This window comes from Nycticebus coucang, chromosome 17, assembly GCF_027406575.1.
Source record: "Nycticebus coucang isolate mNycCou1 chromosome 17, mNycCou1.pri, whole genome shotgun sequence".
Lineage (NCBI taxonomy): Eukaryota > Metazoa > Chordata > Mammalia > Primates > Lorisidae > Nycticebus > Nycticebus coucang.
In genome coordinates, this window is record NC_069796.1 from 10,925,066 (window position 1) to 10,997,154 (window position 72,089).

The window sequence follows — 72,089 nt, forward strand, 5'->3', positions numbered from 1 at the left end:
ACTGGCTCATAAGTTTTAGCACAAGAAATGTCAATACATGTAGAAGAAATATCTGCCTTTTAAATAGTGGTTTAGATACTATCATTGAGTTCAACATTTTGTTCTTCGAAGGAAAAAGTTCTTCTACTACAAAGAAACCTTTTAGGTTTCTTTCCTGGAATAAAGCTTATACAACTCCAGCTGAGAATTACTGCCACAAGCCAGTCATCAATGTCATAGAAGTATCCTTGTTATAGCTACTCTATATATCATTTTCAAATTTATAGAATGTATTTTTAATTTATTTTGTGAGCACCTTTGAAAATGTACATGTTCCCTTGCAATTGATATTATATATTTCTTAATAAAATAATTCTCAAATTAGTTTCATAAGAATGGTCTTTTAAGCTTTGTGGAAAATGTTCACACATACTTTTCTAAGGGACATCACTTTTCTTTAGGTTTATACTTCTGCTCATCCTCGGAGCCTTTTGATCACCACCCACCCCCACCCCCGTACGTTATATTTGTTGGTCCTGCCTATAGGAGAGACTACTCAGAGACAAGTAGCTTTGGGATGCAATCCAATCAACCTTTTCTTAAATGATATCACTAGTCCTTCTTTCTTTCCCCTGTTGAACTTGTACCTAGAAGAAACAAAGAAGTCAAAAGTGAATAGGTGATGTCAAATCCATTCTTGAACTCCCGCTGCCAGCCGGAGCCACGGGCACCCTCCCACTCGCCTTCCGCTCAGCCCAAGACATAATGGGGCGCATGGGAATACATTAATTTCTTTTCTTAGGAGTGTAAATCTTCCCCCAGCTAGTGCCTTGAATGGTTGGGGCTGAGCCATAGTAGAATGTCCTTAAATCCGTGTTACTTGGCAACAGGTAAGGGGAAGTTTATACTCTGTATCTAATAAGCATTTAAATAGCACTCACTGTGGGCCAAGCCTTCAGACAAGTACTAGGGATACAAAAATAAGTATTATAAAACATAGCCTTTACCCAGAGAAACTCAGGGTGTAGCTGAATAGGCAGTTTCTTTTGCTCTGAGGAAAATCAGGACAGGCCTGATTTCCAAAACCTTCCTCTTAAAACCTGCCCCAGGGCTTTAAAAGCCATTATAAGAGAAATTCCTTTGGGTGGGTCTAGGATAGGCCGGTATTCATTAATTTTCTGTGCAAAAGTTTAGACCAGTATTCATTAGTTTCCTGCACAAAAGTTGAACAGAGGGACAACATTTTAAGTCTATTAACTCTATCTTAATATAGAGATTCACTGACTAAATTTCATTGAACTATGAAAAGAAATACTCTCATAATTTTTCTTGAAGTTTTGGGCCCAGTACCTCTAAGAGCAGAGAGGAATAAAGGACTGAGGAGAAAGACAATAGCTCAAAGTCATCACATTAAAGTTTTCTTTATCTTTAAATTTTATGTCATTGATATATTTTTATTCTATGTATCCCATGGTGTTTTAGTATGACAATAGTCATTTAAAGTATGTGTACTCCCAAGTAAAAGCAACGCGCAAGATGCATCATATTAATCATAGACTTCCTATGGCTCAATTCCTCTTCGGTAAAAATAAAACTTCCTTTAACTTTGCAGAATCTAGTTGCCATTTCCTCCTTCTATGCATATCAAAATACAGGTCAGGGGAAATGTATCAAATGATTTACTGAAGTCAAAATACTAAGCTTATATCATCCTTCAAACCTACAAATCAAATAAATTTATCAAAAAATGGAATTTTTAATATCTCACTTGTATTCTTCTGTAAATCTCGCAAACCAACTCTCTGAGAATTACATCAGAGAATAACATTAAACTCCTCTGGGTTTTTAAGTGTTCCCCTCTTTTCATCATTCAAAAGTATTAACTTTTCTCACATGTTTTTGTTCTATTAACTTTGAGACTATCTTTTGGAATTCCTTTGAAATTCGGGGCAAGCATATAGCCAATTTTGGTGATGAACAATAAGGACTTTGAAAACTCGAAAAAAAAGGTTTCTTCACTTTTGAAAAGGGTAATAGGATGATAGATATCCCATCTTACAGCCTGTGTACAAAGAAGCATATAGTGGCAATATAATTGGCAATTATGTGAAGACTAGCATTAAGATGAACCTGTGAATAGCAGAAAAGTAAGATGCAAAGAGCCTGTGGTTTTAAATACATAATCATGCAAGTGCATCAATCTGCCTTCCTCACCCTGTCTCTTGATTTCCCATAGTTTAATCTAGTTAAGTAAAGATTTTGTTTTTGATTTTTTTTCTTTTATCTGTGTGTGTGGTTATCATTTCATTCTGTCAAATGCTGCCATTTATCTGAATGCCAAGAAAAAGTAAATTAAGCTCCATGGCTGGGCACAGTGGCTCACGCCTGTAATCCTAGCACTCTGGGAGGCTGAGGCAGGTAGATCTCTTAAGCTAAGGAGTTCAAGAACAGCTTGAGCAAGAGCACGATCCCATCTCTACTCGAAATAGAAAAAACTATCCAGGCGTTATAGTGGGCATCTGTACACCCAAGGTACTTGGGAGGCTGAGGCAAGACTGTGAGGTTGCTGTAAAGTATGATGCCAACATACCTTACCCCAGGATGACAGAGTGAAACTCTGTCTCAAAAAAAAAAAAAAAGGAATGATTTGAAGTGGGGTTGGGGATAAGCAAGATGCAGATGGAGGAAGGCCCTAATATCATGGGGACCAAGCCTGACCTTGTGACCTGGCATTGTGCAGGTGCAGGGTATGTAAGCTTGTAAAGAGGATGCCACTCTTTGGTATATTTCCCATTGCTCCTGTGTGGCCTGAATGTCTTTCCCCCTGTTAAGACTTAAATCTCCACTGCGCTGGCATTTTGGGACATGATTAAGTCCTGAAGACTCCACTCTCATGAGTGTTTAGTGCCTTATAAAAGGGCTGGAGAGGATAGGCCTGGGCCCTTCTGCTCTTCCCCTCTTCTGCCATGTAAGGACATTTAGTGGCACTTATGAGGAGCAGGCCTTTGCCAGACACTAAGCCTGCTGACACTTTAATCTTAGACTTCCCAGCCTTTAGAATTATGATAAATAAATTTCTGCTGTTTATAAATTTCCCCGTCTCAGATATTCTGTTATAGCAGTGCAAACAAACTAAGACACCTCCTTTAAACAACTCCAAGGTCAACAGATTGTGGCCTTGGCAATGATAGCTGAGATGCTACTTTTAGAGACTGCGTTCACGAATGACTCCCCATCCACTCATGCTTCTGCTAGCTATTCTTGTGGGGACTGGGATGGCAGGGGATTTCAAATTGTATTAAGGATGAATTTACATTGTGTTTTATCTTCCTTAAAGATCATTATCAGTCAAAAACTGAACTGGCAGCAACAACTATCAGATAAACTCTCTAATGTCTGCCACCTACTTTCTTCATCACTTCTACAAATATGCAAAAGGAAAATTAACATATGCCAAAATTAACCATTGTTGTTGCCATCTGTCATATTCCCCACAGGCTTCTCTTCCAACAAACTTCCCCCTTATTTTCCCCCCAAAATGCAAACTAAAAATGAAAATTGCATTTATTCATGCATGAAACACCCATGGAGTCTTTAGTGTCTGTCATTTCTGGGCACACAGCTCAGCACATGAATAGTTGGGAATCTTAAAATTATGCCAGAGAACAATTCTCCTTGGTGAGCCTTGTGGTCTGGTCCTCACTTTCTGTAATGCACCTTTAATACTTCCATTAAAATCGGGTTTTAAAAATGCATTTGTATACACTAAATTTCACAGCTTTCCCACAGGCTTTTGCTAGAACATGGTGAAATGACAAACAAATACCAGGTCCCATTGGCTTGCAGCAACAGCAGCTAATGCTCACTCATGTTACAAATTGGCACCTGTAAGCAAGCTCCAGGGCTTGTCCATAGATCTTCCTGTTCCAGGCCCCAGGCTGAAAAAATGACCCCTGTCTAAGATAGTCTTTTGAGACAGAGGAAAAGAGTAGAGAGTTGGCAGAAACATGCAGCAAATCTTCAAGCTTTCCCTGAGACATGGTGAACATGATGCTTGCTCAGTGCACTGACCAAACCAAGTCAAATGCTTCCTACTCCTTGCCCTCAAATGCTTCCTGCCAACCCACAAAGAATTTACTACAAGCCTTGGGCAAAGGACAGAGATATAAATCTTGTTACAGAAGAAAGCATAAATGATTACTCTGGAAGGGCACAGGATTGATGTACAAAAGAGAGCGCATTCTACATTTGTAACATTTTATTCCTTAAATGTAGCCTTTTTGTTAAGTAAGTATCTATTGCTCTAGGTGCTGTTCTGGGTACTTGTTAGGTATTGATGAACAAAATTGGAATGAATCTCTATCTTCATGGGCTTACCAACTAAAATATTGAAATAAGCCTAGTAAATGAGTTTAGTAGTACAGTAAGATGCTCTTCTCTCTTTTTGAATTTGAATAAATATTTACAAGGAATTAGAATCTTGTTTACTTTCAAGTCATATCCAAAACAGGGTTAGAAATGTATGCTGCTATTGAGAAATCCAGAGTAAAAATGAAAGTACAAGTAAGCACAACATTTCAAACCCCAAACAATCCATCATTCTGTTAGCATCTGTTCCTTAATTATCTGAACATCCCAAGCACTCAAGACTCTTTTTTTTCTGCCAAGTATTATAAAATAAATCAAGATTTTCTTGTTCAAGGATATACTGGTCAGATGTTCAGTTTGGCTAACAAGTTATTCTCATTTCAAAATAACAACAATTTAGAACAGGAAGGAACCTGAGAGATTATCTATTCACATCTCTTTCATTAGACATCGTTGGTAAGACCCTCTTCATCATAGTCAAGTACAAATAGAGTCACATTAGTCGCTAGATCCAAACCTTATTAGGATGCCAAAAAAGTTTTCATAAATGAAAGGCATATGGAAATAAATCACTAAGAGCTTATTCCATATGTTGAACTTCTGTTCCAGTGAGGTCGCTACTGTTTTAGTTCATGTTCACATGTCGAGATTGTTCCCAAATCTACACCGTGGTCAGGCAAGTGGCAGCTACCTGTGGGGTGGAGCATCCAACACCCAGGTACCACCATCAGCACGTAGCTCTAACCAGCTGCCCAGATTCCCCTTTTCATTAAGATGAGCTCCTCTTTTGACCTCTAAACGGCTTGTGACAGCAGATCTCAAGGAGTACTAACATAATCCAAAGTTCCAAATTAATATTTAATATTTATCTTTCTTTCTAGAAGACATCTTCACCCATCCAAATTGCCCAAGTGCCCAAGTAACCTGTTCCCACCCCGCAGTACTCAGTTCTACTCCCCAGGGAGTCTGAGAATGCTTCCCTCTATCGCATTGAAAGTTTCACCCAGGGCAGTCAAGAACACTGCCCTTTCCACTGCATTAGCAAGCTATTCTTCAGGTCAGTGTCTTTTATCATCATGGTAAAAACCTGCTCCAAGGATACCAGTTTTCTGTAGAGAGCCAAGCCATAATCACCAGTTACAGATAAAACGCCAGCCTAGACAAGTTAAGTGATATGTCCTGGGTCCAATGATAGATAAAAGACAACATCTAGTTTAGTACAGTTTTCTTCCTATTACACTACACTGCCTTTTTTATTTGATGCAGATACCCATCTGCTTATAACCACATGGATGTCTCTGAGGATCTTCTATCTGGCAGGGGAATGAGGTGAAGCCAGTCCATAGAGTTCTCCCTGGACGACCTCACAGATACTCACCACCATCTATACCATTTCCTTTGAGACACACTCGGGTCATGCTAATGTGCCTGTGTGGCGTGGCACACAGGTGCAGTTGGCTGTGTAGCCCACTATCAATTGATTTACTTTGTTCTGAGGCTAGCAGCTGCCTACAAAGAACATTCATTCCTCTACCTAATCCTCTGCCCTCTGAAAAGTCTGGATCTTAACATGAGGATCTCTACCTAACAGGATAGTCCCTGCCCTACTTTCATACAATTGTTGATAAGAATCACAACATAACACAGTTGTCCACATTTCTACCGATGGGGTGTCTGCAAATGTAAGCACAACGCAAATGTTGCCTCTCTGATGTTCTCTCTTTCCTGCTGAAAATGACTAAAGCTTATGGAACTCTTTTCAGTTTGCTTCTCATTGTTTCCTGTGTCCACAGATAGGAAACTTTTAAAAAAAATTTCCCTCCAAACTACCAATATGTCCAAAAGTATTTATTTCTGATTATAAAATCAACATTGGCATTATATCCATTTAGAAAGCTCTTTAAAATATATCTAGTAGTTAAAATCATTTGTTTATATTTCTATAACTCGGAGGTAAAAAATTACTAATTTGTTAATATTCCAATTTCAGTATAAACAAACTCAGTAAAAAAAGAGAGAGAGGGAGAGAGAGAGAGATGCTCCATCACTCTCACTACAGTGCTGTGGCCTCATCACAGCTCCCTGCAACCTCAAACTCCTGGACTCAGGCAATTCTCCTGCCTCAGCCCAGTCCCTGTGCCCAGCTAATTTTTCTATTTTTCTCCACAGTATCACGTTTCTCCTCCACTCTCCCGGACGTGGCTCTTATCGTTCCCCTACGATCCCGCCTGAGGGAGACTAGTTTCCGAGAGCTGGAGAACTTGGCAAAGAAACGTGACAGGAAACTGTGATCCACGGAACAGAAGTTGCACCTCCTCTACGCGCTCCGGAGGGAGCACTTTATCTATTGCACTGAGGTCGGTATCCGGACACGCGATTGGCAGCGGGCACCGGAAGCGCTCTGGAGTCGCCTTGTTCCGAGAGACGCGCGGAAGGGGCTGAGCGCATGGTTTCCTTTAGAGCGCCCTGAAAGAGGACCTGGGACAGCGAAGGAGATGGAACCGGGCCCTGAAAGCCGCACGTCCAGTGCGCTGTTTGCTGGGTTCCGAGCCTTGGGGCTTTTCAGCAATGACATTCCACACGTGGTGCGGTACAGCGCGCTTAAGCGCCGGTTCTATGTGACGACCTGCGTGGGCAAGAGTTTCCATACATATGACGTGAGTGACTTCTTCCTTCGGCCGCTTCCCGTGAACCTCCCTCCCGGCCCCAGACTCTGTCCTGAGATCCCCTCTGTCTCCTCCCACCTGCCCTTTTTGCCCTTCTCTTCCTCTGTTTTATTTCGCTACCTCCACACATCCACGTGCCGATCTGGGGCGAATTTCAGAGACAGCCTGGCTAAGGGAAAACTACTAGAGAACGTCTCAGTTTTGTAGCAAGATATTTGTTCAATGGATAGTTATTGACTTTTCGTTGAAGATGTAAACATGATTAAGACAAGCCCCTTAGATTCTTTTTTTCCCCTTCTTACATTGTTAATGAGAAAGACAGACTTGTAAGCTATTTTATTGCTTAATTAGCAACACAATTTCTAACAAGTCGTGTTAGAAATTCAGACTAAAATACTAAGAACTGAACAGGATAAAATTATGATTTAGGAAGTCTTCATTTCTTATAGCAATCCAATTTCCCTAAACTTGCCCAAAGTATCTATTTCCTTTCTTGCTTACTGGAGATAGTCTCATACTCACTTTGTCGCCTTAGGTAGAGTGCCATGGCACCCATCATTGCTCACAGCAACCTCAAACTCCTGGGCTTAAGAGATCCACTCACCCCAGTCTTCCAAGTAGCTGGGACTGCAGGCACGCACCCCCTTGCCTGGCTAATTTTTATGTTTTTTAGTAGAGGCTGGTCTCCCAACTCCTGAGCTCAAGGGATCCTCCAGCCTTGGCCTCCCAGAGTGCTAGAATTATAGGTGTGAGCCAGTGAGCCCCGCCCCAAGGCGTCTATTTTCAACCAACAGAGTGTCACTTACTTTAAGCCTTGCAGCAGTTTCTTTGCAAGGCAGGTGTCATCTTGTAGCATCTTTTTATAAACTAGAAAAGTAAGTTAGAAAAATTAAGTTACTTGCTTGTTAGTGATGATTTTTCTCCTTTAAGACCTCATCAGTCATTGAAATAATCTTTTGTTGTTTACTTGTTTCTTTTGTCTTCTCCAAGAGAAAGTAAGCTTTGTGGGAGCAGGAGCCTGAAGGATAATAATAGCCAGTGTTAAAAGTCTTTTTTTTTTTTTCTGGAAAACATGCTGTACAGTTGTCTTCCATAAAGGATCATCATTGAGTGTATTATTAGCAAGAAGAGCTGGGAATTGAGAACCAGTTGAGTTGATGGAAAAGGAAAGTGAGAGTAGGGCGGAGGTGAGGAGCAACTGGGTTTCTGAAAGCCAAGGCTGGTAGTAGAGAAAGGGTGGATTAGAATGAATACCGTTAATCCTGTGGGAGTATTTATTGTTACCTTTCTCTGCATTTGTCCTTTGCTGACTTTTGCTGGTTAGTATTTCCTTTAAAATGTTAACTTTTCTAAGTTTCTTACTTAGTTCTTAAAATCTCTGATAAAGTGTTTTTCTGACACAGTTTTATACACACTCATTTCTACCCATGTGCTACTTTCAAAAAAAATCCTGTGGTTAGAGTAACACAATTTAACACTTTATTGATCTGTGCGTTGAAAGGGTTTTTAAGGTCCCCTCTAGTTTTAACCAATGGTGATGCTTTTTTTAAAAATTAATCATATCATGGCATGTAAATGCTTATTACCCCAGATCAGGCAATGCACTGGGCTATGGTCTCTGAAACTTAAAATAACTTTGGAGTAAAGAAAAAGGACTAATGAGTCCATGTGACTAACTGAGTTTACAAGTACTTTATCCCGCTGCTGTGGCTTTATTTATTGTTCCACTCAGACTTCCAACAAATTACCTTTCTGTACAGGGGGAACTAGACAAGCTGTTAATAGTCAATGGTGGTAGAAACTGCTTGATGTTTACTATATGACTTGCCATTCTGTTTTATACAGACTTCCTCATTGAATCCTCATAACTATTACATAAAGTGGGTAAAGTAATAGAATGTTTTAGTCCCTATTTTACATACGAGGAATTTGAACCATGGGAAGGTTAAATAACTTTGAGTTACTCAGAGACAGCAAAATATAACAGGGAAAAGCTAAGGAAGCGAAGGGCAAAAAGGGAATCCCTTGATAGATGGAAAGATAGGGGGAATTCTTAGGACAGAGCTGGATTAGTAACCATAGATCAGGGTCAGTAAATTGCAGTCTGCAAGCCAGTCTAGCCCTTGGTTTATTTTTGTATGACCCAGGAGTTATGAGTGGTTTTGACATTTTTTAATAGTTGGGGAAAAAAATCAAAAAATATTTCATGACATATGAAAATTATGTGAAAATCAAATTAAAGTCTCCATAGATAAAACTTTATTGGAGTACGGCCATGCATGTTTGTTTATATATTGTATGTACCTATTTCCATGCTACAGTGCTTGAGTAGTTGTAAAGACACCACATGGTTTTCAAATCCTAAAATATTTATTGTTTGATCCATACTGAAAATGCTTGCCTGCCCCTTCCATCGTTACTCCTGGTAAAATAGTACAAAACTATAAGTTTTCCTAAAGAAAGTTAGGATCTAGGAAGGACAGCATAGTACATTTATTCATTAGGCTATATCTTAATCTTGAAGTATTAGGTTATTATAATTGTTTTTGTTACTGACAATTTAACCATTTTTTTTTTCTTTTTTTAAGCAGGTTCAGAAACTTAGACTGGTTGCAGTAAGTAAGTGTGAACTTTATTCTGAATTTATGCACTTTTTAATTTTTTTGTAAATTTGGGATTTACAGAATACTTAAGGAATCCAGTGTATATGTCTCAGTAACTTACATATCAAAAAAAAAGAGAGAGAGAGAGAAATCTAGGGTGGAATCATATTATGCTTTCAGTGTCATGTTTCTTTTTTTTTTTTGAGACAGAGTCCACTTGTCACCCTCGGTAGAGTGCTATAGTATCACAGCTCACAGCAACCTCCTGCTCTTGGGCTTAGGTGATTCTCTTGCCTCAGCCTCCTGAGTAGCTGGGAGTACAGGTGCCCACCACAACACCGGCTATTTTTTTGTTGCAGTTTGGCTGGGACCGGGTTTGAACCCACCACCCTTGGTATATGGGGCTGACGCCCTACTCACTGAGCCACAGGCACCGCCCTGTGTCATGTTTCTTTTGTCTTTTTTGAAAAAGTTCTTCCTACTTTCTTTGAGTTTTATGACTTTAACAGTTTTGAAGAACACAGGCTACTTTAGAATGTCTTTCAGTTTGAGGCTTTTTTTGACATTTTAGGATTAGATTCAGATTATACACTTTGGCAGGAATCACAGTAAATTACATCAGGAGACATATGCTATTGGTTAGCCTTATTCCTGGCAGTGACAGTTGATCATTTGGTTAAGGTGGGATCTTTCAGGAGGCTCCATTCTAAAGTTACTATTTTGTTCTTTGTGATTAATAAGTGTCTTGTGGTAATGTGCACTGAAACTATATAAATAGCCTAGTATCGTTAAACGTTTTTACCACCTGCTTTTAGTACTTACTGATACTTTCCTGAATCAGTTATTGATGCCATGGTTGCCAAGTCTAGGCTTATTATCCCTAATCTGAAAATTTGAAATCTGAAATGCTTCAAAATCTGAAACTGTTAGAGAACCAACATGATACTCAAAAGAATTGCTTATGGAACATTTTGAATTTTGGATTTTTGGATTAGAGATGTTGAGCTGGTTATGTGATTTTTTTTTTTTTTTTTTTTTTTTTTTCCAAAATCTGAAATACTTCTGATTCCAAGCCTTTTGGCTAAGGGATACTCAACCTGTAGTAATACTCTTTTTCCATCTTTCCTTCTACTATAAGGAAATGTTTTTTCTTTTCACACATTTTGGTATTTTTTTCCATGGGAAGGTTTATTTTTAAAAAACTGTTATTAGAATAAAGGGCATCTCTGGGCTGAGAGGTTCTTTTCTCACCATCAAATATGATCCTTGTGAGAGAAACAGAGGACACCTGTTAGGAATCTAGGGTTTGTAACTAGTAAGCATAACTTCAAAAAGAGTAGAAGGCAGAAGAAAGACACTGCAACCATAGTTGATTACAAAAGTAAATGATAACCCTTTAAAATAGTATTATGGAAACAACCCCACTGCAGTGTATGCAGCAGGAAAAATACCTAAGACGCTCCTGTCTATTAAAACTTATGGCCCCAAAAGAGGAAATAAAAAGAAAGAGATGAGAGTGGTAGTAAAAGAGGAATCAGGAAATCTTGTCATATGAAACAAAACTAGGCTGATAACCCTGTTTGCCTTGGAGAAGACTGAATGGAAACCAGGTTTTCTTTAAATATTTTAAGGTTGGGCGTATTATCAATATATGTAGAGTTTTGTTTGTTTGTTTTATTGATCCAAAGGATAGAATTAGAGATCTAGGTTTTGATTTACTTTTAAAATGTTCCTGGAGTTAGTGAAGTTGGTATTCCTGAAGGTGTTCTCATAAAGACTGGCTGACCATCTGCCAGGGTTTTGTGTATTAAATGATAATTTTTTTTTTTTTTTTCAAATAAGCTCAGAAAGTTTCTTTTCATTACTTTGGATTTTATTTGTATGTCTACAGATCCTAGACATTTATTTTCTTAGGAAAAGTCAAGGTGATTACATATTCTTAGTTTGACAGTTATTATTAGATACCTAAAATAATGTTAAAATTTTATACTGCTTATCAACTTTTATTTAAATAGATATATATTTTAAAATTGTAGCCATGAAAAATGTGTGTATTTGAGGTTTATCTTTGTTTAAAATCTAAAAAACCCTCCTTTTATGTTTTCTCCTAGGTAATTCTGTTCCACAGGATATCTGCTGTATGGCTGCTGACAGCAGGCTGGTCTTTGCTGCTTACGGGACTGTTTTCTCTGCATTTGCCCGTAATAAAGAGGTTGGTATCACTGAACTATTTTTTTTTTTAACTTGTTTGTCTTGTGCAGTTGGTAGTTGCTCGTCATGGTAGTGGAGGGAACTTGATTTTGACATTCTTTATCTGGGGCATTGGAAATTTACAGTGTTCTTTTTCTAGTGTGTATCTAGTTTTCTGGAAGAGAAGTTCTAGTGGAAGAGATACTTTTAGCATTCAGCTGAAAAACTGCAGTTAAAACGGATGTTTTATTTCAGTTTTCTTTATCAGAAATGAGTGTTAGAATTACTTGAGCAGCAGCTTCAAAATTTTAATGCACAGTCAGGTCTAATCTTGGGAGTTTTCTCTTTTGTGTATTTGGTGAGGTAGGACTTAGTTACTTATGTTTTGAAAATTCTGTCCTGGGAAATTCATATTTGCATCACTGCTTTATATGGGTTGGCTTTTTCATTGTGTACAACTCAGCCCGTAACTTTTTTTCTAAAAACCAGGTATTTGTTCCCTATGTGGAGTCTGTGTTTTTTTCACTGCTGAGGAGAGATCTTTTTTGCTGTGTATTTACCAGTTCTTTTCTTTCTTTTTTTTTTTTTTGAGACAAGAATCTTATTTTTGTCGCCCTCGGTAGAGTGCCATGGCATTATAGCTCACAGCAACCTCAAACTCTTGGGCTTAAGCGATTCTCCTGCCTCAGCCTCCCAAGTAGCTGGGACTACAGGTGCCTACCACAACACCTGACTATTTTTAGAGACGGGGTCTTGCTCTTGCTCAGGTTGGTGTCAAACCCCAAAGCTCAGGCAGTCCACCTGCCTCGGCCTCCCAGAGTGCTGGGATTATAGGTGTGAGCTACCATACTCGTCCATTTATGTTTGTCTTGAAACAACTAACTTCAGAGATGACCTGTGCTAATGGTCTAGAATGAGTGAGAATGTTGATGCTTAGATAGCCAAATGGCATATCGTTGTACTTGTCAGGGACTCAGCATGAGGTTTCTTTCCATAGTCCTCCATCATCACTGCCTATGGCAGGAAAGTAAGTTGCCTGGAAGTTGTTTGGATTTTTAGAGAGTCAAGGAAAATGTTGTCTGTTTTTTGTATTGTCCTTTGTAGTTTTCCCTGGGAGGTATATGTGGTTCAGATGCAGAGTCTTTGTAAAGGAACTATTTGCATAGGTTTGGTAAGGGTGAAGTAAATAGAGGTGGGAGGCATCACAGGTTATCAAACTGTGAGAAGTTGTTATTTCTGTAGGGCCATAGGACCAAGAAAGATAAATTATATTAGCCTGATAAGAACCAAAACTCTGGAGATAGGAGTGTAGTTTTGGAGGGGATCAGCTACTGTAAGGGCATAGTTCACTGTCAAAGCAGAAAGAGGTACCCTACATCGCCCTTTCCATCTCATCTGAAAGCCAGTTGGCTGTGGAATCTGTAGAGATCAGCCCCACCATCTCTCCAGGGGGCATGTAGTGGAAGTGGATGAAGGACCTAGGTGTGTGTGCATGCCTCCTCTACTTTAGTAGGAAGACTGAGCCTCAGAAGTCTCGTTTGTGTTTTCTTAGTGCATTGTTTACTTACTGTTCAGCTGGCACCTGCACTAGGTGAACATGCCTGGTTCCTTGCTATTTATGTGTTCATCTAACCTTGGGTAGTCAAAAATTGGGCTATATTTCTTAACACAAGCATCTCCAGGATTAGCATGCTTTTTAGGCAACATGAATAATAATAATTATTATTATTATGACTTAGTAATAACTTGTTATGACTTAGTAATAACTTGAACTTCTTTTAAACTTTGTTGTAGATAGTACGTACCTTTAATGGTCACAAGGCAGAAATTCATCTTTTACAGCCCTTTGGAGATCATATTATCTCTGTTGATGTTGACAGCATTCTTATTATTTGGCACGTATATTCAGAAGGTAAGAATTAACTAACTTATTTGCTTTATCTTGGGATAGTATGTATGTAGTTAAAAGTCTATGGAAACAGGTTTTACATGTGAACAGTAAAAAAAAAAAAAAAAGCCAGAGGTTTTATGTGTGAACAGTAAAAAAAGAAAATCGACATGTATAAGTAACATACATAAGTATAATTCTGGGTAAGAAAGGTAAACAATTTTAGCTAGTTAACTACTTATAACCTTTTCAACGCGCTTATCTCAATGAATACATTTTCCATTGCAGTTCTCGAGTTTAATGACCTGTTACATTATTTTCTCTGTGGGGTAAATTACCTCTGAGTAATTATTGGTTTCTATTTTCAACTTTCAGTAAAAGAGGTTATATTAGTGAACTTGAAGATCCTATAATATGAAGGAAAATATACGTCTTTTTCCTAAGGAGATGTGTCCTTAACTGTGATATTCTTTTTCCTTTTATTTTCTTTTTTTGAGATAGAGTCTCACCGGATTTCTCTGGGTAGAGTGCCATGGCATCATAGATCACAGCAAACTCAGCTCTTAGACTCAAGCTGTCCTCTTGCCTTAGTCTTCTGAGTAGCTGGGACTATCGGCACCTGCCTCAATGTCCAGATATTTTTAGAGATGGGGGTCTCACTCTAGCTCCTTGAACACCTGAGCTCAGACCATCCACCAGCCTTGGCTTCCCAGAGTGCTAGATTCACAGGCACGAGCCACTGTACCCATTTTCTTTCTCTCTTTTTTTTTTTTTTTTGACACAGAGTTTCATTCTGTGGCATCAGGCTAGTGTGTCATGGTGTCAGCATAGCTCACAGCTCATTTGTGTTTTTTTCCTCGAACTCCTGGGCTCAAGGGATCCTCCTACCTTAGTCTCCCAAGTAGCTGGGACTACAGGCACCTGTCACAATGCCCAGCTAATTTTTTTTTTTTTGAGACAGAGTCCCACCATGTTGCCCTCAGTGGAGTGCTATGTTGTCAAAGCTCACAGCAACCTCAGACTCTTGGGTTTAAGCGATTCTCTCTTGCCTCAGTCCCAAGTGGGGACTACAGGCACCCGCCACAATGCCCAGCTATTTGTTTTGTTGTTGTAGCCATTGTTTAGCTGGCTGGGCTGGATTCAAACCCACCAGCCTCTGTGTACGTGGCTAGTGCCATAACCACTGTGCTATGAGCGCCGAGCCTCCCAGCTGATATTTTTATTTTTATTAGAGATAGGGTCTCACTCTTGCTCAGGCTGATCTCAACCTCCTGAGCTCAAGGGAATCCTCCTGCTTTCTCCTCCCTGGGTGCTAGGATTATCAGTGTGAGCCCCCACACCTGGCCTTAACTGTGATATTTTTACACAGAACTGTGTTTATGCGACTATGTATATTCAAATATAACATCCCAGAGTATACCCAGCTTTCCTCAGTGAAAGACTGGGTGTACTATGAATTAAATCTTTTTAAGTTCTTTATTCTTTTTATATTATTAGCTTATATTACCTCTTGATTATCTTATTGTTCAATGCAATGTGACTATTTTTAGTAAACATCCTAAAGATTGCCTTCCTGGGAGTTACTCCAAGTTCTGGTTCAAATTAAAAACACTTTTTCTTTTTTGCCTTTGCTCAAGATGAGAGAATAAAATTTCAGAAGTACTCCCTGTGCAGATGGATGTTAAAAGGCCTTTAAAAGGATATAGGGTCTGGTTCTTTCAGTCACCTCGCTCTTTCTTGAGAGGCCCAGCTTTTTTGTGGCCATTGTAGCAGCACATGGAACCAGTGTCTTCAGAGAACTATTTAGAATGGCTTTAAGTAAAACTGCTAATTATGGATATAGGCAGGGATCTTTTAAAATAGCATTCATAATAAAGTGTGTATAATTTTCACCTATATCTGTGCTTCCTAAACAGAGGTACACCCACCCCTGTGAGTATGCAACAATGTGCCAGATAGTATGTGAACCTAAAGATTAAATGAAGTGCACCTTCTTTGATTTATTGGAAAATTTATTGAAAATTTGTTTTCATCATGGATGAACTGTGGAATAAAAAACAAAATTCACAGCTATGATTTAATATTAATTAAAAAAAAATTCAAACACAGGAACTTTAGTCATAACCTAAGGTGTCAAAGAATGATTTTGCATGAGTGGCCACTGGCTGTGCCAGCCCCGCTCTACGGCTGTGCCTTCTCCTCCTCTTCTCACTGAGAGGTCCTTCAGTTTGCCTCTTATTATTCCATTGTTTTGAGGGACCCCTTGCGTTTTCAGATGTTTTGTTCTTCGTTCTCTGGAAGAGCTCATTTTGCTGGGAACAATCACTCCTGCCTTTTGCTTGCTGGCCTTTTGACCTGTTTGTTGTTTGTTTGCTTGTTATTTAGATCATTATTTTTCTTTTTGGTCATCTAGTTTGGCAGCGAGTGAAACTTTTAATAGTATTTATATTGGAACTTATAGAAAATATTTGACAGTCTGAATTACATTTACAAATTGTGTCTCACTTTTTTTCTCAAGGGATGTTTATAGATTAGCATACATATGATATGTAAGTCTTTGATTTATCCTGGCATGTAAATCTTTGATATGGTAAACAAACTTCAAGTGATAAATGGGTATGTGAAACATTTTAAACTATTTTTTAAAAAATAATTTGTAACTTTTACTTTTGTAGAAGAATACCTACAGTTAACTTTTGATAAATCAATATTTAAAATTTCTGCCATTTTGCATCCGAGTACCTACTTGAATAAAATACTTCTGGGCAGTGAACAAGGAAGCCTGCAGTTGTGGAATGTAAAATCCAAGTAAGCACTTTATTTCTCAAATAATGTAGTTCTCACCTTATCTTTATCTAATACCTCCTAATGTACACTTAAGTCTCTCAGTTCTCCCTGGCCTTACATATTTATTTATTTATTTGGAAGATTATCTATAAATAATACAATTGGCTCTCCTTATCTACACGTTCCATATCTGAGGATTCAACCAACCTCACATCAAAAATATTTGAGAAAAATAAATAAATAAAACCAATACAATAATGAAAATTTTAAAGCAGTGTAACTATAGAACAGTTGCATTGTATTATATGTTTATAAGAAATCAATCTGGAGATGATTTAAAGTATATGAAAAGATGTGAGTAGGATATATGCAAATATTACACCAACTTACATAAGAGATTTGAGCATCTATGGATTTGGGGTTTTGTGCAGGGGGGGTGGGTGGAGTGAGGATATATTGGAACCAAACCCCTGCAGATACTGAGGGATGTTTATGTGTTTATTTTGGGGATTGTTGCTGGAGGCATCACATATGTGGTTCTGACACATATTAGGCAGCTTCATAAATGGTCATTAAGAAGTATATGCTGATGGCATAGTAATTGTAAAGAACCCATACACCTATAGAGAAGGCACTAATAAAGTAATATAAGATCCATTAGAAAATAATAATTATGGGATCATTACTGGGCAGCTTCTAGTTTTTAATAAAACAGGTGAAAAACAATCCATTTTATTTTAGTGCTAGTATTTAGAAATGATTTTCAGGATAAAAGTGCTTCCATCGTCAACCATAGATATGATTATCAACTATAATATTGATACAGCTGGAGGGCTATATAAATGATTTTGCATATTTCGACCTGTTATTTGAACATGTATTGAAAGAAAATGATAGCAGCTCGGATTTCTTTGTGTAGCATTTAAAAAACCAAACAAAAATAATTGACTATTCAAATAGTCCTTTCGAAAGGACTTATAAATTCAAAAGGGAAAATGAGTTATTAAATATTTACTGTTTAAATCAGTGTTTCAGTTCAGTTTAACAAATACCACGGACTACTTACTCTGTCCTTGGCTCTGGGATAATGATTAAGACACTGTCAGTTCCTTTATGGTTATTTTCTTTAGTTTTTTTTTTTTTTCTTCCCTTTAGAGACAGAGTCTCACTTTGTTGCCCAGGCTAGATAGAGTGCCATGGCATCATAGGTCATAGCAACTTCAAACTCTTGGGCATCATAGGTCATAGCAACTTCAAACTCAAATAATCCTTCTGCCTTATCCTCTGGAGTAGCTGAGACTACAGGCACTTGTCACAATGCTCAGGCTAATTTTTCTATTTTTAGTAGAGACAGGGTCTCCTTGGTCAGACTGGTCTCAATCACCTGAACTCAAGGGATTCTTCCACCTCAACCTCAGAGAGTGCTGGGATTACAGGCGTGAGCCAGTTCACTGGCCTCTTTAGGTTCTTTATGTGATGCTTACATTCTTTATTCATTGTATAATTATTGATGAAACTAATCTGTGCCCATTTACAAAACTCATGGAATTAATATTTATCGTTCATGACTCGATTCTGAAATTGAGAACAGCATCATTGTCATGTAACAGTTATATAATATGCAAGTAAAATTATAGTTCAGATATATTCTCTGTAGTGATGATGTTTCTTTTTTTTTTCTTTAGAGACACAGTGTCACTTTGTCACCCTTGGTAGAGTGCTGTGGCATCACAGCTCACACCAACCTACAGCTCTTGGGCTTAGGCAATTCTCTTGCCTCAGCCTCCTGAGTACCTGGGACTACAGGCGCCCACCACAATGCTTGGCTATTTTTTTTGTTGCAGTTTGGCCAGGGCCAGGTTCAAACCCGCCACCTCAGTATATGGGGCCGGTGCCCTACCCACTGAGCCACAGGCACCACCCATGATGATGTTTCTAGAAACACATTACAGTGAAAAATGAGATCTGCCTGTATTTTAAGTTTTTTTATTGTAATGTATAATGTGAAATGTATTTTACTCGTTTATTTTTTTTCTAATTGAACATTTCTTGAAGTGGCATAGCATAGTAGTTAGCTTGGGATCTAGAATTAGTATGGACAGTATTGCTGGCCTTGAGACCTGGGCTTAAATATTAGAATAGTATGTGGTAGAGTATGAACTTAATAAATATCACCTATTGTTATTTCACTTTTTAACATGTAGTTGATTGTGTTTTCTAAAAAAAAAAAAAAATTATTAATAGCTCTCAACTATTATTTTCTTCTTCTAGTAAACTTCTGTATACATTTCCAGGATGGAAAGTTGGAGTAACAGCTCTTCAGCAGGTTAGTGTTTTTCTGTTAAGTCTAAGAAGACACAGATTTAGTAGTAAGATTCAGAAGTTGGTAATATTTTTAGACTAAAGACAATACATAGTTTTTTTGTTGTTGTTTTTGTTTTTGTTTTTTATAGCTTACCCTGAGGAATTAGTGTTTTGGAAATGTAATTGAAACCAGACAATAATGCCTTTGGTTATAAATGTTTGTGGGGTCCTTAGTGCTTGAAATTAGGCCCTAAAACTGTGCTTGCTATAGATCCTTGTTTTTGCAAATGTATGTAATCCAGTGCCTTGTGTAGTATGGAAATGAATAGTTCGGCAATTCTCAGAGAGATTGTAGGTCATGCAGAGAAATTTATCAGGATGTTCACATTTGTGGTTTGAAATAATTACGGCCATAATCCTAATGTTTAGTTCAACAGTGGTATGTTCAAATAAAATTACTTTTTATTTTTGACTCTGAAAGATATGTATAAATGAATGAGTGTACTTCAGCAGAGATCGTGTATATCTACTAGCCACATACGTAGCCAGTGTGCCCTTGTCTTTTTAAGTATTCACATCTGTGCTTGCCCAGTTGATAGGCTGTCCTCATCCTCTGTCACTGCCATCAGTCTTGCTCCTCTTTTGCCTACTCAGAAGACTCTGAAGATGTCAGATGATCAGGTTCCTAGAAGGCAAGGGATTATATTTGCTTTAGTATTTCCAGCTTCTACACAGGGCTTCATGCAGAGTGGCACTTTGGGGCAAATTAATAAAATGTTTAGCCTGATTCCATTCTATGATGCTATTGGACATAGATCTGTGCTCAAATAGTGAAGCAGCCTGTGTGTAGGACTATTGTATTGTTTTGTAGATCATTGAAAGACAATTATAATCATAGAACATTCTAGCTGAAAGAGGCTAATTATGAACTTTTTTGTCTTTTAGTCTGTTTTATAAATTTTTCCTTTCTTTCCTTGTATAAACAATCTTCTCTTCCTGTGTAGTTGACTACAAATGGCCGTGCATGTGGCAAGCTTTCAGATGTTTTAGAGGAGTCATCTTCTTTTTCTGTTTCCATCCAGTCACTGATCTGTAGTGATTGCACCCATTAAATTCCTTTTCTGTTTTGGCTGTTGTTTTATCAAGTCAGCTATGTTTTGAGGGTGGGACGAGAACGTTGACTGGCAGGATTGAAGATGGAAAGTAATTTGGAAAAATCATTTCTGAATACTTTATACTGAGTAACAACTGTAGTGTGCCAGAATGGTAATACTTGCTGAGGTTTTTTTGCCACCTTTAGGAAGACACTTCATTATTCTTTTTAATAACCTATAAGTAATGTACATATTGTCAAAAGTATTAAAGCTATTTCACTTGAGAAAATAAAAGATTGAGTAATTTAATTTTCAGGCACCAGCTGTGGATGTTGTTGCCATTGGTCTTATGTCGGGTCAGGTTATTATTCACAACATTAAATTTGATGAAACACTAATGAAGTTTCGTCAAGACTGGGGACCCATTACTTCAATCTCATTTCGCACAGGTAATTTTTAACTTTTTATTGATAAGAGCTAATGATATTTAAATGCATTACTTTAATGGTCGTGGAAATTTTCTTTATCATCTTGTAGTTAATGGAAATGAATGCAAAGCTGGAGCAAAACAAAACAAAAAAATGAATGGATTATTGGCATATAGTCTTTTCTAACTATGGATTAGAAGGATAGAAAAAAGAATTTAGTTTTGGGGAGTCTGTTTTTCTTAATGTGTTTTATTTTAATAACAGATGGTCATCCAGTAATGGCAGCTGGAAGCCCATGTGGCCATATTGGACTCTGGGATTTGGAAGACAAAAAATTAATCAATCAAATGAGAGATGCACACTCAACAGCAATTGCTGGGCTGACCTTTCTCCATAGAGAGCCACTTCTTATCACAAATGGTGCTGACAACGCTCTCAGGGTATTATGACTATTGTTATCATCTTCCTGGCTCATCTAAACCTACCCTCTGGGTTATTACAAACCTGCTTTAATGTATTATCCTTGACTCTACAATGTGAAAGGAATATGGAGTGAGGTACTGCTATAAATGAATAAAAAGCGTAGCAGGTGACATAGTTGCAGTGAGGTGTGAGTTACAGTTTATTTCTTCTCCTATCCCCACTCCAACCCTTGTAGCTCCAGGGTCAGTAGCCTGGCAAGCACTAATTCACTGACACTTGATTTAGTCACAGATCAGATAGCACATTGTGGAAGAACCTGACCTTTTTATTTCTTGGCAGATATGGATATTTGATGGTCCTACAGGTGAAGGCCGTCTTTTGAGATACAGAATGGGACATAGTGCTCCTCTCACAAGTATCAGATATTATGGACAAAATGGACAACAGATTCTAAGTGCAAGTGAGTTTTTGCTTTGTACTGTTAGTTTATATCAGCAGGTATTGAGAGTTGATTGCTCAGTATTAGGTTTGGCCTTTATATATTGTTTTAGACTCAAAAATCTATTAAGTGATGCAGAAGACTGGGTAAGCATTATAGATGATAAGTCTATATACTTGGTGTGTCCTATGTGTGTTTACTAATCCTTAGAGGCAAAATAGTCATATTATGAAAATGTGGCCATTGCCTATTCTAATAATCTGCTGAAACTTTATTAGTACCTTCTTTTCATTTTATCCTTTGTTCACACTAAGTGCCATTCTACATACAGTTAACGTTGTAATGAAATGGTTGTAACCTGGCTCTGCATTTAAAGTGTCCCAAACTTCAAGCTTTTCGTAGAATCTAATTTTATAAGATCTGTGATTCACATAGTCTTTTGTTTTGATAAAGTTATTGGTTAGAAATTTTCTGTGTTTGTCAACAGGTCAAGATGGAACTCTTCAGTCATTCTCCACAATACATGAAAAATTTAACAAGAGCTTGGGACATGGTAGGTCATTTGCAAGATGGAAAATAAGCTGTGTGTCACAAAAGAAATATTTCACGATTCTGTGAGATAAGTAGAGGAGGTTTCATCAATAAATTTTCCCTTTTCTTGGATGAAATTAAAGAACATGTGTGGAAGAAGTGTTAAGATTCCTAGGATCAAAGTTGCTATAGAAGTGGTTAAAGTGCTGCTAGAAGTTTGTTGAAAAAATTAGACATCTTGGGTGGTTAAAAACATACTGCTGTCACCCAAAAGACATCGATGACCTCACTTGAGACATCTATAGAATGTAAAAATTTTTAAGTGAAAGAGAGCTTAGAGAAAGTAGCAAAGTAAGCACTATTCAGTTTTTTTGTTTTAAAGAGCTCATTTTATTCTTTCTCTTTTCATTCTATTTTATTCTCATTTTATTCTATTCTCTTTTAGACTTTGAAAAATTATGTTTATTAAACAAAAATATTTGTCAGTTTTATTAATAATTACTCTCTTTTTAAGTGAATATCCTGAGTATTTATCCATATATATGCTTCCAGATGAAATTTAGGATTATTTTTTGATCAATTCCTAAATTAACTCCTTGGAATTAAATTGGACAGATTTGGTATCTTTAAGACTCTTCTCATGGCTCAGCGCCTGTAGTTCAAGTGGCTAAGGCACCAGCCACATACACCAGAGTGGAGGGTTCGAATCCAGCCTGGGCCTGCCAAACAACAATGACAACTACAACCAAAAAATAGCCAGGCGTTGTGGTGGGCGCCTGTAGTCCCAGCTACTTGGGAGGCTGAGGCAAGAGAATCACTTAAACCCAAGAGTTGGAGGTTGCTGTGAGCTATGATGCTACAGCACTCTACCCAGGGTAACATAGTGAGACTCTCCAAAAAAAAAAAAAAGACTCTTCTCATCTAAGAATATAATATACCCGTTCAAATTATTTCTTACTTTCTTCAGTGAAGTTTTTTTTTTCCCTATTGGTTCTATGTACAATCATTCAGTGGAATTTTGTACTTTTTTGCTAATACTTGAATGTGGTCTATGTTCATTATATTTCTAACTGATTATTGTAGCAGTGTGGGGAACTCACTGGGCACTTTTGTATTGGTTCTTTCACCACAGTGAAACTGTTATCACTTTTAATTTGATTTATTTGATTTTGTGACCACCTTACCACCTACAAATAATGGTATTTCCCTTTTTTTGATTATTCATACATTATAATTAATTTTCTTAAATAATTACATAAGCTAAACTTTAGAAATGATTACATAACAATAATAATACTATGTTTTGTCCGTGACTTAAATGTGAATATCTTGAACATTGCAGTTATATGACAATGAATAGCTTTTCTTTTCTAGACATTTTCCATTAAAAGGATTCATAGCCAAATTCCCCTCTGTTCTAACTAATCCCAGGATTAATAAATAAAAAGAGAGTCAAACGTAAAGGACTGCAGAATACCATGTCTGTGCGACTTCCACCCATCACAAAGTTTGCAGCAGGTAACTTCACACTACATTTTGAAAAGTTCTCCTTTGTCATTTATTTCTTACTGTAAACTTATTTATTTCTTCCATGTTAAATGTTTTTACAAATATTAATATATATTTAGAAAGTAAACCCAAGTGCATGCTGATTTTGTGTGAAGACTAAAAATGACTTGTTTTTATGTGGACTTGATATCTATGTAATCTTAAGCTTTGCTCTTCTCTGTAATAGCTATAATAAATATTAATAAAGTTATTAATATAAATTAATAAACAATAAGACCCTTTGTAAGGCGGCCCCAATTGCCTTGCCCTTCTCTCACCCCTTTAAAGAAAGTACTCTTTATCCTCAGTTTTGTTCAGTTTCTCTTGGCTTGTTGTCTCCCCACCTAGTAATTTCTGCTTGTCTTAGCACTCTTTTCCTGGGAGTCATTTGTTATTACTATGTTCCCCAAATCGCCTGAGTCGTTTTATAAAACATACTTTATTATAATTTCACCTGATCAATGTTAGATATGTTAATTAGCTTGATTTAGCCATTCCACAATGTATACATATGTCAAAACGTGTTTTATGCCATAAATACATATAGTTTTTGTCCATTTAAAAAATAATCTCTTAGGCGGTGCCTGTGACTCAGTGAGTAAGGCACCGGTCTCATATACCAAGGGTGGCAGGTTCGAACCTGGCTAACAAAAAAATAGCTGGGCGTTGTGGCAGGTGCCTGTAGTCCCAGTTACTCGTGAGGCTGAGGCAAGAGAATCACCTAAGCCCAAGAGCTAGAAGTTGCTGTGAGCTGTGATGCCACAGCACTCCACTGAGAGCGACAAAATAAGACTCCGTCTCTAAAAAAAATATATTAATAATAATCTCTTGTTAGATTAGAAGCTCATTGCTATCAGGATTACCTGTTTGTGTTACCTTTGTATTCAGTGTCTGATAATAACAGGGAACATTACATGCTAAGAATAATAGATGAATAACTGGGAGAATGAATAGCAGTTTGATTGATTTACAAGCTTAATTGTTCCAGAGGAAGCTCGTGAGAGTGACTGGGATGGTATCGTGGCTTGCCATCAAGGTAAGCTGTCTTGCTCAACCTGGAATTACCAAAGATCTACACTAGGTGCTTACTTTCTCAAGCCAAAGGAGTTGAAGAAAGATGACATAACTGCCACAGTAAGTGAGCTTCCTTGTGAGGACGTTTCTACTCTAAAACTGTCTGTGGTAATCTCACTATACTCACATTTGTCCATAATGGTTGAAAGAACATAATTTAACATTTTGAAGTTATTCTCTAGTAGTGTTAAGTTTTCCAGCTTGCAGAGATTTATTATTTAATTATTTGAAATTGGATTAAGTAATATCTTGTAGTTTTGATTTGCATTTACCCAGTGACTTATGATGTTGGACATCTTTTCGTAGCTCTTTGTATGTCTTCTTTGGAGAAATGTCTATTCACGTACTGTTCATTTTTTTAATGGGGTAATTCATCTTGTTATTATTGGGTCATAATAGCACTTTATATATTCTAAATACAAGTCCTTTATTGGACACAGGATTTGCAAATATTTTATACCTTTCTGTGGGACTATCATTTCATTTTCTTGTTGATACTATTTTCAACATAAGAGTACTTAATTGTATTTAATTTTGATGGTGCCCAGTTTATGTATTTTCTCATATCACTTGTGCTCTTTGAAAAATCATTACTTAGCCCAAGGCCACAATGTTTTATTGCTGTGATTCTAAGAGTTTTATAGTTTAGCTCTTAAGGTTTAGGTCTACTGTCCTTTCTGAATGAATTTTTGTGTGCAGTATGACCTGTGGAGTCCAGTTTCATTCTTTTGGACATGGATACCCATTCGTCTGAGCACCTTAGTTCTCTTTCTCCATTGAAGATTCTTGTCATTTCACTGTGTAAGGGCTTATTCCTAGACTCTCAGTTCTTTTCTATTGTCCCATGTGTCTTTTTATACTAGCACCACACTGTCTTGTTTATAGAAGCTTAGTATTAACTTCTGAAATCAGAAATATAACTCCTCTATGCCTTTGCTCTTTTCCCAAGATTGTTTTGGCTATTCTGGTCCCTCGAATTTCCATATGAATTTTAGGATCAGCTCTTCGATTTCTGCAATAAAAGCAGCTAGGATTTTGATAGGGACTGTTTTGATTCTCTAATCCATGAATGTAATATGTCTTTGGATTTATTTACATCTTTTATAATTTCTGTCAACAGTGTTTTGTAGTTTTCAGTGTATGTCTCACTTTTGTGATTAAATTTTATTCTTTTCAAAATGGAATTGTTTTCTTAATTTTATTTTGGATTATTCATTGCTAGTATAGTGTATCAAACTGCAACTGATTTTTATATATTGATCTTATATCTTATAACCTTGCTGAACTTACTAGTTCTAATAGTTTTTTGGTGGATGCCTCTGCTTTGAAAGTGCTTATAAAATTTTAAGTCAACATTTGACCCTATATTTGTACAAATTATTTTGCAAGTATGTATGCTCCATTCTCCTTAGTATGAAAATCTAGTCTTAAGCTTGTATAATTTTCTAGACAGTAAAGATACTATCTTAAGCTTCTTAAGCGGTTTTGAGTAATGGCGGTAGTCTCAGTGGTAAGAATAATTACAGCTTGCATTTCGTCTGTGCTTACTTTGTTCCATCTCTCTGGCTGGCACGTATCATTTCATATTATCTTCACATCCTATGGATGATAAAGCTGAGGCTTAAAGTAATGAGTAATGTGCCTAAGGTTAGTATAGCTAAGAAGTATCAGAACTGGGATTTGAATTGAAGACTATTCATTCTAGAATCTACATTCTTAACTTATAGCCTATAGGGATCACTCAGAACATTTAGTACGTGTGTATACAGTGATACATATTTAATAAGTGCTGAGTCATTTGTCTGACAACCTCAGCTACGTGGAATAAAGCCAGTAACCAATAATTAATAAACAAAAATAATTATTAGAAGGCCCGTGCACAGAAGTACAATTCATTACTCAAAGATAAGCCTCATGGTTTATTTTTGCTTTGATTGATCTGTCTTAGATTAGACATTAGAATGAATAAACGAGAAGAGGAGATCAACAGACGCAGGCCTGGTAACAAGAGAAGATCCTGTTAAAAACATTTTTCTTTTTTATGGGCACGTAGTTGTTCATCTCCTGGTTTTATACACTAATCTGAAATTTTAAAAAGTAAATGAATAAATTTAACAATAATGGGTCAGGGAATATCTAGACAGGGGTCCTCAAAATGTGGCCCGTGGGCCACATGAGGCGGTGTGATTGTATTTGTTCCTGTTTTGTTTTTTTACTTCAAAATAAGATACGTGCAGTGTGCATAGGAATTTGTTCAGTGTTTTTTTTTTTAAACTATAGTCCAGCCCTCCAACCGTCTGAGGGACAGTGAACTGGCCCCCTGTTTAAAAAGTTTGAGGACCTCTGAGAAGGTCACCCTCTCCCTGTCTCTTCTCCCTGTGCCTTCTCCCTTGAAGACTTTCTTAATTCAAAAGTAAGAATTTGTAGATAAAATATACTTTGGAAACCATAAAATTCAATTAATAAATTACATACATATTAATTATTTTCTGTCATTTATGTTTTTTTTTTCTTTTCCTAAAGGCAGTAGATATAACTTCTTGCGGAAACTTTGCTGTGATTGGCCTCTCATCAGGAACTGTAGATGTATATAACATGCAGTCTGGTATACATCGAGGACGTTTTGGCAAAGATCAAGGTATTAATCTTTTTTTCCCCTTTTCTTTATTTTTTTGAAATAATATGCAAGGCTAATAATGATAGCTAGTATTTATTAAATCTTTAAGTCTAGGCATTTGCTAAAGTTTTAGATGGGTTATCATCAACTCTATATGATAGATATGACCATTCTGTCTGTTGGTATTATGTTGAAATACTCAGAATCAAGTCATGGATACCTAAGAGTTAAGTCGATATTATGTAAGAATTGTTTTCTCTGCTTTAAGCCAAAAAATCCTAACTATTTTTTGAAAACTTCAGGCATCTTATCTCTGAGTTTTGCTTTTGTACCATAATAATTGAAGATCTCCCAGCCTTCCAAAGTCCGGATTAATTTCAAGGTTCTAGGCGATTAAGTAGTGGGGTGTTAGGCATTTGAAAGAACGAAATACTCTTTGTGTATTGTTCAGAGAACCAGTGCCCATCGTGATTTTTTTTCCTTTTGACTTGTGTTTTGAAGCTCATAAAGGATCAGTTAGAGGTGTTGCAGTAGATGGATTAAACCAGTTGACATTTACAACTGGTAGTGAAGGATTACTCAAATTTTGGAACTTTAAAAGCAAAATTTTAATACACTCTGTGAACCTCAGTTCATCTCCAAATATGATGCTGCTACATAGGGACAGGTAAACTCTTTCTTTTAATGATAGTGGGTTTTCTTTCTGGTGTTTTTGGTGAAAGTTCTTAAGGAAAGTACGTAATTTACCAAGTCAGAAAAATCAGACTGTTGGAAGAACAGCATTTGGCTTAATTTTTCCAAAGGTATATGTAATTAACAAAATTAAAGTGAATGTGAAATACTAGTTCAAAGGTTTTTTGTTTGTTTATTAAAACTGGTGTGTTTATCTTGCTAGTGGCCTTCTGGGACTTGCGTTCGATGACTTCTCCATTAATGTTTTGGACATAGAAACTAGGAAGATTGTCAGAGAGTTTTCTGGACACCAAGGCCAAATTAATGACATGGTAAAACAAACTCTAGGTGTTTTAACAAAACTCGACTCATTTCTACTTCTGTTTAGGTTAAAAATGTTCAACTAATTGAATCTGTTATCTTTTAATATCCTTAAAGTTATTATATAAGGAGATTTTCAAAATAAATAATAACTTAGATGCTTATTTTCAAAGCGGGATAAAATTTTGAATTAAAAGAAGTTTAAGGCGCCTGTGGCTCAATGAGTAGGGCGCCGGCCCCAATGCCGAGGGTGGCGGGTTCAAACCCAGCCCCAGCCAAACTGCAACAAAAAAATAGCCGGGTGTTGTGGCGAGCGCCTGTAGTCCCAGCTGCTTGGGAGGCTGAGGCAAGAGAATCGCGTAAGCCCAAGAGTTAGAGGTTGCTGTGAGCCGTGTGACGTCATGGCACTCTACCCCAGGGCGGTACAGTGAGACTCTGTCTCTACAAAAAAAAAAAAGTATAATGTTTCTCAGGAAGTTGCTGTAGTCAGACTGAACTATAAATCCTAGAGTTATCATTTTCTCTTTAACTCTAAATAAGGTCATAATGTACTTTGGAGAATGATCTGTTGATATATCATTTTTGACTTGATATTAAAATAGACTAAAAGAACTCATTTCCTTTTTTCTGTATATAGAACAAATAGTAGGAGATCATTTGCCTGAAATATCTGGTATCTGGTTTTTACTAGTTTAGTGTTACTCATAGAGTGACTGTATCTTAACCTTCAAAGAGTTTAATAAAAATATGTTTGATTTTACTTATGTTCTTATAGTGGGATCTATGTTATGGTAAGAAGTAAACTATTTTGAAAAGCATGTTTTATAAAAGAAAACTTTTAAAATTAATCTGTCAAAGACCACATTAAGTGCATATTATCATTGTGCATCAGTTGCCAGTACCTTGATTTACTTGAAAACAGACAAAAAGAAAATAAAACCTAAATACTCTATGACAAATTCAACAGCTGCATTAACTTACCAATTCTCATACCAAAAAGCAAAATTTCCAGTGCTTATCCTTTTCCTAAAAAATAAGAGAAAAATATTTGTGAGTGGATTGTTAGATAGGAAGTTAGCAAAATTACACTTCTACAGAATTCGTTTTGAAAGCATCTGTAGAAATGATGGTGGGAGTAGGATAATTTTGGTGAAATGGCATTTTTGAAAACATTTGTCTGTCAATTTGCTCTTCCTATTTCTTTCCTTTTCAAATGTTAACTTCCACCTTGTGTACCTAGAATTTCTCTGGGTTGGTAATAAGTTACTCTTGCTTAATTAAATCTATCTCTGTCTTCTGTTTTTCTCCCTCTCTCTATCTACACACACACACACACACACACACACACACACAAAATAGGACCTTACCTCTCTTTCTTTCCCATCTTTTGCTATGCACCACTCTTTGTAAATTGAGCCTCAAATTGAAGTTTGAGTTTCAAGTATATCGCTCGAGCCTAATGAACAAGTTAGCTTTCAATATCATTTGCTAATATGGATGGTCACAATCCCTATGACTGTTTTAGACTCCTGGATGAATAATCTGTTACCAATATTAACCTTAAAATCTTTCTTACTATTATACCTTTATATTTTGGAAGTAGAGCATCATTAAAGGAGAAAAGAGGAATTTTTTTAACTTAAGCTACAAGAAAAGTAGGACTTTGTCTACATGCAGTTAAATGTTTGTTTTTTTTTTTTAATTTAAAGGCTTTTAGTCCTGATGGTCGTTGGTTAATTAGTGCTGCAATGGATTGTTCTATCAGGACTTGGGACCTTCCATCTGGGTGGTGAGTTTATTTTTGAATCCCTATTCTCTATCAGAAGATTTCTTAGTTAGTGTTTTAACATGTGATTTTTACTAGTAGTTAATGGATTATGTGGGTTTTCTTCAACGTGCATGTATTGGAGATTTTTCTTCAATGTGCATGTATTTATTTCTCCATGGAATGTTTTTGATCTGTAAAGAGCAGAGAATAGTACATATGATGAAAGACATAGAAAAACACTGTATCTGTCTTAGGTTTTTTTTTGTTTTTTTTTTTAAAGTTCATATTGAATTTGGCTCAAAGGTCAAAAACCCTAACTCTCCCTTTTGCATATTATATCTTCTTTGTCTCTGACATAATTCTTGAACAAAGGTATTTTAGATAGTCTGTTTTCTGTTGCTCTATAATAAATTTATAAAGAAAATAAATGTATTTCTTACAGTTATGGAGGTTAAGAGTTCCCAGCTCAAGAGGCTACATATGCTGAGAGTCTTCTTGCTGGTAAAGACTCTCTGAGGAGTCTGTGCAGGGCGTCACTTGGTGAGAGAGCTCAACCTGCTACTTCAGGTTCACTTCCTTGTCCTACAAAGCGACTTGGTGGCCCATGAATCTCCTAGCCCATTATTTTATGAATGGATTAATCCCTTCTTGTGGGCAGACCCCTTGTAATCCCATCACTTCCTAAAAGCCCCATCTCTCATTACTGCCACATTGGGGATTAAGTTTCCACACGAGTTTTGGAAGGGACCTTCAGACTGTGACAGAAACCTTAATGTAATTAAAGTATGTGTTTTAGGATCTGGGTAAAACCCAGCGGTGTTAGAAATCTGGTTCATGGATTGATAATTTGCTCCTAATCCAGCACTTAAACAGGGAAGGATCCAATTCTGTTAAATGATATGAGAAATGGTCGCCTGTATGTGTGTGTGCTTTGTTAGAAAATAGGTGATTGTAGATACCAATTAAAATCATATTATTTGACATAGAATTGCCTGGGTTGAATATGCAAAAAGGAGAATGATGGGAATAACAAAGTATCTAATTTAACAGGACCACACCATAAGGAAAGAGGTGAGAAAAATGAGAAGGAAGATGATAAGTTTTATTCCTGAAGTATTCCTAAATTAAGCTCTAATTCTGCTTTCTCTTCCTACTCACGAATTGGATAAGTTCATGCATGAAAACAGTTTGACCTTTAGAGAGGAAAAACCCCGATGTCCTCATTTCCTTTCTAGTTTGATCCAGGCCTGAGGCACAGCTACCTCTTCAGCATATACATGAAATTTGAACAGGCAGAGCTGAAGAATGTCACTAGCAGGGTTAGCTCTAATAACTAGGGACTTTTGTTTGTCTAGGTGTGTCTCTTTTTCACTTTACATAGAGTAAAGCAAAATCTAATCAGTTGGCTGTGACTTTTCTTGGCTTTAAAAAGTTCATCTGAAGTTGGTATTTCCTTAAAAAAACATTTTGTTAAAGGCAGTATTAAAAATATTGGTTGTCTCTTTATTTCTTGGTCTTTTGCTGCTTTCTAAAAATGAACATTATATAATTTGAATTGCTTAAAGAAAGTTGTACAAGTAATAGTTTTAGTTCATATTAGGTGGGAGAGAGTTAATGTTCAGTAATACTAAATTGGCAGAATATTTTTTTTAAGTGGCAAGTTTGTCTTTGGAGTGGGAAAAATGAGGATCTGAAAGTAGCATTGAAAGCCACCAACTTTTAACTCAGCATTAGCTTTTTGCTGAATTTCTTATTTCAGTAACAAGTTGAACAGATTTAAATCTGATAGATTTTTAGCTCTATTACCTTATGTTTAGGTAAACACAGGCTCTTGTAAGTGAATAGAGAAACATGAAGCGGGTCCCACAGAAGAGCTGAAAGCAAGGAAGTGAGACATGGATAACTGTTCTGGTTAAAATTTGAAGTGGAGCAAATGAGAAAGTTGGAAAGCAATTTCAAGCAACTGCTGCCCCTTAATCGCAACTAAGCTAACATTTCCTACCTGCAGCTAGGCACTTCATCAGTATTTTTCATATTCTTATAGGTGTAAGTACCATTAACTGTTATTAGTCCTATTGCACAAATGGGGAAATGGAGGTTCTTAGAGAATTTAATTGACTTGTCCAACATGACTTATTTTGTATATGGTAGAGCATAAAATAAGCATAAGAAAAAGAAACAGGTTTCCCTACAGCTGTAATGTCATCCCTGCTCAGGTTGTGTCATGTCTTAAGAGTGGACTGAGTTTTTTGATATAGAAGATAAGTAATAAGGAAGTGATGCCTATCTAAAACAAATCACTTAAGGACTGAACTGTTTCCCTATAAAGCTTTTTAAAAATGCAGAAAAAATGTTTTGTTTGTAGAACTCTCAGAGAAGCAGAGCTGACACTTTCTTATTCCTGACATGTCATTCCTCTACCATTACCACCACCTGTTAACTTCTGATTGTGTTTGATCTAATGGAAGTTCAGGTTCAACTCTTTGGGGGTGAGAAATATGTAAACTAGTTCTAATAAAATTTTGCATTTTCTTCCGTCTCCCCCTACCCCCACTTTCTGAGGCACATTATATGAGAGGAATTGGAATAGAACACTGTTTTGGATTTCTCACTGAGGCAAAACCATTCCTTTGTTTTACTTCATTTTGATTTCTGTGCACCTCACTCAGTGTTGCCCATAGGTGCAAGGCGCTGATCTTCTAACTCTCATCCCTTAGAATGGGAATTCTATTAGTGTTGTTTCAGAAAAAAATTGTAAGTACAGCTTTACAATTGTATTAGGATTAGCAGGTATATGGTATTTTTTAATCTGGGTGTTGGCCTACACACTATGCTTTGCGAATTTATGTGGCAGTTTAAAATATGCTGTGTATGTGGAAATGACCTTCGTCAGTGGTGGTTTCATGTAATGGAAGGCCAGTCTGCCCACACATCCCAGCTGCAGATACGGCATTGCATTATGAAATGGACAAAATAATTACAGTGTTAAGTAATGTAAGTTTTGCAGAAGCTGTAAATTCTCTTCTTAACAGATGGATTCTACATGTTAGGAAGTTTAACTCCTCACATGCGTAAGCTTTTAATGAACAGTACTGATAAAGACAAAGGAGAAGCCACAAGAATCTGAAGTTGCTGTGTGTAATCGTCTTCTGTATACACTGGGATAATACCTTCTCCTGGGGGTTGTTTGGATTAAATGTATTAACATAAATAATTTAATAGTCTGTGGCAAATAATAAGTATTTATCATTTGTTTCTTTTTCCTCAATTCCCTTGATTCCTCAGAAGAGCCAGTCTTACAAGCTTCCAAAATATCAGACTTGAGCAAACATCTTCAGACTGTTCTCTATAACTGAGAGTTTAACAGCAGCCATTTTCCTGAACACACTTTGGTGTGTGTTGGTTTCTAGTGCTTCTAATTGTCATCTCTTCTTCCCATCTTTGCATTTATTATTTAAGTTTCTCATTTTTAATGGCTTTCAACAAATTGAGAAAAAGATTTTACCACGGGCAAGTCACTTAATGTCACCACTGGAGAGTCCTTATTTACACTTGAGATGCTCAGTGTGTTCTGTGTGTCACTGGGTACGTGTGTGTTATCATACTGTGATAGTGGTACAAAGCACAGGCCTTGTGATTTTTTTTTTTAAACACTAAAATTTTCTATATCTCTTACCCCTTGCTTTTTTAGCAAAAATATTTTTGTGTATTACATCCTTTTTGGTAGACTTCCAATATTTGACATCTTAATTCTTTTTCTAGCCTGGTAGACTGCTTTTTGTTGGACTCAGCTCCTCTCAATGTTACCATGTCACCTACTGGAGACTTTCTGGCAACTTCCCATGTGGACCACCTTGGAATTTATCTATGGTAAGTTCTTTCATACAGTTCTTCTGGGATGAGATAGAGGGAGGTGATACTGTCAGAGTATCTTACCTGCTAAAATTGTCATTTAGTTTTGTTTTTTTTTTTAATTTATAAAATTGAAGTGTTACATAGTTAACTTGGTGACTTCACTATAAGTTTATGACTGACTCAGCATCTGTTTGATAATTTGGACAGCTTTGCTCAAGTGCATATTTTAAGCTACATGATTGATTTTTATCTTTTACATGATTGATTTTTATCTATCATATTTGGCTTTTATTTGCAGACAGGGTCAGTGAATTTAAAAAGGTTGGCAAAGGGAACCCCCAACCATAGTCTGACCTTCCTGCCACTACTACTTTATGGCCTTGGTCAATCACTTCTGAACTCAACCCACTTTATGAAATAAGGCACAAGTGTGGGTATAATACTTTTTAAGATCTTTCTAGTTGCATGACTCCTCATAACCATGTAAAGATATTTTTGTATCTTTTGTAAAGATATTTCTTCAAATTCTGCTGAGATGAACCTATAAAGAGACTATGGTTGCTCAAGATAAATGATGTATCACCTGGGTATAGAAAAATTTTTATTTCTTAAGTTCATACATCTAATTTTTTCAACTCTTATTATGTAAGAGAAAAAATAGGTTCCTTTTCTAAATCTAATTCTAAAATATTTTAGTTACATTTTAAGATACAAAAATGAATTTAACATATAATAGACCCAGGCCACCTTAATATGCAAAGTGGATTGTCTCCTAGAATCCCTGAGGCTTCAGCAGTCAAGACAAGAGAACATGAGTAGCCTGTGACCTGAGCAGCAGGAGTACAGAGTCCTTCTCTGTATTTTAATGCAGTTACCTGAGATTCCCAGTTTTTATTTTCCATTCTAGATTCATGTGTGGGAAAAAGAATGTGTCCTCCACATTGGGGCAGGTGTCTACATCTGGATTAGTCATTCATGGCCAGAGTGCAGGCTCAAGTAGCAGAAACGTGACCACTTAGGCAGCCATTCTAGAGAAGGGACATCCATGACCTTCCAGCAGCTCTCAATATGAGCAGCATGTTCACTCTGACTAACTCTCTGAGTCCATCTTTACTTTTTTATAATTTCCTTAAATAAAGGTTGATGTTTGTCAAAACCATGTATGGTGTTATTTTACTTCATAAAAGCATTGTCCACTACTGGTCTGTCTTAAATAAGCATGTTTTTGTACTACATCAGAAATAGAGACTCCATTAGTATCATCCTTAACACATTTTTCTTGTGATGACATCGATGTAAATCAAGGTATTTTCAAATTAACACAGTCTATCTCTGTGTTAATAGTATTTTCTTAACTAATAAAATTCAATATTACAGAGATTGCTAGTAATTAAAGCTTCCTTAAAGAAACCGTTTTCATATCTTTTAAAATACCACCTTGTTTTCATTTCTCAGGTCCAATATTTCCCTGTATTCAGTTATTTCATTACGGCCACTTCCTACAGATTATGTCCCTTCAGTAGTGATGCTTCCTGGTACTTGTCAAACCCAAGGTAATCACAGCATTGCAAAGTAATTTTTGAGGTATAATATTTTAAACCTTATATAGGGGATATTACTGCAGAAGACAAAGGTTAGTACATTCAACCAAAGTGTTTTTTAACTGACGTAAAATATTTTGAGTAACTTCATTAATTAATGCAAAAATATAATTAATATGGTATTGGGAAGATATCAAATAGTATATTAGTGAAGAAGAGGTGTTTTGGGTTTGGTGATTGGAGTTGTAGTTAATGTGAGAGAGCAAGGAAACGAAATAAATGAGTTTACAAGGCTATCTCGAGTGAATGTGTTATAAAATACAAATAGATTTGGAATGAATTAACTTGCTTTTGTATGATAAAAATCTCATTTTGTGTTAATTTTTTTTATATTCCAATTTTTTTTAAAGATGTAGAAATATCAGAAGAAACAACAGAACCAAGTGATGAAATGATAGAGTATGAGTCACCAGAGCAGTTGAATGAGCAGCTGGTAACTCTTTCACTTCTTCCTGAATCACGATGGAAAAACCTTCTTAATCTTGATGTTATTAAGGTAATGCTACAGTAAGTACACTTAACACTGGGCTCTAAGCATACATTCCAGAAGTTTTTTTAAAGCAGAGATAGATTTCCCTTCTTTGAGGGCAGTAGGAGGAGCAGTTGATGTCGAAGGTAACAACGGCAGTGCCACGTAATGGGCTGCTGTTTAATCTGGTGTGATTATCACATGACATATATGTAAACATACAGTCTTTGAGAGTGCACAACAGATGTTTGGATGTGGCAAAAGCGCAGCCTGCAGCTGTAGAGCTGCTAGAAATTGAATCCAGCCTGTCAAATTACTTTTCTAGCATCTAAAACAAGAGTAAAATAGTTACTGCTACCTCTCAGAGTCTGAGGTAGGAGGATTGCTTGAGGTTGGGAGTTTGAGACCAGACTGTGCAAAATAACAAGTGCCCATCCATATATAAGAAAATTACAGGCCTGGTGGCACACCAGCTACTCAGGAGACTGAGGCAGGAAGATTGCTTGAACCCAGGAGTTCCAAGCAGCAGTGAACTGTGATTATACCACTGCATCAGCCTGGGTAACAGCAAGAAGCTTTCTCAGGAAAAAAAATTTACTACCATAATGTGAGTATTTCTACTGCTACATGTTTGAAAACCAGGAAAATTTCGCCTGGCTTTCATCAAGCCACAGATTAGCCTTTGTCATCCCACATTCTTCAACTGCAAGATTCTCAGAATTTGCTGTGTCAAGACCAGGCAAGTAAGTTAGTGAAAGTGGGGACTAGATAATGGACCTAAAGAATGTGGTGGTGAAAAAATACCTAACATCTTTGTTCTTGAAGAATTTATAATTTTACATGAAAAATGGACGACTGTGGCATAGATTAGTGTTTTTCAAAGTGTGTTTCATGACCTGCATTTATGAGTAGCAAAAAGCAATTAAAAGGAGTAGAGTAGAGTGAAGTATTTCAGGTTTGAATCATGATGTGGGCTATGGTAATAATAAGTTGTAGTAATTATTTTTGTAGTTAATAACTTAGCACCAGTAAAGAAATGTCCGATTTGAGTAAGGAAAGAGAAGTTTTTACATTAAACCTCCTCACAGAAGTTAAAAGTGCTTCTTTTTTTGCTAACTGTTTGAAAGCTTGGACATTAGCATAAAGGTACACTAACTCAGAGCATGGTTACAGGATCTCTCCATCATAAAGGTACACTAACTCGGAGCATAGTTACAGAATCTCTCCATCATAAAGGTACACTAACTCAGAGCATGGTTATAGAATCTCTCCATCATAAAGGTACACTAACTTGGAGCATGGTTACAGAATCTCTCCATCATAAAGGTACACTAACTCGGAGCATAGTTACAGAATCTCTCCATCATAAAGGTACACTAACTCAGAGCATGGTTATAGAATCTCTCCATCATAAAGGTACACTAACTTGGAGCATGGTTACAGAATCTCTCCATCATAAAGGTACACTAACTCGGAGCATAGTTACAGAATCTCTCCATCATAAAGGTACACTAACTCAGAGCATGGTTACAGAATCTCTCCATCATAAAGGTACACTAACTCGGAGCATGGTTACAGAATCTCTCCATCATAAAGGTACACTAACTCAGAGCATGGTTACAGAATCTCTCCATCATAAAGGTACACTAACTCGGAGCATGGTTACAGAATCTCTCCATCATAAAGGTACACTAATTCGGAGCGTGGTTACAGAATCTCTCCATCTTTTGTCCAGGCTATCAGTTCTAATGGGAGTATTTTATGAAATACCTTTAAAAGTAAGAAATTGAAACAGTACAAATAGGTCAGTGTATGAGGAGAAATCAGAATAATGCCCAACTAATTGGGGCTGCTGTGCTCCTCACTAAGATACTACATAAAATATTACATGGAAACCTGAGCAGATTAATCTTTATGAGAAAAAAATGCAAAAATTCCTGATGTTTTTATTTTCTACTGATGAAAGACGATAACATTCTACAAGGATGGCTTACATTTGTCCTGTGGGTAATTTTTCTACTTCTACTTTTCCAGAGCTCTAAGGAGCTCCTCCAAAGCCTTACGTTTTTTATAAATCAGTGATTGTCCCCTTCCTAATTCACAAATGGTATGTTATGAGGCTGACTGTGACTCATTACAACCCCCACCATCCCAAAGAAGGGCCCTTACTCACAGTACAATCTGCTAGTGCTTTGTCCTGCTTTCACATAACTTACACATATCTTTATATCATGGCTCTATGAAGCTGTACATGTTCCAAGCTTTCTTTCAAATACAGAATCTCCCCAGGGTTACAGAGCTCCTAAAAAATGGAAGAATACTGTGAGATAAATTATGAAACTCCATTGTTAGGTACTTTACCCCAGAAAGGCTTTCATCAGGTGCTCCTGAGTTAGTGGTATATGTCAGTGTATTCACCAAAAGAAAATTAGTATCAGTGGGAATTCCAATGGAGTTTTTCCTAATGAAATTGTACTAATTCTTGAAATATTATATAAGCCAGCAATCACATTTTCTTGCTTTCTGAAGGCACAGAGTACCAAAGAAAAACAAAAGTTCCAACAAAATAGAAGAATTAGAGTCATGCTTTGTAAAAAAAAAAAAAAAAAATTATCAAATTACTTATAATGGCAAGGTGAGCATCTGGCTCCAAAGTTCTTTTAAAAACTACCTTATTTTTCTTGTGTATCATGTGCTCCCATGTATAATGTACACCCACATTTTTGGCCCAAACTTCCAGGAAAAAAAACTTCTCTTTTCATTTTTTAATTCAAATTTGTATTTGTTATAACTGGGTTATAGCTTTCATATGAAAGCCAACCTAAGAATATGGGGAAGGGAGAAAGGGAAGGCAGGTGGGCGGAGGGAGGGTGGTTGGTGGGATTATACCTGTGGTGCATCTTACGAGGGTACATGTGAAACTTAGTAAATGTAGAATATAATTGTCTTAACACAATAACTAAGAAAATGCCAGGAAGGCCCTGTTAACCAGTGTGATGAAAATGTGTCAAACTGTCTATAAAACCAGTGTATGGTGCCCCATGATCGCATTAATGTACACAGCTATGATTTAATATTAATAAAAAAAATTTGTATTTGTTTATATTTAGCTACTTATTTTTTGTATTATAAAGGAATTTTAGCATTTATTTTTATTATTTATTTTTTTGTAGAGCCAGAGTCTCACTTTATTGCCCTTGGTAGAGTGCTGTGGCATCACATAGCTCACAGCAACCTCCAACTCCTGGGCTTAGGCGATTCTCTTGCCTCAGCCTCCCTAGTAGCTGGGACTACAGGTGCCCGCCACAATGCCTGGCTATTTTTTTGTTGCAATTTGGCCGGTGCCGGGTTTGAACCCGCCACCCTCGGTTTATGGGACCGGCGCCCTACTCACTGAGCCCCAGGCGTGGCCTTAGCATTTTTTTTTTTAACAAATAGAACAGAAATTTTATGTAACAAATAATTACAAAACACAACAATAGATACAAGATATAAGAAGGTTTATGTACTGGTAACAAATCGTACCACCTGTGCATTGCACATCCTTATTTTTCCCTCAAAAATTTGGGCAAAATGGTGCACATTATACACAGCAAACTTCTGTTTTATATTAAGCATTTATGTAAACTTTGCTTTTTATTCCATTTTGTGAAAGAGTCTGCAGTTGATATAAAACAAGTTCAAGGTTATATCTTCTCCTAAATATTAATGTAAATATTAATATTTCAGGAAGATTGGCAATATATCTGAGAGCTTCTCCTACACCCTGTCATTTTCTTTCTGATTTATCAGCAAGGTACTAGAGGTCTGCATTGAGAAGCCCAGGTTAAGGATAGCTGTGGTATTGGTCAGATTAACATTCTAATGTGAAAAGTTTGATTCCTTTAATTTTTGAGTATTTTTTAAATTGATGTGGAATTAAGTATTAGCAATTATTAGCAGAATGATTACTTTAGTCTTTTTAATTTTCTTTCTCCATTTTCTCTTAATCAGAAAAAGAATAAACCAAAGGAACCACCCAAAGTGCCCAAATCAGCACCATTTTTTATTCCAACACTTCCTGGCCTTGTACCCAGATATGCTACACCTGAACAAAACAATGATCCCCAGCAGGTAAAAACCAAACGGGAGCGTTCTAAGTATATGAGTGCATGTTTGTGCACTTTGTATAACTCTTTACCAAGAGGTACAGAGTAAAGTAATGATACTTTTTAATTACAAACTACACCTTTTTGTAATTATGTTTCTTTGAATAATATGAATTTGTTTTTGTTTAAGTCTAAAGTGGTCAGTCTTGGAATTTTGGCCCAAAAATCAGATTTCTGCTTGAAACTTGAAGAAGGACTGGTAAATAACAAGTGTAAGTTGAATTATAAAATATTTTAACAAATGTCTTCAGCTTTTTCTGTTTTAGATGAGGAAAATTGAAGGAAAGATCAGATTTCTTAGTAGCTAAAAGAAGAGAGTAAAAATTGAAAGGTTTGAAATTTTGATTCTAATGTGAAATAATTTTTGTATTAAGTGAATTTGTGCACTAAACTCATAGTGTTGATAATATAAAAATCTGTTGGAAATTGTTTTAACTTTCCATATAGAAAATTCATATTTTTTGTTGTTTGCAAATGGTCACTTTTATTGACATTTGTAATAAGGAAATTTCTTCTTGATGTAAACTAAATGTCAAACTTGTGTCATTTTTCTAGCAAATAATTTGTAAGTGTTTTGTTTTTATTTGCAAATAACAATTCGCCATACGGTAGAGATTTGTCTTAGATAATTTCGTGTACTCTCAGTGTAAAAAAGAAATTTTTGAATTTATTGGCTGAGTGTAGTAATATATTTTAATTTTGAAGGCTATAGTGTGTAATTTATAAAGGTAAGCCATAACAACTATAAGCATTTAAAAAATGCTCTCTTGAAAAATTTGACTTACCCTCTTGTTTTGTGATCCAGATGCTTTTGTTTTCATACTGGTATCACTTGAGTCCATGTTGGTAAAAGTCAAAGAATGGTACTGACAATCCCTTCTCAATGACTTGTTCTATACTTATGAGGGGAAAAAGAATAAAAACTACTATTGTTTAATATACACTTAAGGACCTAAAATTGATTAGATATTTGTCATTAGAGGTATTCTTTTTTAGAAAGCTAAAAGCATAGTCATTGCAATTGTACTTGCAAACTATAAAAATGGTTTAAGGTGTTCAGTGTATTCTTATAGGATGCATATGAAACAAAGAGTATTTCCTCACAGGGAGAAGTAGTAAATTTGAGCTGGGTAAGAGTATGGGGTGGGTTCTTTCTCCTCTTATGTATTTTTGCATTGTTAATATTTCTTAATGATTATGTATTTGTGTAATTTTATAACAAAGAACAAGAAAGAAAAATAAATTCCCTGTCTCATCCTAGTCCCAGTGCTAACCACTATAAGTAGTTTTGATAGATTCCTTTATAGACTCTTATATTAGGATTTTTTTCTGAGTGATTTAGGAACGTCTTACATTATCTGTTGTCAAGCATTAGATTTTTTTTAACAGCAGGAAAAAGATTGAATTACTAAAAAATGCAAAAAAAATAGTTCTTTTACCACTTTTTATTGTATTGCTCTCTTCGTTAATTCTTATTTTTAGTTATTTGGGTTTCTACCATGTAACCTGAAAAAAAACCACAGAATTTTCTCTGACATTTAAATAATATGTCTTATTTGGGTGTGAAAAGAAAACTGTAGTTTCCTAAGTGAGATGATTGTAGTCACTTCCTAACTGGATTTTTGTTTTTTGTTTTTTGGGGTTTTTTACTTAATGCAGATGAAGCTGCTGTCAACCTTCTGAAAGAATTGGGCCCATCAGGAATTGAAACAGAGCTACGAAGCTTATCCCCTGACTGTGGTGGATCTATAGAAGTCATGCAGAGCTTCCTGAAAATGATCAGGATGATGCTGGACAGCAAGCGTGATTTTGAGTTAGCACAGGCATACCTCGCATTGTTTCTAAAGGTAAGTCTAAGATAAGAGAGCACTTTGCAGCTTGCTTCCTCTGTAGCAGTGTTGTCCAATAGTACTTTCCTCCAAAGATGGGAAAGTTCTGTATCCCCACTGTTCAATATAGAACCCACTTGCTATGTGTGGTTCTTGAATACTTGAAATGCAGTTTACGTGATTGAGAAACTGAATTTTTAAATTTATAGAATTTAAACCTGTTTAAATTTAAATAGCCACATGTGGCTAGTAACTACCACATTGAACAACTGGACAGCACCTTGTTGGTGGTTTTTATTTTATTTTATTTTTACTCAATTCCACAACAATTTTGACTCTACCCCTTGTTTTTTGTTTTTGTTTTTGTTTTTTTCTTTTATTAACTTGATCCAGTATGCAGAACTATTAACTTTTTTTAAATTGTTAGATTTGGGAAGTTTTTCTGTGATCATAAAGAAAAAAAAGTTAGGTTTTATGTTTGTCTTTTCTACTGTTAAAATAAAAATATTTACGTCTATCAAGAGTGAAGGAGTTTTAAGGGATCTGGCAACAACAGAATTGCTTCTATGATCGGTATAATAGGAAACTCAAGTTTTGAGGGTCTTCTTTAGTGGTATAATGTGTTGAGGAGGGTAGTCAGTGATTTTCAACCAGTGTGCCCTGAGAGGATCTTAGGTATGCCGCGGAAATTTCCAATTAAATTATTTTTGAAAGATGTTCAGGGACCAGGTGTGGTGGTTCACGCCTGTAATTGTAGTACTCTAAGAGGGTGAAGAGGGGGGATTACTAAAGCTCACTGAGTTCAAGATCAGCCTGAGCAAGAGCATGACCCCATCTCTAAAAATAGCCGGGCATTGTGGTGGGTGCCCATAGTCCCAGGTACTGGGGAGGCTGAGACAAGAGAATCACTTGAGCCCAAGAGTTTGAGGTTGCTGTGAGCTCTGATGATGCTATGGTGCTCTACCCAGGGTGACAAAGTGAGACTGTCTCAAAAAGAAAAAAGTTGAAAGCATAGTAAGTATATTCTTTTTTTTTTTTTTTTGGCTCTTTCTTTTGATCAACTTAATTTAAGTGTGCTGCAGAACTTTAGCTATATGTTTGTTTGAGTGTGGCATGATATTAAAAAAGGTTAAAAAGCACTCAGGTAGAAGATGCTCATTTTCTCTTTCTTTAATGCAGTTTTTGACCGGGGCTGGGTTTGAACCCACCACCTCCAGCATATGGGGCCGGCACCCTACTCCTTTGATCCACAGGTGCCACCCGGAAGTTGCTCGTTTTTATTGATAGCATATATGATTCTTTATCCCATTCATATCTAAAATGAGCTTTCACTTGATCTAATTATTAAAAATTATTTAAAAGTTAAGTATTTAGATGATAGCATCTAAGAAGTGTATCTTTTCTCAAATTTATCAGGTTTAGTTCCTGAATATGAATATACTTAAGTTTTTTAGAAAGCATAGAACACCATGTGTCATTCATTAGCTTTGGGTTAGGTTGAAAAGAGAAACTCACCAAAGCACAGAAATACAGATTTAGTATTTGATTGAGGACCTTGTTTCAAGATCTGTCTCAGGACTGTCCTTAGGAAGGTAGAGTGGTAACTACTTTGCTTCTAATAAGGGAATGATAACACCATAACAGGGCTCATGATAAAATTGTTGGGTAGAGGAAAGGGAAAGGGGAGATCATAATAAACAAGCAGTTAAGAAAAAAAATTACTATCTTCTTTTATAGTAAGGAGAAAAATTGAATCCAGATTAGATAAAATTTTAATTTTCTGAAATATTTAACCATCATATTTTTCCTTTCAGTTACATCTTAAAATGCTTCCTTCAGAGCCAGTACTCCTGGAAGAAATGACGGAGTTATTATCACAGGTAGAAGAAAACTGGATCCATTTACAATCACTCTTTAATCAAAGCATGTGTGTTTTAAATTATATCAAAAGTGCTTTGTTATAAAAATAAATTTCTGAATAAATCAAAGACATATATTAAATAGGTTCAGTTAACTCATTTCTTATTTTCCAAATTTCAATGTGAAAAGAAAATATGTGCTATTGATTATGCTATTGACTAGTCAGTAATTTTCCACTTTAAATGTTAAATACTTTCTTCAAATAAAATTACACATGTCTTTTGTTTTTAAGATCTAAAGAATCTACTCAAATGATTTGTTTTCTGAGTCTGTTCACATTAGCAATTTTTATTACTTTTAATTATTACCTGCTCCTGTTTTGTGAGTTATCTGTTACATATAAGAGATGCTACCTGTTTCTCATGAAATACTTCTGATTTAAATTGAAGATGTCAGATAAAACTGAAATATGATGTAATTATAAAAGTGCTGTCATGATACCATAAAAAGGGAGTGATTCCTTCCATGAAGGCCTTTGATGAAAACATGAATCTTCATTCTGACAGCTGGAAGGTATATTTGACACCCCTGGTACAGCCTCTTGTGTTGCAGGAGAGGAGTCAAGTCAAGGTCTGCTGAGAGCTCAGTGATCAAGCCAGATTTTTTTTTTTTTTTTTTTTTGTAGAGACAGAGTTTCACTTTATCGCCCTCAGTAGAGTGCCGTGGCGTCACACAGCTCACAGCAACCTCCAATTCCTGGGCCCAGGCAATTCTCCTGCCTCAGCCTCCCGATTAGCTGGGACTACAGGTGCCCGCCACAACGCCCGGCTATTTTTTTGTTGCAGTTTGGCCGGGGCCAGGTTTGAACCTGCCACCCTCGGTATATGGGACCGGTGCCCTGCTCACTGAGCCACAGGCGCCGCCCCAAGCCAGATTTTTTAATGTTGGCCTGGCCCTTTCTCATTGTAACCTTCCTGAAGGAAGTTGGTACAGGGTCAGAAATATGGTAGTCACTTGCCCAAGGCAAATTACTATATGAGAAGGTTAAACTGATTCCTATAATAGGTAAGGGAAATTCCATCTTCCCTTGGAAGTTGTCCTTCAAAGGTTTTCCTTTCTCATTGATGACCTTTTTATTTAGGAAGAAACTATTGACTATACTTTTCCTTCACAACCAAGTAGCCCTGGCAGTTTTTTTCATCATCAGTGTTTTCTTTCTTATAGTTCAAGGCTTTAACAATATATGAATTAAAAATAAGCAATTCTTAAAGGCAGAATGCTGTAAAAACTGTTCTTAGTGTATTACATTAAAAACTATCATTCATGAAACATACTCTTTTGGATTTGAACATCAATAACATTATTTTTCAGTGTTAGGTTAAGAGGCCTTTCTGGAGTAATCTCCAGAAGGAGCAGTCCTTGAAAGAAGTTGGCCAGTGGTAACCCTTAAAATGTTAAGGTGTTTTCATTAATGCTGTAAAGTGAAATTAGTATGCTACTAAGGAAATAAACCTATCTGGTTTTGTGCTCAGTTTTGTTTTTCTTTTAGAAATGTGGATTGACTTATTAAATAATGACTTAAGATCTAATTTTAAAAACTGTTTCCCTTTGTCCCAAAATACAAAGATATGGCAGAATCCAATAGACAATCCACTAGCTATTAAACACTGTTAAATAACTAAAACCAAATGAGACCTATGAACTAAAATTGTATTGCTTATGCAAATCATGAACTAAGTTTCTTCTCTTTTTTAAAAGAGCATATGGGTTGAATGTATTGTTTTACTGGTGATATCTTTAGATAGTATTACAGTATCATTTTGGCAGATAATCTTCCAGACCTTTTCCTGTGTACTTGCCATCAAAGCAGGAAGAAAGAAATACAAATTAAGTTTTGTTCGTATATGTTTCCTTTAAAATATATCAGTCTGTGTACATTGCTTTATCTTTAAATTTTAAATTACACATGTAATATATGATTACATTTTACTTGTAAAAACATCAGTGCTTTTTGACAACCGTCTTCAATCCCAATGCCCTCCCTAGAAGGAATGGTTATTAACTCTCCTAGATCTTTTCTATAAGCATTTATACATGTTATTTATAGCCACAGGAGATAAAATGTATGGGTTTGTTTTTACATATATACATAGGTATCATTCTACTACTTGCTTTTTTTTACTCAGGGTTTTTTATTTTTGTACATTCATACTTAGAAATCTCTTTTGCACAGTTGTCATCATAATGACCACTTAAAGTCGTCTTCCTTTTTTTCTTTCACTTGAAAAACAGTGCTGAAAGTAACATACGTCATTCTATGCAAGTCCTTAAAGTGCGTATCTCTGTAGCATATGTTTAAGATTTGGATTTGGGGCCAGAGTATTAGCATTTTTTAATTTAAAGAGATACTTCCAGTTGGCTTCCAAAATGGTTATACATGTATCAGTTTATAATTCCCCTCAGCAACAAATGAGTATCTGCTTCCCCTTATCATTAAGGACACTTAGATTTTTATAATTTTTATTAGCTTAATGGGTGAAAAAGTGATTATATTCCAAAGTTTATCATGGCGAGGATGGTCATATTTTTATATATTTGTTTTTGACCATTTTTCTTTGTGAGTTTTCTTTTTCCTCCACTGCCCATTTTTCTGTTTAATGATTTGTCTTTTTTATCTCATGGATTTTTTTTAGGAGTTTTCTTATTAATAGAGCTTTATCTTTTATATCTATTACCAGTGTTTTCTCCCAGTTAGCTGCTTTAATTTTACTTACAGTGTCTTGTTTTATAGTTGCTTTATATTTGTATAGAGTAAGATTGGTGATTTTTAATGACTTACATTTCAAGATATAAAGCAAATTCTGTTTTCTAAACATATGTTTTCATGTGTTTACATGTGCTCATTTCACATTTATCATCTGTATTTTCTTAGATGTGTGTCTGAGTGAGTGAGCAATGTCTAGATTTTTATCTAGAATGAATTTTTGTGAAGAGTAAAAGGTATAGAGTTGCCTGTACTCAAATGTTTGTTGAAAATCATTGAAGAGTTCATTCTTTATGTCTAATTTGAAATGTTCCTTCATTATGTACTAAATTTTTTCATTGAGCTTTTTGGTATTTCTAATAAACAATACGCTGCTTTGATTATGTAATATCTTGGTATGTTTTCAGATTTAGGATAAAGTCTTCCTAATGTTTCACAGAAATTTCATGGCTACTGGTGACCATATCTTCTTGAAGTTTTGATTTGGGTTGCACTAAATTATAGGATTCATTTAGAGAGAAGTAGATAACCAAAATCCTAGCATCCTCAAGTCTTACAAGGTGAAAAGTCCCCACCTACTCCCAGGTTTTTGAGGGTTTTGCATCTTTGGCATACTGTATTTTTTGATCTGCATCTAGTTGGAAAAGTCTTTAAGTGGATATGGACCTGCACAGTTCAAACAAACCCATGTTGTTCAAGGGTGACCCGTATTTCTCTTTGAGAACAATGTTTGTCTTCATTGAATCAACGCTGTGGGTAAGCTTCTCTTGGTTTCTTAAATTTTTTTAATATACTTGTCGCAGCCCGGGTGACCCTGGTCTCAATCGCTGCAGGAAGGAACCAGGCTTGATGTGGATTAGAAGTACCAGCTTGCAGGAGGCGGGCTAACCTTGATGGCAGGGTAGCCCTGAGCAACCTCCACAGTAGCCTTTTATGGAGCCAGCACAAGACAGGTGAGGGGAGTATTAGACAACGACTATGTGCCTAAGGATCGCCATGGACTCTGGCTCTTTCTCAGCAAGGAGCACCTGCTGACGAATTGCCCGAGGGTCCGCCCCCCAGCTGCAAGTCATCTTGCTCAGAGGTCACCTGGCTCTTGGTGTCCTCTACATATACTCATAAACTTTTTGATAAATTTGCTGCTGGGTATTTTATTTTCGTTGATGTAGTGAAATTTATTTTTCTAGTACATTTTAAAATTGGTTATTGCTGCTTCTGGTAAAAACAATGTGATTTTTATATTATGATCTATGATTACAGTGCAAAATTCTTAAATTTGTCAACATACTCTTCCTAGAAAATTTAAGAGAATTCCATCTTCTGCAATTCATGAGAATTTATTTTCTGTCCATATTCATACTTGATTTTAGTTGTGTTTGCTTTAGCTACAGTGTGGCACAAAATGAGCAGTGTTTAGCCCAAGTTTTTGTCTTGCTACATCAGTGGAAATGCTCTTAATATCTACCATTAAGCATGTGTGCTCTGAGTTTCTGATAGATACCATTTGTTAAATACTATTTTATCAGGTGATTTTTTTTTTTTAGCTTATATTGAAGTATCAAAATCTTTAGTTGGTGTAATTTAATGAATTTTAATTAAAGATTGCTAATACTATATTTCATTCTTGGGATAGGATTGTTCCTAAGTAAGATAAAATTGGTCCATTTGTCTATTTCCTGATATGATCCTTCATTTTTTTGTTAAATTTACCTACTCAAAGGGAAAAAAAACATCTTGCCCATAGTCTGTTATGTATTTTTCCTATGCAATTTCTGCTGTGGTTACTTAACTAATTGAATTTTCTGTCTCTTCTCAAACCCATATTGTTAAAATATATTTTCCTTACTAAACATGCATTTAATCTGGATTTTCAAACATTTTGGTGTAAGTTATATGTAGACTTATGGCTTTTTATTAATTGCTTGGTCTGCAAAGTCCAGTAGGCTTTGCCTACTACTGGATCCACAGGTTCCTTGGTCAGTTTCTCAATTTATTTTTCTTTTTTGTTTTGTTTTGATTTTGAGAGGAAGTCTCAAGTTGTCTACCTGGATAGAGTGTTGTGGGATCATAGCTCACGGCAACCTCCAACTCGGGCTTAAGCAATCCTCTCGCCTCAGTTTTTCTATTTTTTAGTATAATGGGGTCTTGCTTTTGCTCAGGTTGGTCTTGAACTTGTGAGCTCAAGCTATCCACCTGCCTTGGCCTCCCAGAGTGCTAGGACTTAAGGTACCACTCCTGGCCTCTCCATTTTCTTTTCTTATGTTTTTTTTTTTTTTTTTTTTTTTTGCTTTTTTGATTATTGGCTAACTGCTCAAGTCAAAGTTTCTCATGTACTGATCCAGCAGGTGTTTTTTGAGGACCTACCATGTACGAGAATCTCATCAGTTCTACCTGAGGCAGTCTACCTGCCAGTAGTTCACATGTTCCTCTTTAAGAAAATAGAAAGTGATTGTCTTGTTTTTAAGAGACAGAGTCTCATTTTGCCCCCTTGGTAGAGTACTGTGGTGTCACAGCTCACAGCAACCTCTAGCTCTTGGGCTTAGGTGATTCTCTTGCCTCAGCCTCTCAAGTAGCTGGGACTGCAGACACCCGCCACAACGCCTGGCTATTTTTTGTTGCAGTTTGGCCGGGGCCAGGTTTGAACCCACCACCCTTGGTATATGGGGCCAGTGCCCTACTCACTGAGCCATAGGTGCTGCCTGAAAGTGATTGTCGTTTAACAGGTTCTGAAATAGAATCTCAGTGAATGAGCCTGTTTAAATGCTGAGCCAGTCACTATGGCAGAGGGATTGATTAATTTGAAATTTGGATCACACGTTGAACCTTGAAAAGGGAATTTAGGCAAGCCTACAGAGAACCACATGGATTGGGAAGGGATAGCAGTTACCCAAGGCAACAGGGAGATTAGGTGATAGGCAGACAGGCAAAAGCACCAGCTGTCTACTGCAGCTCTATCTAAAGGCCTGGGACTTCTTTCTGGAGAATCAGTTTTAAATATTTTAAATACAAGTTCTTTTTAAAAATAAAAGCACTGAGGATAAAAATGTGTAGAGTGATTGAAATATTAAGGAGCTTGTTAAAAGTTTGGGGACGCCATCGTCTTGGACTGAGCCTTGCTAAGCCCAACAGACAGACCAAAGCAGAATGAAGTCAGTCATGCTAAATGCCACATAATCACTGTGCAGAACTTTAAAGAAAGCAGGAAACAGCACAGTCCAGTCTACCCGGATCACCTCAACAAGGAAATCCCTTTTCCTTTAACTCTTACAAAAAGGAACCTGATAGTCACCAGTTTTTCTGTTTCCTTGCTCTCACCTGACAAAACTTATTGTTCTGCTATTCCCAGTGGGAGCTCAACATTCCATTTTGTAGAATGGAGGCTGCCCTAGTGAATGGCACACAAAAGCCAATTAGATCTACAACCAAATTTGTAATTTTGTCTTATGACAAGCTAAATTGGCATTGATATCAAATCAGAGTTCACAGGGAGAATCAGGGCACTGAGATCGGATTTTACTAAGGTGACTGCCTTGAAGGCCAGTGGCTTTTTTTTTTCTTTTTTAGACAGAGGTAGAGTCTTACTTTGTTGCCCTCTGTAGAGTGCTGTGTCATCGTAGCTGACAGCAACTTCAAACTCTTGGGCTCAAGCGATTCTCTTGCCTCAGCCTCCCAAGCAGCTGGGACTACAGGTGCCTACCACAACAGTGGCCATGAGGCTCTTACACTTGCTCAGGCTGGTCCTGAACCTGAGCTCAGGCAGGCCACCTACCTCGGCCTCTCAGAGTGCTGGTATTACACACATGAGCCACCATGCCCAGCAAGGCCAGTGTTAATATTGTTTTAAATTGTATGTTCTATCATATGTTATTTGGGACTCTTGATTGCAGACTACAGAAATTGTTGGTGTTTAAGCAAGAAGGGGGATTCATTTTAGGAATTCAAGAATACTGGATTGCCTCATAAGGGTTAAGTCACTGTTCTAAGGAACTTTTTGTAATCAAAGATTGACATTGGGAAATGCAAGAAGTACCCTTTGAATCCTGCTTTTCATTGCATACTGCTTCATCCCTTTCCAACCAGTATCTGCCAAAGGGAGTCAGTAACCCCACTTGATGTGCAGCCTCTTATAGAGTCCCAGATTGGGCACTGAGGCTGAGAGCCGCCACCCCTTCCAGGCCCCGAGTCTCCCTCCACCTCACTTCTTGTCTCCTCCCAGAGGAAGGAGATCTTCCCATCATCCTCTAAGGACAAAAAGAGAGAACTCTTTCTTTCCTTTTTCCTGTCTTCACCTTGTAATGTTGTCCTAAAGGAGAGATTACATACCTAGAAGATAGTAAGCACTCATCTCCCTGAAACATGCATTTTTAAGTGGCAGGGTGTTAGAATAGTGTTTCACCTTAACCTGAAAAAAAATGCTACTTTACTTCCAAGAAGACAGTTGGCTCATCCAAGAAGAGGTGATGTGTTTGGAAAGACAAAGGAAAAGGAATATATCAGTCTTCAAGTATCATTCTTTTTTTTTTTTTTTTATTGTTGGGGATTCATTGAGGGTACAATAAGCCAGGTTACACTGATTGCAATTGTTAGGTAAAGTCCCTCTTGCAATCATGTCTTGCCCCCATAAAGTGTGACACACACCAAGGCCCGGCCCACCTCCCTCCTTCCTTCTTTCTGTTTCCCCCCCATAACTGTAATTGTCATTAATTGTCCTCATATCAAAATTGAGTACATAGGATTCATGCTTCTCCATTATGTGATGCTTTACTAAGAATAATGTCTTCCACGTCCATCCAGGTTAATACGAAGGATGTAAAGTCTCCATTTTTTTTAATGGCTGAATAGTATTCCATGGTATACATATACCACAGCTTGTTAATCCATTCCTGGGTTGGTGGGCATTTAGGCTGTTTCCACATTTTGGCGATTGTAAATTGAGCTGCAATAAACAGTCTAGTACAAGTGTCCTTATGATAAAAGGATTTCTTTCCTTCTGGGTAGATGCCCAGTAATGGGATTGCAGGATCAAATGGGAGGTCTAGCTTGAGTGCTTTGAGGTTTCTCCATACTTCCTTCCAGAAAGGTTGTACTAGTTTGCAGTGCCACCAGCAGTGTAAAAGTGTTCCCTTCTCTCCACATCCACACCAGCATCTACAGTTTTGAGATTTTGTGATGTGGGCCATTCTCACTGGGGTTAGATGATATCTCAGGGTTGTTTTGATTTGCATTTCTCTAATATATAGAGATGATGAACATTTTTTCATGTGTTTGTTAGCCATTCGTCTGTCGTCTTTAGAGAAAGTTCTATTCATGTCTCTTACCCATTGATATAAGGGATTGTTGGCTTTTTTCATGTGGATTAATTTGAGTTCTCTATAGATCCTAGTTATCAAGCTTTTGTCTGATTGAAAATATGCAAATATCCTTTCCCATTGTGTAGTTTGTCTCTTTGCTTTGGTTATTGTCTCCTTAGCTGTACAGAAGCTTTTCAGTTTAATGAAGTCCCATTTGTTTATTTTTGTTGTTGTTGCAATTGCCATGGCAGTCTTCATGAAGTCTTTCCCCAGGCCAGTATCTTCCAGTGTTTTTCCTATGCTTTCTTGGAGGATTTTTATTGTTTCATGCCTTAAGTTTAAGTCCTTTATCCATCTTGAATCAATTTTTGTGAGTGGGGAAAGGTGTGGGTCCAGTTTCAGTCTTTTACATGTAGAAATCCAGTTCTCCCAACACCATTTATTGAATAGGGAGTCTTTCCCCCAAGGTATGTTCTTGTTTGGTTTATCAAAGATTAGGTGGTTGTAAAATGTTAGTTTTATTTCTTGGTTTTCAATTCAATTCCAAGTGTCTATGTCTCTGTTTTTGTGCCAGTACCATGCTGTCTTGAGCACTATGGCTTTGTAGTACAGACTAAAATCTGGTATGCTGATGCCCCCAGCTTTATTTTTGTTACAGAGAACTGCCTTAGCTATACGGGGCTTTTTCCGGTTCCATACAAAATGCAGAATCATTTTTTCCAAATCTTGAAAGTACGATGTTGGTATTTTGATAGGAATGGCATTGAATAGGTAGATTGCTTTGGGAAGTATAGACATTTTAACAATGTTGATTCTTCCCATCCATGAGCATGGTATGTTCTTCCATTTGTTAATATCCTCTGCTATTTCCTTTCTGAGGATTTCATAGTTTTCTTTATAGAGGTCCTTCACCTCCTTCGTTAGGTATACTCCTAGGTATTTCATTTTCTTTGAAACTATGGTGAAGGCAGTTGTGTCCTTAATTAGCTTCTCATCTTGACTGTTATTGGTGTACACAAAGGCTACTGACTTGTGGACATTGATTTTATATCCTGAAACATTACTGTATTTTTTGATGACTTCTAGGAGTCTTGTGGTTGAGTCTTTGGGGTTCTCTAAGTATAAGATCATATCGTCAGCAAAGAGGGAGAGTTTGACCTCCTCTGCTCCCATTTGGATTCCCTTTATTTCCTTGTCTTGCCTAATTGTGTTGGCTAGAACTTCCAGCACTACGTTGAATAGTAAAGGTGACAGAGGACAACCTTGTCTGGTTCCAGTTCTAAGAGGAAAAGCTTTCAGTTTTACTCCATTCAGTAAAATATTGGCTGTGGGTTTGTCATAGATAGCTTCAATCAGTTTTAGAAATGTGCCACCTATGCCTATACTCTTCAGTGTTCTAATTAGAAAAGGATGTTGGATTTTATCAAATGCTTTTTCTGCATCTATTGAGAGGATCATGTGATCTTTATTTTTGCCTCTGTTAATATGGTGGATAACGTTTATAGACTTGCGTATGTTAAACCAGCCTTGCATCCCTGGGATGAAGCCTACTTGATCATGATGAATGACTTTTTTGATGATAAGCTGTAATCTATTGGCTAGGATTTTGTTGAGAATTTTTGCGTCTATGTTCATGAGTGAGATTGGTCTGAAATTCTCCTTTTTGTTCGGGTCTTTTCCTGGTTTTGGTATCAGGGTGATGTTTGCTTCATAGAATGTGTTGGGGAAGATTCCTTCTTCCTCAATTTTTTGGAATAATTTCTGCAGTACAGGAATAAGCTCTTCCTTGAAGGTTTGATCGAATTCTGGAGTGAAGCCATCTGGACCAGGGCATTTTTTGGTTGGAAGATTTTTTATTGTTTCTTTGATCTCAGTGCTTGAAATTGGTCTATTCAGGAGCTCTATTTCTTCCTGGCTGAGTCTAGGGAGAGGGTGTGATTCCAAATATTGATCCATGTCCTTCACATTGTCAAATTTCTGGGCATAGAGTTTCTGGTAGTATTCAGAGATGATCTCTTGTATCTCTGTGGGATCAGTTGTTATTTCCCCTTTATCATTTCTGATTGAGGTTACTAGAGATTTTACTTTTCTATTCCTCGTTAGTCTGGCCAATGGTTTATCTATTTTATTTATTTTTTCAAAAAACCAACTCCTTGTTTCATTAATTTTCTGAATGATTCTTTTGTTTTCAATTTCATCGATCTCTGATTTGATTTTGGATATTTCTTTTCTTCTACTGAGTTTAGGCTTAGATTGTTCTTTTTCCAATTCCATAAGATCTCTTGTGAGATTGTTGATGTGCTCTCTTTCTGTTTTTCGAATATAGGCATCTAAAGCGATGAATTTTCCTCTCAAAACTGCTTTTGCAGTATCCCACAGGTTTTGGTAGCTTGTGTCTTCATTGTTGTTATGCTCAAGGAAGTTAATGATTTCCTGTTTTATTTCTTCCTGCACCCATCTGTTATTCAACAGAAGATTGTTTAATTTCCATGCCTTTGGGTGGGGTCGAGCATTTTTGTTAGAGTTGAGTTCCACCTTTAGTGCCTTATGGTCTGAGAAGATACAAGGTAAAATTTCAATTCTTTTGATTCTGTTGATATTTGTTTTGTGTCCCAGGATATGATCAATTTTGGAGAATGTTCCATGGGGTGATGAGAAGAATGTATATTCTTTATCTTTGGGATGGAGTGTTCTATATGCGTGTATCAAGCACAGTTGTTCTAGGGTCTCATTTAAATCTCTTATATCCTTGTTTAATTTCTGTTTAGAGGATCTGTCCAGCTCTGTAAGAGGAGTGTTAAGATCCCCTGTTATTATGGTATTATCAGATATCATATTGCTCAGACTGAGTAAGGTCTGTTTCAAGAATCTGGGAGCATTTAAATTGGGTGCATAGATATTTAGAATTGAAATGTCTTCTTGTTGTATTTTTCCCTTGACCAATATAAAGTGACCATCTTTGTCTTTTTTGACTTTAGTTGCTTTAAATCCACATGTATCTGAAAATAAGATTGTAACTCTTCTTTTCTTCTGAATTCCATTTGCCTGAAAAATTGTCTTCCAACCTTTGACCCGGAGCTTTAATTCGTCTTTTGAAGCCAGGTGTGTTTCTTGCAGACAGCAGATGGATGGCTTGTGTTTTTTAATCCAGTCAACCAATCTATGTCTCTTCAGTGGGGAATTCAAGCCATTAACATTTATTGAGATAATTGATAAGTGTGGTAGTATTCTATTCGTCTTATTTTGTGAGAGTCCATTGCTTAGTTTTATCTTTTGCATCAGTGTGGAGGTTAGGTTCTGTCCTTTAATTTCTGAGTTCTTACTTTGCTGCTGATCCATTGTGGTGGTCAGTGTGCAGAACAGGTTGAAGTATTTCCTGTAGAGCTGGTCTTGTTGTGGCGAATTTCCTCAATGTTTGTATATCCGTAAATGATTTGATTTCTCCGTCAATTTTGAAGCTTAGCTTAGCAGGGTACAGAATTCTGGGCTGGAAATTGTTCTGTTTAAGTAGATTAAAGGTAGATGACCATTGTCTCCTTGCTTGGAAAGTTTCATTAGAGAAGTCTGCGGTCACTCTGATAGATTTGCCCCTGTAGGTCAACTGGCGCTTACTCCTGGCAGCTTGCAGAATCTTTTCCTTTGTCTTGACTTTGGACAGGTTCATCACAATGTGTCTTGGAGAAGCTCGGTTAGAGTTGAGGCGACCTGGGGTCCGATAGCCCTCTGAAAGCAGTGTGTCAGAATCTTTGGTGATATTTGGGAAATTTTCTTTTATAATATTCTCTAGTATGGCTTCCATTCCTCTGGGGCATTCTTCTTCCCCTTCTGGAATTCCTATAACTCGTATGTTGGAACGCTTCATAAAGTCCCATAATTCTGACAGTGAACGTTCTGCTTTCTCTCTCTTCTTTTCTGCCTCTTTTACTATCTGAGTTATCTCAAAAACTTTGTCTTCTACCTCTGAAATTCTTTCTTCTGCATGGTCTAACCTGTTGCTGATACTTTCCATTGCATCTTTAAGTTCCCTGATTGACTGTTTCATTTCCTTCAGCTCTGCTATGTCCTTTTTATATTCTTCATATCGTTCATCTCTTATTTGATTCTGTTTTTGAATTTCCTTTTGGTTATTTTCCACTTTATTAGCAGTTTCCTTCATTGTTTCCATCATTTCTTTCATTGTTTTCAACATGTGTATTCTAAATTCCCTTTCTGTCATTCCTAACATTTCTGTATAGGTGGAATTCTCTGCAGTAGCTACCTCATGGTCCCTTGGCGGGGTTGTTCTGGACTGGTTCTTCATGTTGCCTGGAGTTTTCTGCTGATTCTTCCTCATGAGTGATTCCTTTTATCTGTTTCCTTGCCCTAATTTTCCTTTCACTTCCTCTTGCTCTTTAAGTTCTCGTGCCTGTGGACTAAGGGTTACAGGACCAGAAGGGTGAGAAGGTTGAAGAGCAAAAAAGGGATGAAAGAAAGGAGGACCGAGTGATAAGAAAAAAAAGAAAAATAGAGAAAGGAGAGGGGGTGGGTAAAAGGAATATTGACAAAAAAAGAGAGGCACAGAAAGAGGGAGACAGAGCAATTAAGGTGTACAGTAGGGTACTTTGATACAACCTTAAAAAACAAACCACCTTCTGGGGGTGCCCAGTTGGGTGGTTCCCTTGAGGTCAGCAGCTCTTTGCTAACCTGATCAGACACAGTACCCCCGTCCTGAGGCTACTTGGATTTCAGAGGCTCTGCTATTAAGAGCTAGCTGGAGTTTAAAAGGACTAAATTTAGAATTCTGTTTCTGGAAAGTTTATTAAATATTACAGATTTAAAACATTTGTTCAAATAGAATCACAAGTCACTATAAAATACTAGTCCATTTATTTGACCAAGGGTGATACTCATCAAAAGACTTTAAAGCTGATACAGGAAGTTAATATGGGTGTATTTTTTCTAGTTAGTAAAAAACCTACTGAAGACAACACAAACATCTTGATAAAGCGTTTTGTTTCTTTCAGGCCAGTTACCCAAAAGGTGACGAAAACTGCAATTTTTTGTTGTTTTTTATGGGAAGCCTATTTAGATAACTTGGAAGTTAAACCTGATGTGGGGAAAAAAGATACTTTAGTTAAACAGACACAGAGTTCAGAGAGATTCCAGCATTGCCATGTGGTTAAAGAAGATTCCCAGATAGTGCCCTTCAACGTTTGCCCTGAACAGTTGAACAGTTGGCCGCCTTTGGTTGCCCAAAACTGAGTGATCAGCAAAGAGGCAGGAGCAGAGAGGAGGGGAGGTAAATGGAGCCAACTCTGACCAGGACAAACAGCTGACATTTCTGCGGGATCTGAGCCGCCTTGCAGCCCTAACCCTCGGGGGCAGAGGGAGACCAGTTTTGGCACACAGGGTAAGTGGATAGCCACTTCAGCAGTGATTCCAGCGACAAGCACTTCCCTGGGAAAGCTTCTGCTCAGCAAGTGAACAAGCTCAGAGTGCCTTTTAAGTGGGCTGAAGAAGCATGTGACCTACAGAGGGACAGCTCACATAGTTGCCTGTGATTGTGTGACATTTGGAGAGTTCTGGAAGTTTCCACCTGCTCCCTGAGGGGTTTAAGGGCGGCATCCAGTAGCAGAATGCCAACAGGCCTGCCACAGAGCCATGCTGGCAGGCGGGCAGCACCCCTGGCCCACGCCCAGCTGGAAGGCTGGCGGAGGCTCGGGGCTCAGGCTCAGTATGTTTCAAAGACAGCATGTTTGAGAGGTGGGGTACCATTTTTATTCTTTCTATTATTTCTGACTAAAATCAAGACTTTACAATCCATTTGGTTTGGTTCTTTTTCCTCTTCTGAACTTTCCAAGTCTGGCCTCTGTCCCTTAACTCTGACCCTGTTTCCTCACTTGTACTCACTAGAGTAAATAGTATGCAAGCCCCGTAGGTGACTGGGGAGGTGGGGGGTGACTTATGGAAGCCTGCACTCGTCCCACCGTATGGACCGAGTTTCCAAGAAGAAGACACCAAAGGGACTTCCCACACGTGTGGCAGATGTCACGTCCTCCCCCTTCGCTCGGTTCAGTCCTGGATTCCTTCATTCTATCTCACACTAAAACAGCACCTGCTGTCTCAGACGCTGCTATATGTTCTTGAAACACGTTCGAAAACAAAACCTACAAAGACACCCACCCTGCACAAGCTTCCACTTTAGCTCCTCATTGGTGTGTATTTTGCTTAGTCTTTTGCCCTATTCTCTTAGAAAAAGAAGTTGCTTCTAAGCCTTCATACCCTATGCCAGGAATCTCTCCCTTTGTTTCAGAGGGTGGCAGGCCCTGGGGTGAGTGTGTGTGGGCCGAGCAGGTGTTCTCCAGGCACCTTAAAATGCACACGCGCACCTCATGTCTATCAGTGGGTCCCCCACTGGTAGGGGGGACCAGGAGGGAAAATACCTCCATGCTGCTTCTGTGCCCGGGTTTTAACAAAGGGTTTGATCAAAGCAATGCATATGAAGAGATAAGGTAATCAAGGAAAAAGCAAAGTGTCTTCTTTTCCTTGGCAGACACCACTTCTCCACTCTCCGGTTGATAACAGATGGGCAGGTTGGGAAAACAGATGGGAGTCTAGGGATCACCTTGCCACTTGTCAGGTATGGCTCTTGTGGAAGGGGAAGCCACGCCCCAGGGGACTGAGTGATTCTAACTCTTGGCACACTGGACGAGGTGGAGGAAGGGGCAGAGGTGAGCTGATCATCTCTTGCTGTGGTGACAAGGAGGTGAGGTAAAGGCACTTCAAAAATGCAGACTACACCAGGTGAGGAAATACATGCACGTGGGCCCATGTGCTCCTCTGCCAGAGGAGCAGATGGTGTCCAGTCGGACCTGAGCTGGTCTCCTCCTCTCTGCTCCTGCCTGGCGCGAGCTGAGAGGTAGGAGACCCACGGGAGTTGCCATGAGTCACCAGCACTTGGCTGAGCCAGGAACGTCACCAGGAAGTGGTGGGAAGGGTGACTCTTGGCAGAAAAGATCCTCACTCCATGGTGTGGTACTTGCCTGAGATTTCCCAGAAAGCATGAGAAATATCGGGGTGGAGAGTTTCACTCTCTTTTGACAATAAACTGAAATAATCTTTTTAGTTCCACATGAACTATACATGGAAGAAAGATATAATGTCACATTAGCTTATCTCTTTACCCTTTAACAGCAGAGCCCAAGATAGAAATTAGTGTGCTGCTTCCTGCTGAGCAATGACACTCAGCAAACTTACCACGCCTTATATCACTTGAAACCAGTTTTATCTATAAAAAATACTAATCCTTTAAAAAATTATTAGTTTAGGAAACAAAAGGCCTTGTTTTTTGTTTTCTTACGGGGTTTTATGTACCAAAACTCCTAAACGAAGTCTCTCGGCTGGTTTTCCTGCCTTTCCAGCGGGCCCCTGCCTGGCTGGCCTCTTCCTCCTGGGCAGGTTCATTCCCATTGTCTGTCTCTGCCAGTGCACGGCGCCACCTGAACATCCAGATTGGGTACAGTGTCCATTTCAATGCTCTGCACACAAGTGTTCCATAAATACCTAATTTAATGGTTTTCCAGGAGTGGTCCAATGTTCCCAGAGGTCCCTACAACCTTTCCAGAGGGTCAGCAAAATACCATATTATGAAAAATTTGTTTGCATATTAAGACTAAGTCATTTGTGTCTTTATATTCTTAGTGTTTCAAGTATAGGGAATATCAATAAATATAATCCATGTAATGATGGAGTCCTCAATAGTTTTTAAGAGTGTGAAGGGTTCCTGAGACCAAAAATGTTGAGAATCACTGTCTCAATGGATTGGTTAAAGAAACACTTGGCCTTACCAAGCAATATCAGTGGATACTATGCCAGACCCAGGGCTCCTCTCAGGAAGCGCCTTACATCTGATGTTCCTGCACATACAATATGAATCAATATTATTCTTAGGTTTTAAGATTCCACTTCGCTGCAGATTTAGCTAAGATCAGCTATCTATTGAGTTCGGTTAGGACTACATGGCAAACTTTATAATAAAACAATTAAAACAATTCAATAATGTTTAAATTGTTAATCAAATGAGATGTGTGGATCTGAATGTTTAGAATTAGCTTCTGCTATTTTCAGCAGAAAATAAATTTATTGAAGTACATTAAGGACCTTTACATATCCTTGTGGTTCGTGCAGCCAAGAGCAATGCCCACACCATCTCAAGGCATACTCATGGCTGACACCTGCCTCAAGTACTGGGACCTCTGTCCCCGATGCCTGGAACAGACTCCACAGAACACTTAAAACGCAGAGTGTCACATTGGGGCATCTAGTTGGAACAGCCTAGGGCTCATGCCTATCCCCAAGGCTGAGAAGGGGAGGACCTGGGTTTTATACTGGGGCTGCGGACTCCAAATAGGGAATTTCCCACGCACAGGACAGATGTTCACCAGGTATGGGAGGCATCAGGAGGACAGTCCTCCCCTTTCTGACACCACTGTTTCACACTGATGCTTCTCAGCAAGTCACATTAGCAGCAGTGATAAAATGCCATCCCTCCCTCATACACAGAATATCACGAATATCACACTTGCCCCTTTCCTAAAAGGAGATACAATTCTGTGTTACTTAAGAATATTTTCAAGGCTGGGCGCCTGTAGCTCAGTGGCTGGGGCATCAGCCACATACACAGGAGCTGGCAGGTTCGAATCCAGCCTGGGCCTGCCAAACAACAATGACAACTACAACCAAAAAATAGCCGGGGCTTGTGGTGGGCACCTGTAGTCCCAGCTACTTGGGAGGCCAAAGCAAGAGAATTGCTTAAGCCCAGGAGTTTGAGGTTGCTATAAGCTGTGATGTCACGGCACTCTACCCATGGCGACAGCTTGAGACTCTGTCTCAAACAAACAAACAAAAAAATATTTTCAAGACTAACAACTAACCTTGATTTTCACAAGTAGGAATTTATTTTTCTTATACATCATGAAGTCGGGGGATAGACAGTTGCTCACATTGGCTCAATTATTCAATGAAGCTGAGAAAGACATAGGCTTTTTTTTCTTTCTCCTTTCTCTGCCTCCTATTTCTCACAAGGCCTTGTGTTCTGCATGGCATTTTGTGATCCCGGGATGCTGCCACATCTCTAGACATCAGACCTGAGAACACCTTCCCAAGTAGGAAATCAAAGAAGACTGGGAAAGAGATTTCTGACCATTATCTAGACATAAAGTTAGGATTTTGTTAGAAAAGGGGCAATAGACCCTATCTTTTGGTTCATAATGCCCAATACTGCAACACTGTTCATTAGTCTATAGAGATTGTTTTTGTATGGGTAATGGATTAAATATGATTTAAACTAAAGAAATTTGAGGTGTGTTTTTATCAATGGTAAAACATTTCAATATGAATTGAAACTTCGTGGATATTTAAGAGATAACAAAAGTTTTTTTATATAAATACTTTTTATGCAAATAGTCAAGTTTTTTCTTGCTTGCGAAGCCTAGTTCACCATCTCTGAATAGCTATGAGTGATAAACAATATTTCTAAACTTGACAGCAATATGGCTTTTATTTATTTTTTCAATTTTCTTTTGAGACAGAGTTTCACTTCATCACCCTCAGTGGAGCGCAATGGCATCACAGCTCACAGCAACCTCCAGCTCTTGGGCTTAGGCAATTCTCTTGCCTCAGCCTCCCGAGTAGCTGGGACTACAGGCGCCCGCTACAATGCCTGGCTATTTTTTTGTTGCAGTTTGGCTGAGGCCGGGTTTAAACCCGCCACCCTCGGTATATGAGGCCAGCACCCTATTCCCTAAGCCACCAGTGCCACCTAGCAATATGGCTTTTAGAAAAGAATCTAGAAGGTGACATTTGTGACAAGTCCTGACCATACTCTCCTCTGTAAGTTTACTTTTTAACAGCAGCCCTAATTCCAGGCTTCCTCCAACTTAAGGGCTGGCCCCAGGTGGTCTCACTTGCTCACCCATGCCCAGGTCCCAACTCTACTGATAAAGTCAGTTTATGAGCGTAGTAGCTACTGAAAAAAGTGGTTTTTTTTTTTTAATTTATTCTTTTATTTTAATAGATTTAAGCAGACAACTTAAATTCTGTTATATGATTTTAAAAATTCTGTTATATATATATATATAGTATGGCGATGGAGTCTGGGCTTTGGTGTACCCATCACCTGAGCAATGTACATTGTACCCTATGGGTAATTTTTCATCCCAGCCTGTCGCAGCCTAATGGGTCACTTTGATGGTATGGCAACACGGAGCTCAGAGTGCCCTCTAATCGGCCCCACATTCACTCAGCAAAAAGAATTCAAGCCACTATCAGTCCTAGTCCTGAAAGTCCAAGCAGAACACTGATGAACCAATCTTTTCAGCACCTCATCTGTCCATAGCAACAGCCTGTGAAAATTAGCATACATGGACAAACTATGTGTATGTATGCGTGTGTTTGTGTACATTTGTGTGTATATACACACACATATATACCACATATATACACAAACGTATATAAGTACATATGATAGACTACCTGTTAGAGGCATTTTAGGCTTATAACAAAATTGGGAGGGAAATACAGAGAGTTCCATATACCCACATCCCCACACGCATACCTCCCCGTTATCAGCATCTCCCACCAGGGTGGTAAATCTGTCACAATTGGTGAACCTACATCGACACATCATTATCACACACGTGTTAAGGATTTTGATCTTTATCCTCAACATAAAGATTTTGAAGATGAGAAATTTCTTTTCCTATCTGCATGTTAGAGAGTTCAATAGTTGCAGAATGAAAATAGATTAGAGCAGTGGTTCTCAACCTTCCTAATGCCACGGCCCTTTAATACAGTTCCTGTGTGGGCCTCAACCCATAGGTTGAGAACCGCTAGATTAGAGGGTGGTGGAATGAGAATGGAACCAGAGAGGACCAGGAGGAACTTGGGTGAGATGAGGGTGTCTTAAAACAGGTGATAGAATAGAGATGGAGAAAACCAGATGCGTTCAAGGGATGTTTAGGGACTAGACTATAGAAGTGCACAACCAACAGGCCATTGATCCTAATGGAACAAGAGCACTTAGCAGTTTTAGTTGTAACAACTAAAATGTATATGTGTGTGTGTATAGGTGTATATATACACACAAGCACATATATATATATAATGTCATAGATATATTTTTAAGCCATCAAAATGTTGTGGATAGAAAGCAACCTAAAGGAACTCCATTCCAGAGAGAGACAAGGATTTTTCTAGATGAGTGCAGATCAGCAGCCATTGCCCTTCCTCAGAAGCAGCTTCTGAGCCAGGTGTGACAGGTGAGTATTGGCCTGACTCAGGCAGAGAGAGAGAGACTCTTCCTGGGCAAAGCACTCTCAGTGGAGCTTTCAGTGTTGTGGGTGGCTGGTGAGACCAGTTGGGATCTGGAGGAGTTTCAAGGCAAAGTTCATTCTCCCTGCCTACTGATTCTCCCTCAGGAGACTTGTGCTGAGAGTGTGTGGTGGCCCAGGAATCTAAAGGGTAGATGATAAATCAGGGGAGTTCTTAGAAACTCATTATGTTGAGATCCCAAAGGCCTGCCAAAGGGAGGGACTTTCATACACACAGGATTAATATTGCCCTGAAGACAGGAACGAGAGATGAATTGAAACTATTAGGAAAATGTTGAAGAAAATATGAACAAACTAGATGAAGAGATGTAAAATTTGAATATAAAAATTAAAATTCCTGAGAATGGGGTGGCCCCTGTGGCTCAAGGAGTGCAGTGCTAGCCCCATGTGCTGGAGGTGGTGGGTTCAAACCCAGCCCCAGCCAAAAACTACAACAACAACAAAAAAAAAAAAACCCTATAAAATAAAATATCTAAAGTTTAGAATTCAATGATCACCCTCCCCTGGTCTCCACCTCACCTACTCTCCCCATTCGGCCTCTGATAACTACTATTGTACTCTCTATTTCTATGAAATCAAGTTTAGATTCCATGTATAAGTGAGATTACATGGCATCTGCATTTCTCTACCCAGCTTATTTCACTTCACATAATGTCCCCCAGGTTTATCCATGCTGCAAATAGCAAGATTTCATTGTGCTTTATGGCTGAATGGTATTCCTCCATGTGTGTGTATTTTCTTTATCCATTCATGTGCACATAGGCATGTTAGTTGATTCCACATCTTGGCTATTGTGAATAGTGCTGCAGTAAACATGGGTGTGCAGAGGTCTCTTTGGCATACTGATCTCATTTCCTTTGGCTATATATCCAGTAATGGATTGCTGGATCATATGGTAGTTCTATTTTTGATTTTTTTGAGAAATCTTCATACTGTTTTCCATAATGGCTGTCCTAATTTAAAATTTCACCAACAATATGAGTTCCCTGTTTTTAGCATCCTCACCAGCATTTGTGACTATAGCAAATAACAATATAGTGTATATTATAAGGCAGTTAGAAGAGAATTTCTTTTTGTTACAGACACAGTCTCACTTTATCACCCTCCGTAGAGTGCTATGGCATCACAGCTCACAGCAACCTCCAACTCCTAGGTTTAGGCGATTCTCTTGCCTCAGCCTCCAGAGTACCTGGGACTATAGGTGCCTGCCACAACGCCTGGCTATTTTTTTGTTGCAGTTTGGCTAGGGTTGGGTTTGAACCCACCACCCTCGGTATATGGGGCCGGCGCCCTGCTCACTGAGCCACAGGTGCTGCCCAGAAGAGAATATTTTTTAATTTTGTCATGTAAAGTGATTGATATTGTAACTACCCCATTAGATCATTATATTATGTATACATGCATGGATGCATCACATTGTTGACAGAAGGTATTTCTGCAGTAGGTCCTTGGTCTCAGAGATTCTAAGAATGAACCCATGGATCACACAGATCAGTGATAAGATAGGATTTATTAGGTAGAAAGGAATATAGAAGGAATGAAATGTACCAGAGCTTCTGGCAGAAGGGGGAAGACCCAAGTGGGAAGTCTCACATGAGATTCTTTTGTTTAGGGGTTCTGTAGTGTTTTGTATTTAAGGAACTCTTTTTTTTTTTTTTTTTTGAGACAGAGTCTGTAGCCCTTGGTAGAGTGCTGTGGCATCACAGCTCACAGCAACTTCAAACACGTGGGCTTAAGATTCTCTCACTTCATCCTCCCAAGGAGCTGGAACTACAGGTGTCTGCCACAATGCCTGGTTACTTTTGTTGTTGTTGTTGTTGTTTGGTAGGCCTGGGCCAGGTTCAAACCCAGCAGCCCCAGTGTATGTGGCCAGAGCCCTAGCTGCTTAGCTATAAATAGGGAACTCCTGAGAATTACATTTGGCCAAGACTTGGCAGACTTCAATGTTGATTAGCAAATAAATGAGTATATTAACAAATGAATGTAGTCCTTCCAGCTCTGGGCAAAAGCAGCAGGAAGTCCACTCCAAAAGAGGTCCAGCTTACTTGAAATACTGGAAAAACTGCTTTTTTCCTGTCTTGCTTGTATTCAGAGAGTGCAGTTTGGAGAGAAAAAGTCTGTTTTCTTAGGCCTGAAAAGTGGGAGACCTTGTCCAGTCCTATAGGAGGAACCCTATATCAACATTGTACTTTATAAATATGTAAAAATATATATTTAAAAATTAAATTAAAAAGAATGTTTAACAGCAGACACAATATAGAAAAGTCTAGCAGGGTGGAGTAGTGGGGGGGGGAGAGGGAGATTGGCAGCATCTCACTTAATATGCACCATGTGAGGATGTTCAACATGCCCCCTGGTTGAAGGGCTCAACTACAACTTGAACTTTACCTTTGAAATGAAAACAATGTAACCTAAACGTTTGTGCCTCATGTCTATCTGAAATAAAAAAAAAAAAAAAAAAAAAACATTTTTCTCAACTAGATAGTAACAAAAAAAGAATATATCACAATGTGCAGAATGCAGCTAAGAAGATATTTAGGAAATAGAAATTGCAGGCTTGGTGACAAGTTAAAAGATGATTGTTGAAGTCAATTCCTTGGTTTTTATTTGTAGGACTTGATGAAATATTGTGTCATTCATCCTAGTAAGAAATTGAAAGAGAGACAGAGAGATAGAAAGGTGCACCTGCTCCTGTGTATGGAGGTGGGGGTCGTTGAGTTGGAAGTGTCTGATGTTCCTACTCCCCAGATCGCTTTTTCCTACTTCTGCACTTGATAAAACCTACTTACCATTAAGACTTTTAATTTCTCTCTTACAGGGAGCATTTCTTTCTTTTTTTTTTTTATTAAATCATAGCTGTGTACATTAATGTGATCATGGGGCACCATACACTGGTTTTATAGACCGTTTGACACATTTTCATCACACTGGTTAACATAGCCTTCCTGGCATTTTCTTAGTTATTGTATTAAGACATTTCCATTCTACATTTACTAAGTTTCACATGTACCCTTGTAAGATGCACCGCAGGTGTAATCCCACCAATCACCCTTCCTCCACCCACCGCCCCCCTCCCTCCTCTCCCTGTCCCCCTTCCCCCTATTCTTAGGTTATAACTGGGTTATAGCTTTCATGCGAAAGCCGTAAATTAGTTTCATAGTAGGGCTGAGTACATTGGGTACTTATTCTTCCATTCTTGAGATACTTTACTAAGAAGAATATGTTCCAGCTCCATCCATGTAAACATGAAAGAGGTAAAGTCCCCATCTTTCTTTAAGGCTGCATAATATTCCACAGTGTACATATACCACAGTTTATTAATCCATTTGTGGATCAATGGGCACTTGGGCTTTTTCCATGACTTAGCAATTATGAATTGGGCTGCAATAAACATTCTGGTACAAATATCTTTGTTATGATGTGATTTTTGGTCTTCTGGGTATATACCTAGTAGAGGAATTATAGGATTGAATGGCGGATCTATTTTTAGATCTCTAAGTGTTCTCCAAACATCTTTCCAAAAGGAATGTATTAATTTAGGGAGAATTTCTTAATCACTACTCTCACCTGAGGTTGGGTAGGTGTTCCTACTCTGTGTATTCAAAGCATCCTACACATAAGTCTTGGAGCAATTATATATTCTTTATTAAATCATGTTGTGATGAAACTCTGTTTATGAATCACTTTTACCCATTTGTCTCTGTCCTCTGAGCCTGGGGTAGGTACTCAGTTTCTCGAATAGCACTGAACTGCGTGAGACAAATGGAAGTATTTTCTGACATATTTAGGACAGTCAAAGTTCTTAAATTTCCTGCTTCTGATTAGGTACTAAACATGAGGGGTATAGAGTAGAGTTGTCAGGTTTAAAGAAATTGTTTTGCTAAAACAATATCAAAAAGATCTTTTCATTCAAAGAAATTTACAATTACATGTTGCCAATCAGACAGAGAGAGAAGATTAATATGGGATTTATATTGTCTAACTTGTCTACACTTTAAACTTACAGTTGAGCACAAAGTGTGACATCAGAGACTTTGAATTCAGAGACACCTGGCTTCTAAACCTAGCTCTGCCACCTGCCAGCTAGGTGGCATTACCTTCCCCAAGTCTCAACTTCCTCATCTGTAAAGAGGGGCTAAAAATAATCCTGCCTCATTGTGTTGTCAAGAGTTGACTCCTTCTATTTTCACCTCTGAGAGGGCTAGCTCTGCTGGAAAGGGGAGAAATCTAAGAAAGAGATTAATACATGAAACCAATCCCTATCACACTGGCACCTCTGAGCGAGCCTCTGCCTTTTTCCAGACAGAACAACATCAAGTCAGCAATGCTTTCAGAATCCTCAAATATTCAAGATCAGTGTATACATTTTCTCACAACTATGTATTTCTCTTTCTTTGTTCACTCTGATTTCACCCAAGTTCCTCTCCAATGCTTTCCCTGCAGTAATCAGTACACCAGATGTCCCGATTGGCTCTGTACACCCACCTGTTGGTACAGTCACCATTCATTACACCGTGGAGGATGGACTGGCACCGTAGTCTTCTATGCTGGGACCTCTACTATCCTTCCTTGGTGATATCCCTACTTATTCTTTATGTTCTTCCCATTGTAGGCCAGCCATATTTACTTCTGTGACACACTGGGAACCAGAAATTGTCTTTCTATTACATCTTATAGACATCGGTTGTAAAGAATTGATATTTCTGTATTTTATCAGTCCTTGACATTTTGGATTTTTTTCCTGGTTTATTTGTGTTGTGCAAATCCTCAGATTGACTACTTATTTCTAAAAATACTATTTAATTAAAAGCCAGTAACATTTGGTTTTTAGCTAATTTATTGTTTTTCTTCTTGACAATGAAAATTGCATATGAAAAGCACATATGAACAGCATGTGTCCTGATGCAAACACTTCACACCTGAAAGGTTTTGCCGAGGACGTACTGTTAGTAAGCACTGTTTATTACTGCATGCTTCCTTAGTTATACACAGTACATACGAATGGAGCAACTGCTCACAGGGGATTCAGTCAAGTTTCGTTTGGAAATTATTCTCTTGATGGATCAAAGAAATAAAAAGGTTGGCATCACTAAAATTTAGAAGCTTGGAGAAGCTAATGCAAGGGACAGGCATCTACCTGGGAGACAGAAGCTCTCTGAGAAAAGTATCCTATCGAAATGCTATTGGTGGCCTGTGGCTCTGAAATTCAGAACTCTGAGGACCATGGTGCCACCTGGCTTGGTACTTATTCCTAAGGAACTTGGAGAAGGTGCCCCATAGAGACAGGACCCCGATCTCTGAGGAAATGGCCATTGCCAGTGGCCAACTGCCGCTGAGGCCTCTGAGTGGATACTGTGAGGCTAGTAGTCTAGTAGTCTAGAAAAACTGCAAACTGGAATTAATAGTTGCTTCTGTAATCAACCGCTGCTTTTGGATCAAAGCAGTGTTGCTGGAGGCCTGCTGAAGGGAACAGAAAATATCAGGAAAGAGGGAATTTCTCTTCTTGCTCCAGCCTTACAGTCTGCCTCAAGCAGCCTCTTCTCCATAGAGCCTGACAGGACATTCCAGAGAATCCCATTAATTCCCTGCGTTCAGGGAAATAGTAGCTATATAGTTTCCCCTTGGTAATCAGGAGAAATCACCCAGGCAATAGAACAACTCCTTTGTCTCCTTTTACCTGTTGAATTAGTGGCACAAAGTGTCTAAAAGATAAGTAGAATCTCAACTTCCAAGCCATTGGAATCTTTTATTTGTTCCCTGGTGGAAACATTCCTCTCTTAGGACCAAGACTTCCAAACTAGAAGAGCTCAAAGTTGAAGGGAAAAGGCTGGGTGTGGTGACTCATGCCTATAATCCTAGCACTCTGGCAGTGGCGCCTGTGGCTCCAAGGAGTAGGGCGTCAGCGGTGGCGGGTTCAAACCCAGCCCCAGCCAAAAACTGCAAAAAAAAAAATCCTAGCACTCTGAGAGGCTAGGCGGGTGGATAGCTTGAGCTCACAGGTTCGAGACCAGCCGAGCAAAAAGTGAGACCCCCATCTCTAATAAAAATGGAGAAACTGAGGCAAGAGGATCACTTGAGCTCAAGAGTTGGATTTTACTGTGAGCTATGACCCCACAGCACTCTACCCAGGGTGACAGTTTGAGACTCTGTCTCAAAAAAAAATAAAAATATAAATATAAATAAGTTGAGGGGAAAGGAAGCAAGAATTTTGAAAAAGAGTGATTAAATGTAAAGGTGAGAGGGGTCGTTCTCACCTTCGATCACCTGGTTCTCAGATTCACACCTTCTGGATACGAGAGAAAGAGCCCCATATATTGGTGGTTTCTCCAAAGCTCCAAAGCCTTTGTAAGATAATACCCCTCCTTTCAAAGTATTGTGTCTCAACTGGCACCATCAATGAGTCTGCAGAAGCTATTCCATCATTCTGTCAGGCCACTTGCCTCTGTGGTCTCAAGTTCCTGGTAAGAACAGTGAATTCCATGGGCATGAGCCCATTGACACACTTCTTTCATTTTCCCGTTTTAAAATTTCAGAATAGTATGGGGTATATGTGTTTTGTTTACTTTCATTCTTGATACATTTCCTTTGCCGTGCCACGAGTTTCTTGATCTGAAACAATATTGTGGGAATACCATGGTGATGAATAAGGCTCTCCATAAATTCATACATGACGATGCTGGCGGAAGTATTGAAGGAAAGAAGTACAAATGCACATCCAGAATATGAGTCTATTCTAGTGTCCCTGTCACAGTGGAAGACATCCAGTGTAATCAACCTTCCACTGCCAGGTTATCTGGCCAGTTCTCCCAAGAAGCACCAGCATGTTGGGCATTTGGTATTAGCCTCTGCTGTGCACAGGAAACGCCCTCAACAACAGCAGGAGTAGAATCAGCCTATGCATTTTTAAGCCTAGGCATTACCTCCATTCTCGCCACCATAGCCATTTTGTCTACGGGCACTTTATGCAAGCACCAGGGTGACTGGGGAAAGAGGCCAACTGATATCTACAGAATGTGACACCTTGTCCACTTGGTTACTGAAAGCTTCCTCTTCAGTGAATGACCTTTGGTGATACTCAAATGGGACATCAATGCCTTCATCTCTTATCCATTCTGAGATTCATGATTTTCCAGTCGTATAGCTGGTCAGAATTCACATGTGTTGTCTGCTTAAAAAGCCCAGCATACCAATTAACCAAACGGATTAAGCCTGGGGGAGTTCTTGTCTGGATATAGATTCAGTAGCTCCTGAGCATTACCTTAGCTATTTCATTCCTCCAGCATGATGTGTAAGTAATGTTCATGGGTTTTATTGGTGGACATCAGAGTGGAGACAGCTAGGATAATCATATGCTATCAGAGACCTCAAGCTCTCACATGTATAAAAACCCTGTCCAGTGCATATAGATAATGCATTCTAGGAATCTATTATAATTGTAAAGGTATCTCAAATCTGCTAACATATCTAACTTTCTCCTCTGACAGATGCCTGATGGGATGATATATTTCTCCATCCTTGCTGTAGCACAGAGGACCCACAAAGTAAGCAACCACTCCCCACCCTGACCCTAACATCCTCCCACCCCATCAAAAAGATCATATCCCAACACTGTCATTCAATCAGGAGTCATAAACTTCTAAAGGGGAACAATAATTAAGTAGTAATTAAAGACCGCTGAAATGACTGGATTTCTTATTCTTCCCTAATGCTTATAAAGATTTTGATATTTGCTATCATACTTAGGATACCAAATGCAAGTAGCCTGATAGAATGATGGAAAACTTAATGAAGACTCAGTTATGTTTCTGAAGAAATGTTTTCCTCAGAAGGAAATCAAAGTTGTCCTTCCACATATATGTTGGGCACACAGATGAACAAGCTGAGAAACTATTTCATGTCAGTATTTACTTTTATTAACTTCATTTGGTCACTTTAAATAAATCTTTTTTTTTTGCAATTTTTGGCTGGGGCCAGGTTTGACCCCACCATCTCCGGTATATGGGGCTGGCGCCCTACTCCTTGACCCACAGGTGCTACCCCAAATAAATCTTATTTAATCCTCCCAATACTTCAGAGAAATGAAGTGGTTTGGCCAACATCTCTCTCTAGTTAGCGGTAGACAGTCTTTCTGTCCCCCAAATCCATTCCACTTAAGGAAATTGGTGAAGTATCATAAATAATAAATGTATTTTTGAACATCCTATAAATGTTGAGCTGCTCTGGCTGGAATAAATTAGTACTGGCAAGCTCCTCTTCTTCACACTGGGGAAAGGTCTGTATTTGTCCAGAAACACAATTTATTTGCTGACCAATGGAGAACCTCTTTGCTGATCTAGTACCTTGATGGAGGGTGCTTTGAAAAGTCCACATCTATTTGCCCCCCAGGCCTGTTTGGGAAGTGCACCAGGAAAACAACCTCGTGAGTGGAGGCAGGACCCATTAATTACTGGTTTCGATCCCCTGCACACTACAGTCAGGGGTACAGAATTATTTGAAAATAGATAGGAATTACTGACTCACCTCTTCTTCTACTGCTTCTAGTGGAAATAAATCATAGCCAGGCAGAAAGTGATTGTTGGGCTACAGTGAACCTAGCTTTCAAGAAGGTAATTAAAATTTTGGAATTCTTGACTCATGGAAAGTGCTGGCAAGGCTGCTGGCAATGTCTATGGCAGCCTTTTCTTTTCTAATTTTTCTTCTTGAAATTTTATTTATGTATGTTGAAACCTAGAGATAGTAAGCGTTCATGTCAATTCATTGTGGAAACTATAAATATTCATGAAACTGTCAAACGTAGAATTTTCCATCACCCCAGAACCAGTTCATTCCCCTCTCCTGCATACACTCACCTCAGTAACCGCTTCTTTGATTGCTATAAATGTAGATTAGAGTTGGCTGTTCTTGGATCGTATACAAAGAATACATTGTGGGTGTAGTCTTTCATTCAACATAATGTTTTGAGATTCATCTATTTTGTGTGCATTAGTTTTTCTTTGTTATTGCTAAGTTCTATTCCTTCGTTAAATCCACTTTATTTCCCATGGATAAATATTTTGGTTGTTTACTTCTGATTTGGGGGCTGTTAAATTGTGGAAAGATAATACATGTTTAAACAAAGAGGGTTTTTTTGTTTGTTTTCAAGATGTGCTATTTTATTTTATTTTTATTTTTTAATTTAATTTTTTATTAAAGCATAACTGTAT

At 37.9% G+C, this 72,089-nt stretch overlaps 1 protein-coding gene across 1 annotated transcript; it reads left to right on the forward strand.

Moving 5' to 3' along the window:
• The first annotated feature begins 6,595 nt into the window (after positions 1-6,595).
• On the forward strand, positions 6,596-46,752 carry WDR36 (WD repeat domain 36). Its single transcript, XM_053566998.1, has 23 exons — positions 6,596-7,004; positions 9,605-9,632; positions 11,728-11,828; positions 13,601-13,718; positions 16,370-16,502; positions 18,753-18,807; positions 20,196-20,328; positions 20,572-20,747; positions 21,070-21,190; positions 21,657-21,722; positions 23,132-23,218; positions 24,237-24,382; positions 26,846-26,960; positions 27,441-27,606; positions 27,835-27,943; positions 29,642-29,721; positions 33,463-33,570; positions 35,011-35,108; positions 35,507-35,652; positions 39,619-39,738; positions 39,904-39,985; positions 41,433-41,620; positions 43,417-46,752. Exons 1-23 carry the CDS (start codon positions 6,843-6,845, stop codon positions 43,564-43,566), a joined length of 2,688 nt encoding a protein of 895 aa, XP_053422973.1. The 5' UTR covers positions 6,596-6,842; the 3' UTR covers positions 43,567-46,752.
• Positions 46,753-72,089: the final 25,337 nt, after the last annotated feature.

Excerpts from the sequence above, each read along its gene's own strand:
- WDR36 (XM_053566998.1), top strand. The coding sequence starts at position 6,843 with ATGGAACCGGGCCCTGAAAGCCGCACGTCCAGTGCGCTGTTTGCTGGG. Across the intron at positions 9,633-11,727 it reads ACTTAGACTGGTTGCAGTAA|GTAATTCTGTTCCACAGGAT; the intron begins GTAAGTGTGAAC and ends GTTTTCTCCTAG. Across the intron at positions 20,329-20,571 it reads TTCAATCTCATTTCGCACAG|ATGGTCATCCAGTAATGGCA; the intron begins GTAATTTTTAAC and ends TTTTAATAACAG.